The 66,198-nt window shown below is 40.0% G+C and overlaps 2 protein-coding genes across 5 annotated transcripts in view; one reads left to right on the forward strand and one right to left on the reverse strand.

Moving 5' to 3' along the window:
* ERP44 (endoplasmic reticulum protein 44) overlaps positions 1–26,489 on the forward strand; it is a 44,975-nt gene extending 18,486 nt beyond the window's left edge. For both annotated transcript variants that reach the window (XM_084510159.1, XM_084510160.1), the window contains exons 3-12: positions 740–779; positions 3,822–3,937; positions 12,610–12,794; positions 13,262–13,377; positions 17,096–17,153; positions 18,540–18,656; positions 20,973–21,084; positions 21,374–21,515; positions 24,089–24,191; positions 25,894–26,489. In XM_084510159.1, the coding sequence (XP_084366285.1) occupies positions 740–779; positions 3,822–3,937; positions 12,610–12,794; positions 13,262–13,377; positions 17,096–17,153; positions 18,540–18,656; positions 20,973–21,084; positions 21,374–21,515; positions 24,089–24,191; positions 25,894–25,995 (1,091 nt within the window). In that variant the 3' untranslated portion in view covers positions 25,996–26,489. The remainder of the gene's footprint in view (positions 1–739; positions 780–3,821; positions 3,938–12,609; positions 12,795–13,261; positions 13,378–17,095; positions 17,154–18,539; positions 18,657–20,972; positions 21,085–21,373; positions 21,516–24,088; positions 24,192–25,893) is intronic.
* Positions 26,490–27,866: 1,377 nt separating this feature from the next.
* STX17 (syntaxin 17) lies at positions 27,867–60,730 on the reverse strand. Of its 3 annotated transcripts, none has more exons than XM_084510163.1 (8): positions 60,580–60,730; positions 55,087–55,269; positions 46,328–46,393; positions 37,989–38,208; positions 33,231–33,349; positions 33,096–33,146; positions 30,989–31,075; positions 27,867–30,275 (listed from the first exon to the last, which is right to left on the reverse strand). In XM_084510163.1, exons 2-8 carry the CDS (start codon positions 55,207–55,209, stop codon positions 30,036–30,038), a joined length of 906 nt encoding a protein of 301 aa, XP_084366289.1. In that variant the 5' UTR covers positions 55,210–55,269; positions 60,580–60,730; the 3' UTR covers positions 27,867–30,035. The 3 variants fall into 3 exon arrangements, with proteins under 3 accessions (XP_084366289.1, XP_084366287.1, XP_084366288.1); XM_084510161.1 differs by lacking the exon at positions 60,580–60,730 and adding an exon at positions 60,416–60,509; XM_084510162.1 differs by lacking the exon at positions 60,580–60,730 and adding an exon at positions 60,222–60,361.
* Between the last annotated feature and the right edge of the window lie 5,468 nt (positions 60,731–66,198).

Raw genomic sequence — 66,198 nt, forward strand, 5'->3', positions numbered from 1 at the left:
GTTTACAGCATGGTTATTGTATTGTGCAAAGATCACAGTTTATTACAGAGTAGGGTATTAAAGTGTGTGTCCTAGTTCTGATATCTCTTCCCTTTTTTTTGGGTTGTAGAATGATGTAGAGAGCATTATTTTGCTACCTTAGCATATACACCTTTAGTATTACTTCTTTTTTCAAGCCTCCCTTAGTATTGGGGAGGTTTGGGGCGTTGAAACTTTGTCACCTTTTGCCCTAGTATCCACCTCTTCAGCAAGTCAGGCAGCTTTAGACAGATCAGAGCAAGTTGCACAGGCAGCCTGCAAGTTGTCATTCTTCTCACCCGAAGAGCTAACGCTTAACACTTCAGCTTTTAACTTTTTCTTCTAACACTTAAGAACACACCATATAATGCTTGAGAGCTACTAGAGTACAGCTTCTGGGTTTGAGTGCGTTAATTGACTTACTTTTGGTCTCCTGTGTCATTTACTATTGTGTCTTAAGAATTGACGTCTTTAATATCTAATATATCAATAAAGTCAATAAAATACTTGACTGGAGGCCTCTTTCATCACTTTCCCACATGCTATAGATTACATTTCAGATAAGATTTATCCTAGCAGTTTTCTAGTGGATTGTGCGCTGAATAATCTAGAAATATTAGTTCTTATGGTTTGTTTGCATATTTGTTATGATCTTAGATTGAAGTGCTAAGAAGTTTGCCTCACAATGTGACGTTGAATTCTTTTCTTCTTCCCTTCCCAGACAATGCAGATGTTGCTTTAGTTAATTTTTATGCTGATTGGTAAGTTGCATAAGTATTTTCTTTTTCTTCCCCCCTGTGTTTAAACTTTTGCCTGTTGAAAACTGTCATGTTTGGCGCTGGTATCCTAATTAAAGATACAGTGGTTTGTCACTTTCAAACTGGATCTCTCTTTTTTTTTGTTGTTTGGTTTTGTCTTGATTACTTCCCCTTCTGCTGTTCTGCCACCTTTTGTTTCATTCAGGGCCTCCGTGAGAGAAAAAAGGGTTATGTGGCAGTAAGGAATAACACATTATGTGATTGTGTGGTAGCTTTTTTGTTTGTTTGTTTTTCTCTTCTCACAGCAAGAGAAGTTTCATTAATTTTTTGTCTCTTGAATATTTTGGGTACTAGCATATGTTAATTTTTATTTTTCTTAAGAGTCACTCCCATTCATACATACTAGTAAACAAAAAGCCTGAAATTACATTAAAAATCAAATTCGTCTCTAGTATGGAAGGCCTTCCAAGTGAGAACTAGAGAATTGAGGGATGAAATCTGAGCAACTAGACAAGGAAAAAGTTTGGGCTGAGACATTATGAAAGACATACTTAGCTGGAGCTGTGTAATTGGATTTTTCTTCAAACTTGCCTGTAAAATTGTTGTTAGAATTAATTTAAGCACCCATGCCCTATTTTTTTTTTAATTGTGTTCGAAGTAATTTTGAATGTTATGTTCCAGCATTAATACTTCTCAAGGAACCTTTAACAAGGGGGAAAACAGAAAAATATTCAGGGGAAATAGAATTTAACATGCAAATTAATATGGAAAATGAGGTCAGAGAAATAAATCACTTTCTCCCTTCCTTGTTTAAAGTAAATAGCTTTATAATGTAAACCAATACATAAACCAAAGTATTATTATACTTTAAATATTCTGCTTGCTGTTTTGCTTTGTGTGCACAAAATGTTGGCCATCAGAATCAAATATCATCGAAGGGGATTAAACTTCTAATTCCTCTCACCTCTTTGACATTCCACTGTATGTCAAAGTCTGTAGGTCCATATGGCCTAGCAGTAGCAAGCACACCATTTTAAAAGAAAAATTACCAGTTTGCCTTTACTGATAATTCATTTAGGCGATTTGTGTTAATTTAAATTCATTTTTAAAAGTGATTTTGAAAAATTAATACCCGGTCTTTTCATATAGAGTGAAGTTCTCAGTGAAGAAGTTTTTAATGCCTTCATTTAAACTTTCCATAAAGATAGAGATTATACCAAACTAAATCAGTTTAATAACCTTTGTATATGCCTCTGTCATTTTATAGACTATTTTTATGTTCAATTAGTTTGCATCTGTTCATTTGGTACTGCAATCTCTATTGATATGAGGCACATTTAAACTGATAGAATTTTTATGTAGAGAGATTGCATTCATTTACCAAGAAAATTGCTTGAGATTTCTTTCTTTATAATGGTGGTACAACTAACTAGGTATAAGTAAGTAATTAGCTCTGATCTCTTACCTGTTCTGTATAGAATTGTACATTGAAGCCTGTCTTTAAATAAAACTTTTAATATGGTTATTTTCAGACTGTGGTCTGCAGATCCCTCACAGATGATAGACTACTTCTTGGTTATGTTTAATAAAATCTTTTGAAAAGCAAACCTAATGAGAGCAATTCTAATACACTAAAAAAATGTTTGGATTTTGCAGAAGACAAATTGCAGGAGACTATTTTAGGACTTGATCTAGCAATATAATAAAGTCTTATTTTAGGACCACGTTAGCACAACCCCTGCTGCACTCCCTGCTGTGGTCAGATCCTTTCTATAGCAGGTTTGCTTTGAATTTAAAGTTGTGTGTTCATTTTTAAGTCAATTCACTGGTTGCTAACAGGCTATAAGTTTAAAATATTACAACCTTAATGATGATCCTTATATATAGGCCTTCAGGGGGCAACCCACCTAATATTGTCTACTGCCAACCTATGACATAAATGAATTGAATGAGAATGGATCAGCTTTGCTGATGTAGATGCTCTGCTGTAAGAGTGGAGGACAATGAGGGACAAAGAAATCGTATATAACACATCCATGCTACATAAATGCATAACGTACAGTTGTGCTGGCCGGAGTCAGATTTGCCTTAGAAGATGAGCCCTAAGCCCTGTTTGTATTTCCAGAGCAAAACCTGCCTCTACGCTTGGAACATTTCCTGTTCTGGGCAGTGTTTCAGTGTGGGCTGGTTTATTGCAGGTTTGCTTTTAGATGCTGTGGTGTGAGGTCTCATGCTGACAACTTCCACAGTGCTGTTGTGGGTGTGTGTCTTCAATTTAAAATTCTGCGATGTATTTAGCAGAACAATTTATAAAGTTGCTTTATTGACATATTAATAATGAACTCGTGCACTAGTGTTACCATAACCTCCCCAAAACCACCAAAACATCTGGGGCCTCTTTCACCGACCAACATCTACAGCCTTTTTCGTGGTCAGAAAGAGGATTTGCTTCAAAAGCTGACATGGCTGGAAGAAAGGTCCCATGTATTATTATTATTTTTTTTATTCATAGTGATCTATTAACAGTCTGTTTAAGTACTAGGCATAATTTCCACCAAATTCAAGCAATAAAATAATAAGCAACACTTCTGTTGTTGACCCATGTAAAGTTCTCTCTTTGATATTCCTTGAAGGTGTTTGTTGGTGAATATTTTAATCTCAACAGCCCAAGTCTTTTTACTAGATTTTTGAAACTCCTTCCCCACAGATAATTCAGTTAGAAAAACAAAGTTTTAGAACAAACTTCAGAAAATACATTCTATTTAGAAAGACTTACAATTGTCTAATGTTGTTTCTTAAGGTGATAAATCAGGGACACATCTTGAATTGCTTTTTTTTTTTTTCCCCACCTGAGTTATTGAAGTTACTTTTGAACCTACTTTTATCCAATCAGTTACTGGCATGATCACCAGTATATGTGTTGTTTGTTCTACAGTAGCTTTTCTTTCCTTTCTTTTTCCTTTTCCTTCAAATATTGAAATGTTCTGTGAGTCACCAACCAAAATATTTCAAGTTAATATTTTGAAATCTTTTTCTTTTCCACAGGTGCCGCTTCAGCCAAATGCTGCATCCTATTTTCGAGGAAGCTTCTAATGTAATTAAGGAAGAATATCCAGATAAGAATCAAGTGGTGTTTGCTAGAGTAGACTGTGATCAGCACTGTAAGTAAATCCTGATTCAGTTTTTCTTTTTCCTGTGATATCCTGCCAGTAGGCTATTGATGAAATTGAAGTATAAAAATAGAAATACTAAAGAGCAATCTAAAGTGTAGTTGGTTGAAACTGACCCATCATTTAGCCCAGAGACAGTTGCTTGTATCAGTGAATCTCTTCTTCCAAACTTGTCAGGTCAATCTCCAGTGCTGTTTTCTTATTTTATCCATAGATGTGTATTTGCATGTTCAGAAAAAATTCTCATTTATTGGGGGGGAAAAAAGGTCTGGGGTTATAAAATGAATTGGGTTACTGTGGAGCCAGAGAAGCACTAGTACAACACAACCAAGAAGCAGCAGCAGCTGTCAGCGTTGACAGGATCTTCTGCTCAGCAATTCCCTCTAAGAGTCTTGGTGGACTGCAAATTGCCTTTTGCACTCCTGGTAGTATATCAGAGCTGTTCTGCTTTGCTGTTTGTATGCTTATCGATAAAAAGTTCCTGATTTTGATGTTCCTGTCCCCCTAATTACATGAAAAAGATAAGCCAGAATTTACTTATATTAATCCCAGAAGTTTTTTAATCTCATAAATTAATCCCATAATAAGTAGAATGTAAGGAACATCTGCTACCTACTGAAAAACAAATGGATAGCACTGAGATTATTATGGTGGTTTTTTGTAGTGGAAAGTCTGCTTTATTCTTCTGTGCTTCTGGACGAACAGCATTTGTAGGCATAGTTTCTTTACAGTAGTTTGAAATTCCCAAAGAGTAGTAACAGTTGCAAATGGCTTCAAATCCCAGCAGAAATTCAGTTCTGATACTCAATTGTAGTACTTGGTCGTTACAAAACTGTTGGTTTGTAAGAAGAATTACACTTAAAAATTTGATTTGCGCTTAGTTTGTAGCATATCCCTGGGATTTACCCTTGACCTAAAAGTTGTGTTTTAGTGCTGCGTTACAAAAATGTGGAGAGAGAACCTTGTAGGACAAAAGTCATCTGCATCTCTCTGAAAAGTGACTGCTTTCAGTCATGCATCCGTGGAGGTGCCCAGCAATAAGAGCTTGTGATCTTGAAAGAGATCTCAAATATAAAAAATACATTTAAGGAAGCAAACAGTGTCAAACAGGTATCTGAAGTGGAAAGTAAGCTGACTTTTCAAACTGTTAGGAGTGGCCAAGGAAATTGTCTTGTCCCTTCCCAAAGATTAGTAAGACCAATTTGTGACCACAGGAATCCTAAATGCCACTGAGACACAGGATGCCTTTTAAAGCCTCGGCCGGGAAAGGGGCATGGCATTATTCACCTGAGGTGTGATATGAACGGTTTTGAAGCATTTGGCAGCCTTCCTATCTTGGAGTATTAGGGACATGTTGAAAAGAAAAGCTGATAGAAAAGTTTGAAGATGTATGTTCTTGAAGAGCAGTTAGGTTGTGCGTGCTCACAGTTGTCAAATCTGTAGGCAGATCTCCTTTAGTGCAGAGCAGCACGTTTCTGTGTCTGCCTGTAGCATTTCCAGAGCAGCTGCAGCAGACAGGGTGCCTGCCGTGTGCTGCACAGAATGTCCTTTAGGCCCCTGGACTTTAAGCCCAAGAGGCTTTTTGGTTTGTTTGTTTTTCCTTTCCCATTGTAATGCTGTCTCCTGTTAAACGTATGTTTTCCTAAACTGCATTCTTGAACAGCCTTTTCTAGAATCACAGATTCCTTATTTTCTAGAGCCTGGAATGAAGGCAATGAAATTTTTTGGAGTGGTATGTTAAAGACTACATGTTAGACTTTGCTTTTGCTGAAGCTCTCCTATTCAGTATTTTGTCTTGGTGTAGCTCCTGCATCTCAGAATAAATGAATTACCCCCTGGTCTTTTAACACTGCAGTTGTAGAAACTAAATGCATAGATATTTTTATAGCAGCTTATTAAGGGAGTTACTCTCACATATTTGAAGTCGCTTCTGCATATTCTTCTGTATATATTCAATCACTTTCATCAGTGATTTTTTTTCTCAGAAAATAAACTGATTTGGCTTGGGGAGGGAGAGGGGATTAATGACAGTCTGATGTTTGGTTTGCTCTTTTTAATTTATTTTCTTGCCCTTTATGTCTTATTTTGGTGTTCAACAGTCTGGTTAGCTCATCTTTTCATAGATTCCATGATATTGATATGATATCGACTGAAATTTTTAATAAAATTCTCAAAAAAGACTGTAGTAAAATCAGCCTGTGTTGCTGAGGTTTGTTCTTAAGATTTACATTAACAATCCAAGTCTTTACTTTGTTTCCTGCAGCTTGAGATGTTTGGGGAGCTCAGAAGCAGTCTTTGAGCTGCTGGATGCCTGATGTTTAACCATGAGATGTTCTTGCCTTGGCAGTTACGTGCCTCAGAAAGCTTCTTTTTCCCCAAGTATTCAAAACCCTTTAGGAGCTTGTTACTTAATCTTCTCATATGGTCATTGAATTGAGCTGCTAAGAGCCCGTTGGAGAGCTCAGGCCTGGATAGAGGAGGAGATGCTACAGCAGAGATTGTTTTCCTTCCCCTGGGAGTTGGTCCAGAGGGAATACCTCTAGTTTCCAGTGTTTATTTGCTGGGTTGTGAGCAATGATACATTTCATGGCACACGTTTATTGGGTGTATTCTAATGTATAAGTGTTTTAACTTTATAATTTTAATGTGTGTAATAGGTGACTTATTTTCTTTTGTAAGAAGGGTGGATGTTACTATAAAAACTAGCTTTTGGGCTCTTCTGTAGTAGCTTGCATACTTTTTTCCTGTTTTAGCTTTACATTTTTGCATGTGTCTATGTATTTTAGCAACACTAAAAGGTATATGCCAATATTTTTGGAGGTTTTGTGCCTGTAGATTTCATACAGTTAGCAGTTCCCTGTGAAGATGATGTTTGAGAGATGGCGGATTATTTGCATTACAAATGGTCTGTTTCTTGAAACCAAGACTCTGCGGGGAACCCAAAGAGCTGATGTCAGGCCACTCAAAAATAGCTTTCAAATGGTCAGCTAGGCATGGATACTTTCCACTTAATGCACTATTATTGAAGCGCTCTGCAGGTCCCAACAGCTCACACCGGCTTCTGAGGGCAAGGCAAATTAAAGAGAATTATTGATGCGCTGCCAAATGTTTGATGCTTAATGACAAAACCATCATTCTGTCTGCTCTTATAACCAATATAAAGATGTTTTTTGTTTTTTGTTTTTTGTTTTTTTCTGGGAAGTGATAGTTAGGCCCCAATGTGATGAAATACAAATTCTAAATATTAACAGTCTATTAAGCCTCAGTATGTGTTAGGGTTTACGCCGCTTCATCAATATCACGCAAGATAATTATAACAGAAATGTGTACGTTAAATCATTGATGTACACGTTTTGCTCATTACGCTGTTGTGAAACATACATTAAAGGTAAATCTGTTGAGGCAAGTGCTCTGTTTGTTTCCAAGACTTCAACCTTTTACAGCTCATAAATATCTAAGCTTCGCTTCATTGTTCGCTGTTGAAATCTTTGATGGTTTTGTTGTGTTCAATTAAATAATAATTGGAATAGAGGTGCATATTTTTTATAATATAGTACCTGGTTAAAGTGACCTTCTCTATAAATCTTTCTGCATATACATTATTAGGAAGGTTTTATTTTGTTGTTTGTTTTTGTTTATTTGAGGGTGGTTGTGGTTTTTTTGTTAACACAACTAAGCAGCAAAGTTAGAAACCTACTTAGTACTATTGACTTACGATGTTTCTGTTCTGTAGGTGAGTGAATATTGCAATACAGAAGAACTCATGTTTCTGGAGGAAAGTTTGTGTTATGAACAGTTTCTATGAATTCAAAATTAGGATTTCTGGGACAGAATCCTTACGAACTCAAATACATATAGGCGTTTAACACCTACTATTACTATTATTTTCTTTTACACAAAGAGGTTCCTGGCTTTAAAAAAAAAAAAAAAAAAAATAATAGCTGGTTTGAATCAATCTTTGAAATAAAAGTGGGATGTTGAGAGGTGCTTTGCTAGACAGACTTTTTTGGGATCTCCTGTTCTTTTGAAGTATGTTAGTGAGCTGCTGAGCTCTTTGGGTCTAGCAGTTCCCGTAGTGTGTGCTAATGTTAGTCATAAAAATTATTAAGACTGTATTGCTGCTGTGCCTTTAAGCAAAATACTTCAATGTCATGACTTTGGGGGTTCATAAATGAAGTTAAATGAAACTGTAAACAAGCAGAAGTGTGTTTGTCTCATTCCTGCCATTTCAGGTGGGGAAAAAATAATCAGGCTGAAAGTTATCTTTAGGTAAAATAAAAGAGGTTGAGAGGTTGCTGATGGCTCTCCTCAGGAGAGCCATTTTGTTAGGCTGTGGGAAAAGGTTATGGGATACCTACTGATGAGGCCCCGCTAAGAGAAGGCAAGGCTGTTGTGAATGCTCCTTTACAGCAGAAGGTGGTCTGGATTTGCTGTTTGCCAGCTTCTTACTGGCTGAGTTTGATGTAGATCATCGATTGCTTTTCTTCTACCTGTTTCGGGCCAACCTGCAAGTCGCCAGCATTGTAGTCATCGGTGTAGGATGCCTAATTTAGATGGCCTCTCCTGGTATTTTCTAACTCTGCTTTATATGGATCTCTCCAGGTCTTGCGAGTAGTCTCTGCTTCCAATATGCAGCTGAAGGAGTTTGCTGCCTTTAAGACAGAAAGTATTGCACAAGGGTGAGGAAGAGCTAAGATGGTCTGACACACAAAAAACAGATCAGTGTTAGGTGCAGCAAAGTCGAGCTAACTTACTGGTTTATGCCAATACTGATACAGCTTTTGAGGCAAAGAAGGGATGCACCCTACACAGCTCCTATAACAATCACCTAAAAATTAAGGAATGCAGTAGCTTGGGTTTGTTCTTGGTCTCTTTTCTCCCATAGCTCAGGATAAGTATCGATACAATGCATTTGTAAAGAGAACTGAGCAACCACAAAGACATTCGTGTTGGAGCATATTGAATTAATGGGAGAAGGTCCGGGCAGCTTAGGAATGGTTTCATGCCAACGTGTACACATGTGAAACAGGGAGGAGAGAGTCACTTGAATTCAGCAGTCATCTGAGCTCTGCTTCAAGCTTCTGATTCATAGGAGATGAGAAAAAGGTCGAGTATGTCAGTCGCTTCCTCTTGTAACTAGCCTGAAACCATTCTGGTGGCACAGGCAGAAGGCCAGTGATTTAATGAGTAACTGGGCAAAATATGGATTCCAGGTTTGTACCATTTAAAGAAAATATGAAGTTGTAGCTGGGAGACTTTTTCTTTCTTTAGGTAGATCAGCCTCATCTGTAGCGAATAACTTTGCTCATCAGAAAATGGTCAGTGAGAATGGCTGGAAATATTTTAAAAAATTAATTTAGGATTTACTATAACTAATGTGATCTGTGAATGAATTCAAACAATATTCCATGTATTTGCATTATGTATTTCCAATTTTAAAAGGAATATAATGTAGTTGCTCTGCTTGTGCTAACTCTACCTGTATCAAATGCCAGGGTTTAATGAAACATTTAAGATTTACTCTGTTTGACTTCTGAATGAATTCAAACAGTTTTTCATGCACTTGCATTTTATATTTTGTAAAAGGATGGTTTTCAAACACTTCCTTCTGTAGGACTGTCATCTCTCTGTGTTAGTTCAAATACCAGTATTCATGGGATCTCAGTGTAATTTATGAAGAGCATGCAAGTTCTGACTTATGAAATGATGTTTGAATTCAGTCTTGGCAGTGGGAATTTTACTACCATCATTTTTTTTACACAATGTCCATGCTTGATGAAGATTCACGGCTTTAGGGACTGCAGTCTTAGTCGCAGGTAATGTTCAAGACCTCTTAAGACACAACACGTGCATCCTCATATAACTATGGAAACAACATGAAGAAAAAGTCCACGTTGTGAGGAAAAAAGGGTAATTTTGTTGTTGTCTTGCTGCGGAGGTTTGTAGTGTAGTAACAGTCTTTAATCTCAATGTCTTTCTGAGAGGCCCGGGGGGAAACCTTGATATGTAGGGCTCCTTGTCTTTCACCAGACCCTGGTCAAATCTTGATAAGCTGCCAGACAGTCAGGCCAAAGGTCCTTCTATCAAAAAGAGAAAGGCAGCAAATGGCCAGTTTGCTGGTTGCTGGTGTACTTTTTCTTCTGGTGAGTAAATACGAAGTGATCCTTCCCCCAGTGTACTTCCTGGCTTCTTGCAGGCAGCTCTTACATGCTTCAACTAGAAAGTAGCAGCATTTGAAAGGAAAAAAAAATTCTGATTTGATACTTAATAGTGAATATGTAGATAGGTGTTTTGTCTTTCTTTGAGAAACTAATATTAATTTGAAATAAAAGTACCCTGAATTAAGGGGTAAAATGTCTTTGCCTTAACTTTAATCAGTGCATTAAAAACTGACAGGATATTTGGGAAACAAGTCAAATCCTTTCTCATGCCACAATTCAACCTATCAATTTTCTCTGTTTTATAGTGAGGCATGTTAGGAACTGGGCTTTGTGAGCTCCTGAGCTTGCTGGTTGGAGGCATATTCAAGAAGGTTTTGGTGGAGTAAATGTGGTTCTCATCCCTGCCATGCAAATCTTAAGTTCTCAGACTGGTACAAAGATAGTTTTCGGCAACTGAAGCTGCAAGTGATAACTTCTTCACAGCAATTAAAGCTGCTGATGGTTTCACTGAGTGTTCTCACTGAATGTTTTTTCTTCCCTAATAAGTCTAAATGAGACGGAGAGCGTTATGTTCTGGAGGACATAAGTTGCATGGGATTTTAATTTTCCTTTGCAGCTAAGAGATGTATGTTAGCTCCCCATTTTCAGTACGTTGCTTGTGACAACTGCCTTTAAATAATAGTTTACAAAGGACTTCTGTCTCATTTCTTTAAAAAAGGAACAGAGTAGGAGTAAGATAGCAAATCTGCTTCGTGGTAAATATGTAATCAAGAAGAAGTGACGTTCTTGTCAGGGTTAATCTTCACATTTTTCAGCACTGTTCCAGATATGCTGCTGGTCAGAATCCAGCCTGACCCTCATTTACTTGCCCTTACACTGTGGGGCCAATCCAGATCACTTGAGATGTACGCTTGGACTTCGAAGGAGCTTGTGAAAAGCTAAGAAGCACCAAGGGCACAAGCTGGAACACAGGAGGCTCCATCTGAATGTCAGGAAGTCCTTGTTCACTCTGCGGGTTGCTCAGAGGTGGTGGAGTTTCCCACCTTGGAGATCTTGCAAAGCCTCTTGGGCAGCCTGCTGTAGGTGGGTGTCCCTGCTCGGGCAGGGCGTTGGGCCTGGTGGCCTCCAGAGGTCCCTTCAGCTCGGCTGGTCTGTGATCCTGGGGAAGGTGGTGAGATGTGCCTTCAGCCCTCAGTTTCTATATCTTCCTCTCTTCTGCTGTCTGAAGAAAACTTGTGTCTCCAAAGGATAAATTGGTCTATTAAAGTTCACTTTCTCTTTCCTTGAAAGAGAAAAAAGCAGAAAGGAAAGCAGAAGAGGAGTGGCTGACTAGAATTAATCACCTCCGAGGACGAGGCAACTCTGGAAAATGGTCCGAGTGATCATACCTTGAGATTCAGTTGGCTTTTAGGTACAAACGTGATTGATGCTCAGGTAAACTGTGTCCCGTCCTGGTGTTTTAATAGAGGACACCCAGTTTTCATACGGGCAGTGAGGTATTTTGTTTTCAGATATATTTGTGGGGAGGAGAAAACAGAAGGACATAATTAAACAAAATTATGTGGATGTGGAAATCTATTTGGCGTTGCATGATTTGTCTGTACTATTTGTTTTTAGCCCTGTTTTCCTAAGAAGCCAAAGCTTATACAATCACCTTGTTTCTCCATTCGCTCCTTGTAAAACTTCTTGAAGCTTTCTGCTGAACTTCGACCGCATCTGAAGGAGGGAAAAACATTTAAAGCTATTAAGTACTTATGAACTTCGTTTAAAGTGGCTGTTGGATGTTAGAGAGGCACAAAAATAGTTTCTGCACTATACAAAAGGTTGTTGTAAAAACAGGTCTTGCTTCATGAAGGCAGTTCAGGGCTAAAACAAAGTTGAGCTCCTTGGACAGACGTGAATGAAGAACAGTCTCGAAGGGAATGCCGACACTACTTGTATACAGATGTTCTTAGTGTCGAAAGCTGAAATCTTCAAAACCTGAATAGCTCAGGATTTGTCACAGCTGTCTTCTGGACTTGTAAGCCAAAAGAAATATTTTGCACATCCACATTCTCTAGAACAGAAGAGGTGACGATTATATTTCCAGCACTGTAAGTGAGATAAAAATCATAATAAGCTTAAAAAAATAAAAGACAGTGTGGTTTGTTTTATTAAGATGTGCTTGTGTGGATTGACTCAGATTTGGGGAGCTTTTAAGATTCTCATTTTCCTGCTATACTGTCATAGTCTTAAACTTCAGCTGCTTTTTGTAGTTGTTCACAAGAAGTGTACTATGTGAATATAGTTTAGCAGAGTCTTTAGTTGCCTAAATTCTGGTCATGATTTTTTTATGAAGATACATAATATAGCTGCTATCCATTCTCCCCTACAGCGACTTTTTTAGTTTCTTCTTTGAAGAGGTGGGCTGCTGGCTCAGAGATTCCCCTTCTATGTGCATGTATAAATAAATACATAAGATACTGTGCTCAGGGTTGGTTTTTTTCTTCATTTCTTTTTTAGCGGATATAGCTCAGAGATACAGGATAAGCAAATACCCAACACTGAAGCTCTTCCGGAATGGAATGATGATGAAGAGAGAATACAGGGGCCAGAGGTCTGTGACAGCAATAGCAGACTATATCAGGCAGCAGAAGAGCAATCCTATTCGGGAGGTCCAGGATTTGGAAGAAATTAATGCTGCTGATGTAAGGATTTTGATTTTCTTCCTCCTAAATATGTTTGTGTTTTTTTTGGTGAACAAGGGAAAGACAATGTATTTGAAGTACACGTTTAATACTTTGGGGATTTTCCTTTCAGAAATATTATGAGTGACTTTTTGAACGAGTATTAAAAAAAAAAAAAAATACTTCCAGTATTAGGAATTATTCCAATATAATCAGTCTTCCAACTGCATTAGTTTACTTACAGTAATACCACTACCAAATTACTTATTTTTACTTTTAATCACTTGAAATGAATTGTATCTCGTATTTGACACGGTGATTCTGAATATTAAAGTATTAGTCTTTTTATTAATACACACCATCTGACTGCAAGAAGAAATGTTTTGGACTGTTGAATGAACAACATTTCTGTATTTAATGTCATTAGGGAGCATTGATAGTTTCTGGTAATTTGAGATAACTTTATAATATAACCTTTGCTTTTACAGCGCAGTAGAAGAAATATCATTGGATACTTTGAGCAAAAGGACTCCGACAATTACAGAACTTTTGAAAGAGTAGCGAATATTTTGCATGATGATTGTGTATTCCTGTCTGCCTTTGGGTAAGTTTTTTTTTTTTTTTTTTTAATGCTTCAATTGCATGACTTCATTACTGAAACTATGTTAATGAACTGTATATGGCTTAATTAAATGGATTTCTTTTAATAATTTCAGTGTGGTATAACTGAAGAGACTAGGCATCCTCAGATAAATGCACTGAGAAAAGTGGAGGAGAAGGAGGAAGAAAACTTTAATCTTAATGCTTGTTGTGAAATCTAACCGATTTACCTCCTCTTCCTTTTTGTTGCTCTTTCTCAATCATTTTAAATGTAACTGGGAAGGTTTTAGGGGAGGTTGCTGGACAGTTGTGTCGCAAAGCTCCTGCTTCCTTGCAGGGGAATAAGTAAAGAAGAGTTGGGAAAGTTCTTGGCAGAAACTTTATCAGTTTTGTAGCTTTACTGACTGATTCTTTTTTACAATCTTTTTTTTTTTTTCTTTACGATATTACTGTTTTCATAGTCTTCTTTCTTTTTGTAGTTTTTTTTTTTTTTTTTTTTTTTTTTTTTTTTACCCTTGTAAAGAGTAATTCAGGAGTTTCTTGCTTGTTTCCTCTTGGGCTTGGAGAAAAAAAAAGGGCCTGATTTCTGGCAATTACAAGGCAATTGTACTGATGAGCTACGTGGTGTTAGCCTGGAACAACCTTAAGAAATTCAAATTTCTCCTTGTTATACAGATTTACACCAATGTTTAAAAATATTAAAATACATTCACTGGGGAAAGCAGAATAAATTGGGAGTGAGTGATTTTCTTTTTAAGTAGCATAATAAAATGCAATTACAGACTCTTTCTGCAGTGTTCAGTGTGCCAGCAGCAACCAATTTAAAGTGATTGGGCATTAATGTGAATGCAGTGGTTTGCAGTCTACCCGCAGTTGCAAGATCAGGAATTGGTATGGATTATACCAGCTTTTATACCACATACAGTTGCCCTAAGGGTTTTTTGAATTGGATGTAGCGCATGAGGAATAGCGAAGCAACTGGATCAAGGCAGAAAATTTCATCTGTCTGAAGAAATTTTTTGTCAGTCTCTTATGCCTCTTGAAGTCCTTTTTTTGTAAAAGTCTTGGAGGCAAAGAGGGGAGTGTTTGTAAGATACATTGAGTACAGGTGGCTCTCCCTTATTCCACTTCCTAATTAGATATCCTATGTCTGTGTAAACAGGCTTGGCCATGGGAGAATAATCCGATCTTGTGCAGCTGATGTTGGTCTGTCAGTCTCATCCCAAAGAAGTGGCCATTATCTCAAGCATGTTTTCTGACAACTGCATCCGTTCTGGTTCTCAGGGCAGCCAGTCTGAGTTACTATTAGAATTATTTTTTCCCCTCTCAAGTTACTTTTTTACTTCTGACTCAGCCTCTCGACAAGCCCTGGGAGGGATTTCTGACTTGGGGATGAACAAAGAGTTTGGCAGGTGTTGTGGTAAGGCAGATCTGGCAGTAACGTGAGCCATCGTGTTCAAACTTCTCATAGGTTAAAAGTGAAACAGATGAGTTTGGCAGGAAAAAGTAACTCAGTCAAGGTAGAACAGTTCCCTGCTATGTTAACGTGGTTCTGGCCTCAGGTAGTTGTAATAGCTTATTTTAAAACTGCATTAGTGCTGCTTAGTTTAGGATCATCTAGATAATTATTCTGAAATCAGCTGGTCTTTACAACTCTGTTACAGTTTGTGGGGACCACAGAGCAAGACGAGTGAGAGAAGAGTTGTAAGGAGAAGGAGATAGGAGGTATACTGATGAAGAGATACCAGAGCTGGTATTTAGAGGTTTATTTTACAGTAGGGCAAATCTGAAACGTTCATAGTAGTTAAAAACATGGCTTTGTGCTCTTGTGCTGCAGCATACAAAGTCAAATGCAGAAACACAAAACAAGCCGCCAAAAAATAAGTTTATCTTACAGGTCTGTGACGAATTGTAGATAATTCAGGGGAAAAAAATGGCATATCTGAGAACTGTTTTAATTTCAGCAAGCAAATGTGAGGGGTTGACATGGTTCCAAAAGGTTTGCTTTCTAGGTTATTGCTTCAAGGAGGAGTGAAACACAAACCGCTGGTGTTTCCATTTGAGTTGTTTTAAAAAAGGAGTATCTTCAGGCGTTTAGTATTTTCATAGTTTGACTTGTCTGAAACAAATCAGTCACAGTTGCAGCTACTGAAATGGAAGAACACAGAAGAGGACTTTTGGGGGGGTCCACAACAGGGCTATAATATATAAATATATAATAATAATTAATATAATAAAAATTAATAATATAATATATAAAGCTATAAATATAGCTTTTATTTTCTAAAATAGTATTACGAGTTCATCACCAGTGATTGGACAGGGGCTTGAATGTCTTCACTTCCTTGTTATTTGGTGAAGGATTGATTGGGACGTGAGTTCACCTCAGTGATGATGATTACAAAGAAGCCTAATTTTGTGTTCTCGGAGCAGTCATGTCTGGAATACAAAAATGCATTTTAAAATCATCTCTAAGCTGGTGAAAATAGTGATAGGTGTAACATACTAAGCAAGGTGTCTCTGGTACATGATACAAGAAGGATAACTGGGTCAAGTAAATGAAACACGGGTACTTGGAGCTAAGCCTGGTGACGTCTTTTTTTTTGCTTTGCCCTCCAGTTTTTTTCAGACCTCTGGGAGATTCACTTCCTCCTGCAGCAAGATAAATTGAGATTTTACTTTGTTTTTTCCTTCCTTCTCTCTTAATCAGTCTTCAGCAATGTTTATATTGAGTCCACAGAAGAGATACTGTAACTGAAGAAGCTGAACACTTAGCTAAGTTTCCCAGAGGTGCTTTCCTTGCCTAGTCTGTGCAAGAAGAAGAAATAGGTGGTTCAGCTCATTCTCTGGAGGCAAAATCAGCCAGCTGGGTCTGTTCTGCCAGCTTCAATTAAGCTGGCCCAGCAAGGCATGGCATCTTTCTGATGTTGCATGCATAGCAGTCCCCATCCCTTTAAATAAGAGATGATCAGTTCTGGGATTCAGGGTAGTTTTGGGATGCTCTGTAGTGGTTGGGATTAAGGAACCACAAAATACACCAGAGGCAAGGGGGGAATTCACGAAGGTGAAATGCTGAGCTGAATATCTGGGAGGAACTGCATGTGTTCTCCAGGCACACGTGCACCATCAGTGGTCAGAAGCCACAGGCTGCATCTTGTGCTCTCTGTCCATTTTATCCTCAAAACGGATCTAGTGTGGGCTTGTTTGCTCTCCGCCTTCTCGTTAACTGTGCCAGCAGAGTTTAGCAAAGCCCTGCTTTATCAAGGTAGATAAGATGTAAATTTCCAATGTAAACAATGGAACAGGAAGAATAAATACAAACAAAAATCCATTTCTCTCCTTTCCTTTCTTAAGAAAGAGTATTTAATTATTACTTCTTTTTTTTAATTTACAAGGTCATATCAATTCATTAACACTGCTCTCCGCTGATCTCATATCCAAAATTCTAGCAGCATTCAGCACTTGCTCTTTGATGCCTCTACTCCAAACTTCTCATCTTATGGGTATGGCTTGCTGCTTCCATTGCTGCCCTCTCACCTAGCCTGACCAGGGATCTGTGGAGTCACTTTCCTTTAAAGATCGAGCATCTTCACTACATTTTGCTATCTTCACTACATTTTGAAGGAAAAATGTAGTGAAGATAGCAAATTAAAATATGACTTTTGGTATCGGTTATTTTGTTTGTCTGTGCCGAGACATGCTTACTGGTTGGTTTGTTGTAGGGCTATTTCAAAAGCAGAGAGATTTAGCGGAGACAATGTAATCTACAAGCCACCAGGGGTAAGTGTAACTGTATTTTATTCTGCTAATTATCTTTGTATATCAATATGAACTAATGGAGACTGTATTCAGACCATTCAGTGTGTTGCTGTATCTCTAATTTTCTTTCATTGCTAGAGTGAAAAAAAAATAGGGTCTAAGGAACTGATGTTTCAGTCAGTGAAAAATACTTGTTGCCAATTAAGCGTACAAAACCTATATCTGACGTTTTTTATTTCAGTGTCCAGAAATTGTTTTTTTCCTTAGAAAAGTAGTCAATTTATCTCATATATACCTCTATATGTGTATATGTAGATATTCTGTGTCCTGTAGGAGTCTTTAAAAAAAAAAAAAAAGTCTGAAGTTCAACATCTGGTGAACCGTCCATTTCTCAATGCAAGTGGCAGTTTTCTGGCTATCACTTGCCTCTCTTATGTGGCTTAGCTCATTGGGGAACTACAAGCAGTTCTCTTCATTTAAGAAATAAAAATAAAAATAAACCAGCATGTTAACAAACTCCCATAGTTTAGCTTGAGGAACATTTCGGTACAGAGGAAAACCTGCAAGACTTCTTAGAAACATAATATTTGAATGTATGCTCCTTCCTTAATTATGTTAAGGGAAAAAAAAGTTGCTTACATAATAATAATAATTATTATTTAAAAAAAAAAAAAAAAGACAATAACCTAAGGTGAAAGGGGACTTCAAACCTTTTTCTGCCAAAACATTTTATTAACTTACAAGGCTTATATGGCATTTCTGCATCAATGTGTGTTTAATCATGCCCTCAGCTTAGTAAGCTGTTGTCCTGGTTTTGGCTGGGTGCCAGCCGGGTCAGACCACAACAACTGGGCTTTACTTGGTGTTAACCAAAACTTTTAATAACGTTTAAAAGTTGGTAGCACTGAATGCTGAGTTAAAACTATTAGTGAACAAAGGAAAGGAAAAGGAAAGGAAAATTTACTATTTATTCATATCTTTGGCAAAGCAAATGTAAGATACCAATTTCAAGTCCTAAGGGATTTTGTGTGTGTGAGTTTTATGTTGTGAGGTGTTCTTGCTGATTCTTTAGGAGCTCAGTATCTGCATTTAGATTACATCTGATGTAAATGCGTGATGGAGGAGTAGGGTGGTATGCACAAAATAAGGGTGTGGAGATATTTCTCCACCTGGCAGAAGTTTATACCTCGTAGGTTGTCTTAGGAAGTGGAGCTGATTGCATAAGTGATCATACAGTTATTTGCTTGTATTTCTGTAATGTAGCTTATAGAAGTGTTACGTGCATGGCAGTTGAATATGGGCATAAGATTGTTTTTTTTATATTTGTCTAGATGTTGTCACCTTTATGTCAGGTCGGTAGGAATGTCATTTTTACTGTTTTTCAACTAGTATTTTTCTTTTCAACAGGAAAATGCCCCAGATATGGTATATTTAGGCTCTCTAACCAATTTTGATTTGATTTATGCATGGACACAAGATAAATGTGTACCACTAGTTCGGGAAATTACATTTGAAAATGGGGAGGTAAGAATTCTTTCTACCTTTCTACTTCTGGGATTTTCTTCTCAAAACTAAAACGTGTCTTTCAGGGTCTTTAATTCATGCCCAACAACCTTCTGCATGCTTTGCTTTTTGCAGAAAGTAGTTGTCATGTGGCTTTCTCACTGTTCTGGAGCTTTGCAGTTAGACTTGAAGTTCACTGGAGGCAAATTTATGATAAATTTTTAGTCTGGCAGTGTTTAAAAAAATATATAATCATGCATATAGGTCGTATAAAAAGTGTCTGGAGACTTGATGAGTGTGGACAGTTGGACACTAAGAGCATACATGTGTAAGGATGTGTCTGTAAGTACATGTAAGTGTGTAACACCTTGGGTAGAGACTGTATTTTTATTTTTATTCATGTAAATTGCAAACGTTATGACAAGATATGGTTAAATAGTGTTAACCATTTATGGAGCTGGCTACTTCTGTGAATCATAATTAAAAAAAATGTGGGGTTGTTGTTGTTGTTTGGTGGTTTTTGTTTTTTGTTTTTTTTTTTGGTCAATGGATTTAAGCACTGATACCTTCTTAATCTTTTTAGGTTCACATCTCCTTTTCCTTGGATTTTGCTTTTTGCTGTAATTCATAACATGGGATTTGGGGGCATGCATTTAAACATTTTTTTTCTTCTAATTATCCTTATTTTCTTACAATGCTTGTCTTTTTCCTTTCATGGCTTACTTTTCTTTTTTACCCATTTCCAGTTCTGTATGATAACTTTTTTTTGTGAAATAAACAGGGGAAAAACAACATACTATTAGCAAATTCAAAGTATGTCAGAAGGAGCATTTGTATATAGCCACAGCATCTGCTAGAAACTCTGTTACGTGTCTAATGAATCACAGCACGTTGCCCACCTTGGTTTTGAAGCAAAGAATCAGTCGCATGATGGAAGAATCTGTTCTCAGTTCACGCAAGTTCTTAATTTTTACCCTGAACGTGCCCCGTACGTAACCCTGCTTCTCTGGGCATGCACAACACTTCCATTTGCATGAGGGAGGAGCAGGGTGGGATGCACAAAACAATTGAAGTACGACCTAGTCGACACCGCCAACTTAGGTCGGGAAGTTCTTAGTTAAACAAATATTCATCTTCATTCGCCACTCAGTCAGTCGCCACGTAAAAGCTACCACGTGCCATTGTGTTTAGACCTGTGAGATAGATTTTCAGTGTACTTTTCCCATGGGGAAGTTGAATTTTTGAGCCTTGGAAGCCAAGGTTTCATCGCTGTCAGTCTGCAGCACGTTGTCTTGGCTTCTCTGGTGGTTCTTGCAACCTTCCCTTCCCGTTTACTCAGGCAAATATTTTCAATTCCAACCCGATGTTTTGCCTGGCAACGTTGTTTAAAAAATTTCGGTGTTGCTGTTACCCAAACAAATTTAAACATGCTAAGATTGAGATTTCTGCCTGCTGAAATTACAGAGTATTTAAATAGGCTCTTAATATGTACTGCACAACCCTACAGAGCAGAGCTAGGGGGTGATGTGACTTAAGCTGTGTTTATGGCACTAGAATACTTCAATACAAATGCAACAATCTCTACTATGAATTTTACATTAAAAATAATGTGATTAGTGGTTATTTTAATGATGGGTTGGGAAGTTTGTTTTGTCAAGAGCACTGAAGTTATGAGGATTTTTTGGAACCTGCTGTTGAAAGACTGATTTGCAGGCTTGCTTGGAAGGAGGCTGCTGGCAATTTCATGTCCACCATGAAACTGGCTGCGTGCTGATAAGGAAAGCGTAATTACCTGTCCCTGGAGAGAGATCTTTAGAAGGCACTCGGGATTCAAGAATGCATTCCTACAAGGAATTAAGGCTTGCCTGTCCAAAAAAGATTTTCATTTGTTTCTCACCTTTAGTAATGCATCAGCATGTGAGTTTCATTACGATGCTTTACGCAGTTGACCAGTCAGGGCACGCTCATTGGCAAGGAGTAGTACTTGATTGTAAACGCTACAGCCATGTCATTAGCTTCTGCTTTTTTTTCTTGAGGATGGAGATAATTAAAGATACTCATTTGTTGAGTTATGCTAAGAAATCACCAACTTCTAAAATGTTAATAACGAGATACTTGCATCTTTTAACTGCCACGTATGATGAGTAGGAAAGAAACAGAATTACCTGGGTAAAACGAGTGTCTGAGATGAAAGGTCAGCAGTTAATGTCCTTAGTCATGTTTTTTTTTCTGGTGTTTCTAAAGCAGAGATCTTGCTGACTTTGAAAGCTGCTGGAATCACTTGAAGTGTATTTAGGAAATGGAAGAAATGAATCTTGTCTTTTGTTTTCTGTGCAGGAACTGACAGAAGAAGGCCTTCCTTTTCTCATACTTTTCCACATGAAGGATGACTTGGAGAGTTTAGAGAAATTCCAACAGGAGGTTGCACGACAGTTAATAAGTGAAAAAGGTTTGTATCAACTCCTTATTGCTACAATAATTTTTTTTCAGATGAACTCAACGTAGAGTTGAGTTTGAGAGGGCATTAAAACAAAACTTCAGCTTACGTTGTAGCCAAAAGCACTTTCAGAAAATCTGTTCTTTTATTATGTCTAGTTATTTAAATCTGTTTTCAAGTTTTGCATGTTGTTTCTATTTAGTATCTCCACCTTTGTACTATTTGTGAAAACACTTAGAGTAGGATTCAGGATAATTAAAATAAATTCTAACATGGATTTTTCTTTGCTCACTCTTTCAAGGTACAATAAACTTCCTCCACGCTGACTGTGATAAATTCAGGCACCCCCTCCTCCATATTCAGAAGACTCCAGCAGACTGTCCGGTTATTGCTATTGACAGCTTTAGGCACATGTATGTTTTCCCAGACTTCAGTGACCTCTCGTAAGTATTCTTCTCTGCGCACGTTATTTTTTCTGTTGAGACAAACAAAGGCAAACACATGCCTACGTTTTAAATAGGGTTATAATAGGAAGATGAATAAATCTGGGATAGGTAAAGCTGCCTGTGTGCAAGTCAGTGTAAGAGTTTAAGCTGATATGACTGGGTGTGATGTATTTGCTTAAATGGAGTTTGTTGCTTTTATGGTAGATAACTTATCTCGCATTAAGTTTTTAGATGGCTGCTACTCTTTCAAAGTTTTGCTATTTTCCTTAATACTTAAGTATTTGCAACCTGACATGGTGGTTTTACTACCATTGCTCTGGATGTAGCAATTAACCTTAAAAGCTTTCAAATAACACACGATGTCTAACTGCTGTTATGCAATGATTATTGTAAAATGCCCCGTGTAAGAAGCCTGTTGGCTTGGTTTTTCCTGCTCTGCGATCCCAACCTTCCTGTGTTGCCTGGAATGGTGGCAAAGAAATCCTTATTGCCCGAGTTTCTGAAGTTTTCAAAGTAAAGTGTGTAAAACAGTTGATCAGTGGCATTATCTCAATAAAATATGAGAGAGAAGTGTTGGGCTTAATTGAAATACCCCTTTGACAATTCCTCTTTACATCAGCCTGTCTCTTCATATTGTACTGCCTTGAAAGCAGTCGTAGGAAGCAGATGTTTAGCCTCCCCAGTTCTGCTGAGGAGTGAAGATGTGTGCACATCTTCAGGGCTCTGAAGAAATCCTCAAGTGTTCTGGTTTTGTCTTCAGGTCAATATGGAATATTGACTATTATATCTGGAAGGAGAGTTCAACCCCACCTTTTCCCCATAATTCTCCTCAGGCTAGAAGTGCAGTCTGTTGATTTATTTTATAACTGCAGCTGTAATAGTGCTTTCCAACTATCGAAAGCTATGCATGTTGAAGTTGATAGTGATTATTTTGCTCCTTCTGTTCCTATTTTTTCGGAAGAAGATCATGTTCACATGTCAGTGCTTTAAAAAGAGAAAAAAAAAAAAAAGCATGATTTGCATTTTGAAAGCACTCTTTTCATTGTCACTTTGAAAGCAGTCCTAAAATAAATCATTGTCTCTTGCAGAGGGGTAATAGAGATGTTTAGTTTAGGCTTCCATGTGACGTGTTTTACACGTTCTGTTTCTGTGAAGCACTACCAGAATCCTGACAGCTACTTGCCCGTTTGTGTACCAGTTGTTACATACAAATGAAGATGAGAGAGATGTCAGGGTTGGAGACAGTTGCTTGGCGATAAATAATTATTCAGCCTTGCTCTGGGAGATTGAGCTGGTGCTTAGAAGTACGTAACAAATGGTGCTTGGAGATCGTGTAAAATATTAATGCTAGGACTTTGCTTTACCTGTGAGGATTTCTGCCATTTCAGTACATTTTTCTGGTCTTTTTTTTTTTTTTTTTTTTTCTCGTAATGGCACTGCTGCCACCAACCTGTAGGGTTTGGATACCCAAACTTTGATTGCCTCAACTGGTATTGCTGCTGTCCTCTTTAGAGAGTTGTGATGTGGAGAACAGCCACCTCAGTGTCACATCAGACCTTCATCCAGCATTTTCTTCTCTTCCTTTGGCCTCTTCTCTTTCTTTGGTTGGAGGTGACAACAGGGACAGTTCAACAAATCAGCTGGAGTTCTTCAGAGAGAACTGGGGAGCTACAAGGGGCTGCAGGCACCAGATGCCCTTGCTGCATTTGGGGAGGAGAAGAGGTTGGAGAGTGATGTCTTCAGCAGCGTGGCTGACCCGTAGGCTCCTGGGAGCCCAAGGAGCAGCTTTCCTACTGTTTGTAGGACCTGACGCTACTTTTTGTCTGTAGGGTTGAGTGATGATCCGGAATACAGCTGGTAGCCAGCCTCACCCCGCTTTGTCCCACTTTCCTAATTGGCCTAACGAAGGGCTCCCTACAACACCCATCTCCATCTTTTAGCTCCATCAGCTGTCTTCTGATTGCACATGTGCTGCTCATGCTGATTTTTTTTTTTTTAATCCCATCTTTGATGCTTATCAGATCAACTCCTCCTCCTAAGCTTTTCAGTCTATTTGACATCTCGCAAATAAAACTGGATGCTGTAGTTTTAGCACGTTTGCTGTGGGTGACAGCAGATGATTTCAGATTAGATTTGAATTGATATCCTCTTAGTGCTTATCTCTCGTGTACGCGCAGTGACTCGGGCAGCAGAGAGCCTTTCAGAGCTGTTTTGTCAATACTGCTGCCCGGCTGTCATTTGTATCTGGGAACTGTGCACTTGGAGCCCGCTGTTCTCCCTTACATTACGGCTGGTGGGGAGCTGAAGTGAGTGCACAATGAAGTTATTGGCTGCTACGGCGCGGTGGGAGCTATTGAAAAGATGAAATACTCACTGGGCTCTCGAGAGACGGGGAAGAAAAAGAAGCTGGTGGGATACCTTAACAAACCGTTTGCTTTCCGGCCGGTGTGAATGGCTGGAAAGTGAAGGCGGTGTGCCAGGTGGACAGAAGTTGGCCACTCGGAACAGTACACTTTGTGGTTGGACTTACCTCCTCATAACCACGTGGGTGTTTGTTTAATTTGTTGCAGAGTTCCAGGTAAACTGAAGCAATTTGTACTAGACTTGCATTCTGGAAAATTGCATAGAGAGTTTCACCACGGCCCTGATCCAACTGATGTAGCACCTGGTCAGGTAAGGTTACCACAAATACGTGTAGTTTGGCCATTCAGTGAAGACTGCTTTTTTTTTTTCCCTTGTCATAGCTGTACTTTATTTCTGAAAGAGAAATCTGCTACAGAAACATGATGTTGCCATTTCTGCTCTGCTCTTTCGTTAAAAGCTTCTCTTGGATAAAGGGAGGGAGAGCATCAGAGGGAAATACGCCACCTATGTGCCTTGTGTAAAGGAAGAGTGTAAGAATATCTGTTCTCTCCACTGAAAGATCCTGGGCTAGACAACTTTGAGTGTATAAAGCTGCTCTTATTTGATTTTTCAGTAGGGAAAACAGATATTTATAGTTATAAAACCATAAATGCATTGTAGCCCACGCAACATACTGAGAGGGTGCTTCTGAGGGGAAGCACCAGTTGTTGTATTTATTGACTTGTAGTCACCAATCCAAGCAGGAGGCAGGTTATTAGAGCATCAACTAAGGGGAGTGGTAAGTGGTAATGGGGCTTCTTACTTTTATTAGCACACATAAAAAGTGGCATTAATAGTAGTCACAGACTGCATTTGTCACGCAGATTCCTTACTTAAATCTGCTTAAAGATGATTATATGTACATGCATGGCAGGCACCCCGGGATCTCTTCAGGAACACAACTTCCAGATCCTTCTTCAGACAAAACTCAGGAGCACCTCGGTGCTTGCTCTTATCCAGTAGGCTGAAAAGAAGGGACTTCTCCCCCCATGGCAGGGGGCTGGAACTGGGTGGGCTTTAAGGTCCCTTCCAACCAAACCATTCTTTGGAAAGCCTGCAGAGTCAGGAATTGTTCCAGAGCTCTGGGATTCAGTGAGCATTCAGTGAGCAACTTGAATTCAGGTCAGTGGGAGGAGCTGGAGGAAATAGCGTCAAGCAGAGCAGGAGACCGAGGCGCAGGCTGGTCAGTCGGCTTGGGGCTAGGCACGCTTGGAGGCCAGCACATGGAGCAAGTCTGGTCAGGGAGGGAGGAAGCCTGTGGGTTTCCTGGATCCTGGCGCACATCTGGGCAGAGGCTGGATGCCGAGAGCTGCACACGGGCTCTCGTGTGCATTTTGCGAGGGAGGACGGGGACACGATCTAGTGCCCTAGTTTTGTTTGTGTTCCCATCTTTATCTGGCATCCTGCCAGCTTGTGGAAGAGGTGAGTGCCTGGGCAGTGGAAACACTGCTGGAAATGAAGCTGGAGCTTGCTCTCCTAAGTCATACACGTCCCCTGAGTTGCAGGTGGGTGTTTTGGTTTTTCTTTTGGTTTTCACAGGAAATTACTTTTAGAGTATTTTGGCAGCGATTGTACTTCTGCACTGGTATCCCAAAAACAAACACACAGACCAAAATACCTTCAAAGCAAGTAGCAGATACTCGAATAAATCGAATAGTAGGGTGCGTTTGAAAGACTTCTAAGTCACTTGTACAGAAACTTATGATGACATTACCTTTGAGATCTGCTAACAAAGGAAATGTCCTGAAATGCAATATCCTTAACCGATGGTACTTAATTGATGTCTGGATATGTATTTACCTACTTGGGACTTTTGGCATGTCTCCAAAAGAAAAATAATTAAAGCAAAGCTCAATTTGTGAGAATGCTGGCTATTTGTGCACTCCTCTAACTGTTAGAAGTTCATTTAATGGAAGCAGTTGATGATAAAATTGCCTAACGAGTGATTTTTACGGTTTGTTCTGTTTTTCAGCCAATTCAGGATTTAGCAAGCAGCCCACCAGAGAGTTCATTCCAGAAGCTGGCACCCAGTGAACATAGGTACACCTTATTGAGGGAAAAAGATGAACTTTAAAAACTTGAAATGATCTTGCAAGCCTTTCAGACAGCAGCATTGACTTCTGTGTGGTGGAAATAGTAAACCTATATTTTCATAATTCTATGTGTATTTTTATTTTGAATAAACTGAAAAATAATTTTTTTCTCCCCAGGCTTGTAAATACATTTGTTTGGTGGGTCATTCTGTACAGCATCTTTCAAACAGTACGTTCCTAATGCTAGAGTAAAATACCAGAGACCCATCCAGACTCTTGATCTAACTCTGTTCTGTAAAACTTTTATAATCCAAATGAAGGTATCCTTGCCAGAGACATGCTGTTAACTTGCACTATCCCATTAAATAGGACTTTTGGGTTGTTTTCTGTGTAATCTTGGTAGTACGTGCTTTTCTCTTCTTCTTCATGTCAACAGCTCTCCTGGTAATCTCTTTCTTTGTCACATTTTTCTCCGACTTAAGAGGGTCTTCTATTCTGGATACTTGGGAAGGGAATAAATTAAAGTTTTACAGAATCTTGTGTGGTGCTTTCCTGGGTCTAAATGTTCGAGCAGTTAAACAGTTCTGACTGTATTCTGGATTCTTGCTCGGCTATTTGAGAAGAGCCCCGTGGCCCTGCGCAGCTGTGCCAAAAGCTGATCCCGACAGAGCCTGCTCAGTGCAGCCTCAGGCACAGGCGAGCTTTCTCAGAGCGATTCTGATGAGGCAGGGGCTAGCTCTGGCCAGCACGGAGCTACAGCTGAGCAGATGCAGAGCTGGTGGCTAAAAGCATCTTGCAAGGCTGTTTAAAAGCTTTCGGTTTGTTTGTTTCACTCTGAATGGAGCACTTGTGGCACACCTATGCCACCTTCCCCTTGGACTCCACAGGTGGCAGCAGGGGCAGGGTTTTGAGGCTGCTGCTTCTTACCTGCTGCAGGCACTGCTTATGGAACCGAGGTGTGAAGGCAGCTGGAATCACAGTCTGTTCCTGCAGAGTGCCTTAAAGTGCTCGTCTTACTCTGTTGTTTCCTTACTTACTCTTATTTATGAGTGCTGAAGGTGGCTGAACTTCTTCCTAGAGGTGTTACTTCATGCAACCAGCAGTCCAAGGGCTGGTGCTTTCCCCTGGGTAGTTAAAATGTGCCACCTCCAGCCCCCTTTCTTAATCCGTGTTTGTTTTTCTGAGTAAGGCCTCGTTCCTAGAGCTTGGGCATCTCTGCGCGAGGTAGCCAGCGAGATGCATCAGCGTTATGGCAGTCCTTTTGCTGTGTGTTTGTTGGAGCTGGACCAGCCTCCTGGGTTCTTGATAACCGTTGACCTGGATGCACTGACTTTTAAGTGGTTTCTCTATTTGCAAGCAGAAGGTTGAACAGCTGAAGTCTACTTGGGCTTAACGTGGTGATCAGCATCTCTCAGGCTTTTGAAGTATCTGATGATACAAAGAATTTAGGTAGGAATTACAAAGAATTTAGCAAGCGTGTCATGCAGGGAGTGCTGGACAAAATGTGAGCTTTCCAAACTCAGCCCCTCAATTACCTGATGATCTGCATCACTGATCTTAACCCAGTCAGTGCTCAGCTAACCCCTCCTTTAACACTTCTCCAGGTTATCAGGGGAAGTTGTCCAACAACGTTAGGGTTATCCCCACACAGAACAAAATCATCCCAAGTTCTTCCTTTAATTCAACTCCAGGAGTCGATTTCTGTACCAGTTACCGGGTGCCTGAGACACTTTAGGAGCTTGTGTTAATTTCAGTCAATGTAAATATTTTAATGGGTGAGGTGTGTGTTTGGTAACTCAGGATTCCGAAATGTTAGTAACGTCATTGTTTTAATAATGGAGAAATGCTGAAGGATTAAGCTTTTAGATGCTGAAAGGAAATAAAAAGTGACATAAATAAATGCTACGCAGTCTGATAGGCAAAAGTTTTTATTTGGTCTGAAAGAATTATGTCTATTTTGCATATCTTCTGACATCCCTAGCAATTTAAATGCTAGTTTGGTTACTCAGATGCCCCTATTTTTCCCATATGTAAATAACCCATCTACTTTAAAAATCATGGCTTAAATAACAGCCTCCCCAGTGTAGTGTGTACACAATGTTTTTAAATTGCTTCCTTAAAGACGCGAGGAGGAAGAACAGTTTTTGTGCTCGATCTTTTATGAGATGAGCCCGTGCTAAGCTGACTCTGTATCAGCTGTAGCAGTAGCTCAGCTCTGGCTTCAGATTGTCCTGGCATTAAGTCCACTTCAGGAGGAGAGGGTGGAGCCTGCTGGCATTTCAATGGACACAGTTCAGCAATGTATTGTAGGAAAGCAGACCTAGTTTTTTAAAATTGTACAAAGAATCAACCAGAATTCCTATTTAAAATCTTTTTCCTTATTTCCCTTAGTTTCTTCCTTTAGCTGTCGGAATGAACGAACAGCCCTCGTATGAAGTTGTTACAGCCTCATTAAATGTATTTACAGCCGAAGCAGACGCGTTTAAAGGACAGGGTTTTGGCATGACAGGTGCAAATGAGCTGAATTACTCGGGTCATGTTTTCCACTCCAGCTGATTTTACAGATGTAGGCACCGTGGCTTTAACACGTGCAGTTTTGACAATGTTCATGATTACTTGTGAAAACTGTTCTCCTACACGTTGCTTCCCTGAGCCTCGTTCCTACTTAAAATAGACACCACGCTCTGACTGGTAGCGATTTCAATCATGTTTTAAAAGTAACACAGACGAACTGTTCAGAAAAAGGTACTTGTGCTGTAACTAACAGTTGCTTACAGTGTCTCTAGGCACAAAAACCTATCAGCTGCCATTAGCAGGCACTGCGTTCCAATGATGCTATCAAAGCAGTGCTTAAAAAAGGGAGCTTTTTCCAAACTGTGCTTCCTTGTACAGCGTTCCCTGCTCGGGAACCTTAGGTGAGCAGCACTCAGGATGGACTGAGCGATGTAAAACTTAAAGCAGCAGCTGCCCAGCTCGCCTTTCTGCTCCTCCTAAGGGCAGCAGCAATCGTGTGGGAACTGTCCTGGAAGGATGGAGGTAGGACCATGTGCTGAACGGGAAGCTCAGGTGAAAATAAAAACGGCAGCACTCCTGTGTGTAACAACAGAAGTTAGAGAAGCGAACGGCTTCTTAAGCAGCAAAATAAGGTAAAGATAACAGGCATTGACTATAAAAGCTGGAGGAAGCAGTAACAGTACCAAGCCTTACGCAGGCTCCAGAGTAAAGCACACAGCATCAGGTTGCCGTTTTCAAACTAGTCCCAGGCTCTGGTCAGCTGCCAGGGGCACCATTTAACAGGTAACTCGCAGGGCCTCGCTGTTCACCACCCTCTCCCTGGCACCTACTGGTGCCTTTGGGGGATAAAATACTATTGAGGGAGTGGGCCCTGCTGCAGCACCGCCTCCCCGTGAAGCCGTTTAACTCTCCCAGCAGAGTGCTGCTGGTGCCAGGCGATGAGGATCAAGGGCAGCAGCCACCCAGGAGCACTGCTGCAGCAAGCTGAGGTTTCAGGCTCAGAATGGTCGGGGTTTGGCACTTCGCTCCGTCTGCAGTGCTCCTGAGGTGTGCCAAGGAGCTGAAGAGCCATGGAGAAGGAGTATTGTCTGAGGGCAGTCCTCAAGGGGTGCTGCTGAGGCTGAGATTGAACTACTCTTTGAACAAATGGGGAGCTCACAAATTTAAAAAAAAAATGAAAATGGGAAAAACTGATTATGGTGTTCATGAGAAAGCACTCAGGTTTTCCAAGTCTCTCCCTCTGTACTGTCTGAAGGACATTTTGTGCAGCTCAGCACCAAACACCTGCCCTCCAGCACGCCAGCTGGGCATGTAGCTCACCTAAGAATTCCGTAATTAAAAGAAGTGACCAGGTAATTCCTAAAAGACTGATGCAACTTATCGCATCTGAAAAGAGGAAGCTCCAAAGTTCTGGCATTACCGTTTCCCCCCACCCCCGTTAACAGTACTGCTGGCAAAATCTCACACAAGTTCACACAAGCCAGCCTCGTATTTAAAGCGTGAGGCTGCAGGTCCGTCATCAGCACGGCCGCTGTACTTCTGTCCCTAGTCATGATGAATCTGTGCTTCAGCTGGATTTTTTGGCTCTTTGGCAAGAAAGCTCTGGACAGCTGGAAGAGACCTGCTCAATGAGTTTTTGTTTTCTCCTCTGGATCAATTTTCCACCTGTGAAGCCCAAAATCCCACCACCAAGTGCAGCTGCAATTCCTGCCACTTTGAAGCCTGCGAGGAGCCCAATGGGACCCCCCACCACGCCTCCAATGACAGCACCTGCCACAGGCAGAGCTGCCAGCTTGTATTTTGCAGCCTGTAAAGAGAGAGGGGAAGAAAAAAAGAGTTAGGAAACTTGCCTGTTGTGATGTGCCTTTTTCCCTTCGCTTTTGGCAATGAGTTGAATGCTCAGCGATAAATACACTTGGCAAATTATTATTAAAAAAAATGTTCTATTATCCCACATGTCCATACCAAAACTGATTCAAAAGAGAGCTCTCGTATGCATTTGGGAACCAGATCTTTTGACATGCTGCTGGCTGATTGCATGTGCTACTTATTACCTTATCTACATCATTACATCACATGAGAAACTGAGAAAACGCTCAGACTTTTCAGTAACGCCTAAGTACAGGCGTGTGGCTTGTCAGGAGCTCTCCCTGACATCACATAAATTGGAATTGCATGTCAGCAGCAGCCTGTTGTCCCACAGCCATTTGATTCTTGTGAGCCAATCGTTGCACACTCTTGTTTCACAGGTGCACCGAAGTAGCATCAGAATATCATATAATGTGACTTGCAGAAAACAAGGAAAAAAAAAAAAAAAGGTATTTTCTAGTAGCCTGGATGTGATAGAAAATTACAAGAGAAATTGATTTTTTTTTTTCCCTGCTACCTGTGGGCCATTTCTTCCTTATTTCCTTAATTGCTGGCTCCCTCAGCATTAAAGACGGCAGATCAATGGGGTTAATACAGAGGGTTGCTGGGAGGCAGAGTACCATCGATTCAGCAGCAGGAGCAGATCCCTACCTTCCTCAAGTTTTTGGTTCCCTCTTCAGTATTCGCAGCAGCGCTGTTGACATGGTCTTCAATCCTGTCAATCTTCTCCTGCTGAGCCTAGATGCAAAGGAATTATGAGTGAGGCGGCCTGCTGGGAAGCAGCAGTGAGCCAATACACACCATTTTAATGCCTGTAATCAGGGCCCCACAGCCGCTTTCATCTGCCACACACTGTAGCCATGCAGCCCTAATGGTGGTTCATTAATAGCAGCTGATAAACTGTGCTGAAAATACAAACTTGCTTTAAAGAAAGCCTAACTATCAAGTAATAATACGGTGCGAATATTACACGTGTTGCTACTGGTAGAGAAAACAACCCATAACATAGGATTTCTAAATCTTTCCCGTGAATAGATGAACTTGCATTCCAAAGGGCAAAACAAGCCAAGCTGGTGTTTTCGTTTCCTGCTGAGCTTCATGTTCAAAAAAAAATTATAGAGATAGCATTTATAAGATCAGTACTGATTCCAGCATACAAGGCGGCATACAATACCAAGAAATCTAAATAGAAGTATTTAGGTATGACATTATGAAACAGCAACTTAACTTTACAAATATGATAGTGGCCACTGAAAATACACTTGCTGCTGCTCTGTGTGCCACTGTTCTTTCACTTTGAAAAAATACTACATCCAATCCTTTCTCAAAACGCAGTCAGATTCCCCTGCAGTTTCCCTCGGAAGACAGAGGGGTTTGTGGGCTTCTTTGTTCTTATTTTAATCTCAGCAGCACTCAGGCTATTTTATGCTACAAAATAATGAGACAGCTAGTGTTCACCTTCAGGAAAAGGCATTCGGAACTTTTTCCTCTTTCTAAATCAGAAACTGCTGAGTCCAGCTTTGGTATCTTCATCTACCATCTAATCCACACCATCAAACACTTCAGACACTTGCTAGTATAGCTAATGTTGGTTCTGTGCAAAGCCCACTCCTGGAACAGGCTACTAAATAAAAAAAAGCCTAACAAATCTTGTACGTGAAGTAGCACAGGTTCAGCAGAAAGGATAAAAGTGATCTCACCCATCCCACCGAACCCAACAGCAAGGAGATTACACAACTCTCCTAGCAGATGAGCACTGTCTGTTTAAATTCCTCTTAGCAAAGGAAGAATTAAACATTGAGAACTAACAGGGGGTGACAAAGATTCAAACCCTTTGACAGCCACGGTTATTAAGGTAAAGAAAGGGTATGATGGTGAGGGAATCTTCAGACGTTTCCTAGTACTCCCAGTTCAGAGAATAAAAGTTCCTGGAAAGCTTCCAACCTGTGCAGTGAAGGCTGTTGAAGCCTGTCCTCATGATTGCAATTAGACACGTTAAGAATGAACGGGCACCGCAGTGTTTCCTCTAAGGTTCAGCACATGGCAAGGGGCACTGGCTAGAACAGGAGCTGTTGCTCTGGTGACAAGGACTGAGGAGTAATTACCAGCACTAGTGCTGAAGTAAGAGTAGCGTCTCCTCAGAATTTTACGTTGACAGATTCTGAACCAACAGGACAACCAGGAACATACTTGTAGCAACAGCTCGTTGATACATGGAAGGAAGAATTATTTGTTTTCTGACCAGAATAGGCAGTTATATGTGTTAAACTAATGCTTTTAAACATTCCTCTATTGTTACTACTTGAAAACCAAAAGAAAATCTTTCAAATTAGTGCTAGGTAATTAGTGCTGTAATAATTACATGGACCACCTTCAACTTTAGAAAGCATCAAACGTGCAGGCTTTGAAACCAGAGGCACATTTACCATGGGTCCCAAGTAGCAAAGACAGGAGCTTCGTGCAGGCACCTCAGCTAACTGGGGACACTGCTCTGCCTCCGCTCAGTGACGGGCAGCTCCCTGAAGTTCCTGACAGCCACTAGGGTTTTGTAATCTCAATTTGTTTAATATTGGACTGAATAAATTCACTTAGTGTCATTCTGCTACTCTGTTGTTGTTATCCAGAGATAGCTCAGTCTGAGTTCAGATTATGGACAGAAGTATTGCTCATCTCTTGCTCCCCATCTAGGTGTTACCCATTCACTATTTTATTTTTTTACAAGTTTCTATCTAATAGAGAATGCAGAATTAATACTTACGTTGACTAACACAGAAAATTCAGTCACCAATTGGCTAAGCTGAATCAAGTCCTACAAATAAAAAAACAAATGTTATTTTCTAATAGTTGCTGAAAACAAGAACATCAATATAGCTGTAAGGGAGTTGCAGCATACCTCTTCTAAAGTTTCCCAGGACTCAGCTGCATTTTCATTCTGAGGTATTTCAGGAAGGGGAGAATACATCTGGATTAAACTTTGGGACCCGTCCTTCACTTCTGCGTTATACAAAGTTTCTGAATGAAAAACACAATGTTTACAAATAAATGCACTTGATCAGACTGCAGGTGACACAAGCAAGTTTTCTCACTCTTAACACTTCTCATGGATAAATTGATATTTGATTTAATTCAAGCTTAGCAACAGCCCTGAAAACTCTCACATAGGGAAAAGTCTCACAGCACTACACAGTTTCTTAAAAGAAAATTATTGCCAAAAAAAAAAAAAATTTCTAACAGCACACTTTCACAATTGGTTCTGAGAATGATGAAGAAATTACACTGCTGAATTTATGCCCAGTCAATTGTTTTTATGTCAGCTGAGCTTGAAAATTTTACAGAAGAAAACTGAGCTTGGGTCAAAACCTTCATTTACATACAATACATGAAAACACCTCACTTCCAAAGCTGGACTATTATTTGTTTTATGACTGATTTTTATGCTACCAGTTAGATTGTCAGTTGTTTGGGTCTAAAAGTAGCCAGAAGAAACAATTCTTGAAGTAAAAGTACTGAAAACTCGGTAATATGCTGCTAAACATTTAGTGCTCTGTCCCATTGCGTAACAGTAGTGCAAGGACGGCAAACATTTAAAGCTCAGCAGTGTAAAGGGGATATTCCTAAGCATCTTCCTTTCTAAATATTCTGGATTGAATGTAAAAGACTGTGGAAAAAAAATGGGGAAAGCAGATACAATGAAAAGATACACACATACCTCCTCCAGCCAGTGAGCCCTGTATGGAGCCATCACAGCCGTAATTGACAAGTGAATATTTATGGACAAGTAATTCAGTGATAATTAAGAATAACAAATTTGGCTTATCATAAGCAAGGATTAAGGAATAGCTTGAGTATGAAAGGCAGGCTGGAGAATGTATGGATGGATGTAAACACAGTGCAAAGATCGTGCTAATTTAGACTACAATTTCTGAAGGAAGACAGCTACTTTAATAGGACACTGATGTTTACTTTCTTGTGGGGTTAGTATTAAAGCTTAATGTAGGGAAGACTGGTTAGATATTTCTAACACTAGTAAAGTGTAAATATTACATTGAAGTCTTCCGTAGAAGCAATGAATGTGCCAAGGTACTGTAACAATATTATATGACTGTTACTACAACAAACAATGGAAAATAAATTAATCTTTCTTAATAAAAAAAAAAAAAAAAACAGTAATAGAGCATGCTTATTCATGGAATTAAGATAAAATAAAAATGATGCATTTTCATTACATTTGTCCATTTCTCAGCATTTTTATCCTAGTATCACAAGATACAGCAAGGACCAAATCTTACTACTCTCAGTTCAATACAGTTCTGACACTGAAGCCGATACTCAGCTATAGTTACTAAAAACACAGAAAAGCAGAGCAACAAGGGTAGAGTACGTGATGTAGTGTTTTATGTGGGCCTTGGTTTTCTTTGTCATTATTTTTACCCCTTTTCCTATAAAAATCCGGCCCAGAAGGCACTTTTCAGTCAGATTATACTGTTGTCATCTTCTAATAGCTAAAAATTACTGAAAAGAAACATCCTCAAGCAAACTCTTCTCTCACTTCAAAGATCTAAGGTAGAGATTAAGAAAGGTAAAAAAAAAAAAAAAAAAAAAAAAAAAGTAAAGTCACATTTGGGCTGAAAGTATGAGTAAGAAATTTATATTCACAACTTCATGTTTTATCAAGTCTAACCAATTTTAATAGAACTGAGAGTGGAAGTGACTGCACCAGTTTCACTTACAGCCTCTGCACAGAAATGCTGTAATATAAAACACCTCTGCGAGCTTTCAAAGAGCAGCTTCGCACCTCATTATCCTCAAGATAAAAATCTAATGCTCTGCAAGATTCAATATACTGGTTAAAAGACTTCAGTAATTTTAAGAGTAGAACCTGACCTTTTGTTAATATTTGCTTAAAATGCAATTAAATTCCGTTTCTATTGGATCTGAGCTGAGGACGGTGAAGGGGGGGGAAGGACCTCCATCATTTCGCTGACATGCCTTCTAAATGGGCAATCTGAATTTGTAAACTCCTTACTCCTCCACCAGATGGGAAGCAACATGCTGCAAAGAATGGGCATACTGAAGCTCCTTTGATTAAGATCAGCAGCCAAGATTTGCTTTCAGGACTGCAGCCTCTAAGCACAAAAGAAATAGGCAATATATTGCATCTGTGTTAGCAATTCAACAGAGCTGCTTTCACAGCCAGGCAAACTTCTTTAAAAAAAAATCTGTATAATTATATTTAGTTGTCTGCCTGACTGTATGTTTCCCTTTAAATGGGATGAGCTATTTCTGCATTCTTGAGCTGACATGTAGGAGCATGTCACCCCAGTAATATTTTTCTGTTCTTCTCATCCCAATCTATATGATCAATTTTTCTTCTTTTTAAAGTGTGGTTATGCTCAATTTCCTCCATATTTTAAAGGTATTTTAGATTAAAAAAAAAAAAACAACAACCACAGTCCTGTTCTTTGAAATTAAACTGTAGTTCCCGTTTGCCATCCATGTACCTGTTAGAAAAGCAATAAGCCAGGACAAGGCCTTTCCAATAAAACACCAGAATGTACTGAGGACAACTGCAGAAAGTTACCAAGAGAACAGGTGTTTTAAATTTTATTCTGATTGTAACAGAGACGAGCTCACAAAGAGCCTGGAAGCGATGGCCAATACGGCTGATGGGGATCACTGAGTGCAAGAATTCACCCTTCTAAGCCTTAGAGTAGGACCAAAGACAATGAGCTCCCCACAAAAGAAGTATACACAAATTCAGCAAATGGATTAGTAGAAGTTATGGGGAAGAAGTTCCTAAAGGATAAAAGAATGCAGAAGAGCTGGCAGACACTAACAAAATGGACTATACTGAAGATAGCAGCAAATGGTCCTGATGTAGAGGAATACATGTAACACAGGAAAGAATTATGAGTTCAGCAAGAACTCTTCAGTGCCCTGGATGTCAAGACTTTGAAACAATTAATATGAGTGCAAAACAATAATATAGATGTGGAAGGTTAATATCAGAAAGACTAAGACACAAGTAAATTACGACTACCATGGGCATAAATGGTAGCAAGGCAGTTTTCATGAATGCCATTAAAATTAGAGGAAGACAAAGTGTAAGTAGGTGCAGTGCCAGGTAAAGAAAGAACGATGACCCAGAGAAAGACGAAGTCAGTCCTTACAAAGAAAAGGAAGCTGTAATCTTGATGCAATTAATTTTAACAAGAAGGAAAACATGCAAACAAAAAAGATAGGCTGAAACATAAAGAGAACAGGTTAAAAATATTTAGATGATCCAGATGTTTTCAAGTCTTGAGGGTCTGATGAAATTGATTCCTGAGTATTTAAGAAACAATCGCTGAAAGTTCACATATTTCTGAGAACTTGAGAGTACTAAGAGGATCCTGAAGGACTGCAAGAGAATAACCAAGATATCTTCCTTTTTTTTGGAGGAGAAGGAGAATGCAGCAAATAGCCAGACTTGGAAACCCACAAAGGATGAACTCCTGAATAGTCAGTTCACAAATATCTAAAAAGACAGTGAAGGTGTTGAAAACAGCAAAAATTCATATGTCAAAAGCCTATTTAATCTTTTTTACTGGTCTAGTAAGAATATATGAATTGCATAGTTGATATAATTTGACTTTCATAACACTTTCTGATACTACTACACCTGACGTTCTCAAAACGAAGCCCAATCTTCCAAATCCACTTTTCTTTTCTCCCTTGCTTGTTAATTACTCTTGAAACAGTCCCTGGAGTTCTTTATACAGCAACAAGAAGGGCTGTGAAATCAAATGGGATCGCAGGTTCTTCTACAATGACATTGACTGAAAATACTTTCACTTTTAAAGACATGACATTTCCAAACAACTTTAAACAATGTTGCTACTGCAACAATCAATCTAATTACTATTATGTAGAAGGATTTAATTCTTATATAATCAACTTTCTCACAGATTATTAGCAGAGAACGCAAGCCAGTGCCAGAGCATGGTGCGTGCTTCCCCTGAAGACAGAACGGTACAACAAAGACTGAAAGACATTTTGTATGGAAAGGAGGGAAAAACAGCAAACATCTGACTTGTTGCCTTCTATAGTGTGTTTTCAAAATCTTTTATTTCAACAGGTTTATAATATTTTCTGCTTTCTTGTTGGTTACCGAGATCAAATGCTACAAGAAGAGATATTCTCCTTTGTATATAGACTTGGTCAATCCTTCTGCACATTTCAGCAGTGGCATATCATAATGTCTGTCATATAAAAATTGTTTTCTTTTTGATGTTGAACGCACTGATTCAATGAAAATGGCCTAAATGATTACTTGCACATGATTAAGTGATTTGCAGGACCAGGAAAGAAGTCAAGCTACAGTGAAACATGAAGTACTCTTCCTAGGAACAGTCTCCAATTTCAAGATCCAAGGCTATGGGATCTTCTTCATGGGAGGCAACGCCTACTCTATTTCTTAGGATGCTTAATTAGAGTGTCCTCCACTTACCAAAACTCAACAGGTCATGAGAAAAGTGTGGTACGGGGAAAGAAAATCCACTTCTTAATTAACTATTATTATTCAGCTGGTATCTCTTAGGTTTACGTCACATCTGGTCAGAAAATGCTCACTGGATACAACAATATAGACACAGAAATGAAATTCTCCTACCTCCTCCTACAGTTATAGATCTGGTTAAAGAGCCATCCTCCTGTCCTTCTAGTTGCCTTTTAAGTTCTTCTGCAGATTCAGAATGGAGCTGTAGGAAGTCTTTAATGGCAGATGAAGCTTCCTCTCTCACTGGATTTATCATTCTCTGCAGAACCGGGATGTCTTCCTGTCGGACTCGCAAACAAAGTTTCTCCATCTCTCTCATATTGGCTCGGAGTTGCTGTAACAGTTTTAAGAGTCGTTCAGTTAGCTTACTGTGTAAAAGAACCAGACACCTTCTGTGGTTATGAAGCAACTATCACCTTGACCAAATCTATCTTCTAAATGACCACAAAAAAGTGCCACGTTTTAATAAACTAAGACAAATAAAGGTCCCGACTTCAAAGTCATCCTTCAGCTCCTGGTCACCCCTCCTCTGCATCCATTTCCTTTTCCAGTCTGCACTGTAGGACTGCATTGGATTCACCTGTCAATGACACGTTCCCTAGTGCTGTAAAAGCTCTTGCATCCAGTACCGAAACCTCCCTTTGAACCCATCCTGGGTCTCCCACATTCTGCTGTTTTATGACCCAGTGCTATTCCCTGGGCTCTTTGTACTGCTCCTACAGAAGAGTCACCCCATAAAAAATACAGCTCTCTGCCAAGTCCTTACTTCAGGTATCTCAAACTCAAGGTGATCTGCTTTGAACAAACAACCAATCCCCTACTCATCGTAAGGAGGAAGATGGTCCTGTAACTGGCAGTGATACTGAGCAAGACAGCAGCAACCAGCTCGGTGCATAAAAGAGGGCACTGCTCCACGGTGCGTTTGACTTGGGGGTGCCACTATGTCACAGCCAGCATGTTAAGTCTGTTGCCTTTTTTATATTTTCTTACACAACATCACTCAGTTCGCTACAAAAAAACTTTAGGCAGCAATTCCCTCTTCAATGGCATTTGGAAAAAACAACAGTTTATGTACAGAGTGCACGGAGTAGTCATCTGAATGTAGTGGTCAGAGATATTTTGGAAGTGGACTACTTTCCAAAAAGTGAATTAAGCCACCTGCCCCTGAAGAGAAGGAACCAAACATCAAGGAAAAGATGGTACCTCTTGCATTCTCTGGTGAGCTCATTTCTCAGCAGTACCAGCCAACCACAAAACAAGGAAGAAATATTTTTAAATTTGTCCCCATCGATTTTTTATTTTTATTATTTTCTCGTTGTCAATTCTACATTGTATCCACTTCCCCAAGTAAAGAAGTCAGTCTGTTTTGTTTGGGGTTTCGATTAAAATATATAACTAATTAAATCACTATGTAATTATTCAAGTTATTTTGGTGAGCGCGTCCAATTTAGTCCTTTCCCAAAATATTTACACAAGTCGCAACAAGTTGAGATAATGTCCCAATAAAATAAGCGATTGCTTCTCAATTTATTTATTTTTTTATATATTATAAGTGACTGTGTTGATTAATGCACTTCAGGATGCAATAATTTGCAATCCCTAATTTTCCCAAAGCAATCAACTTCATTTTGTAAAGACATCTTTAGAAACAAAGGAGAAGGATTACTTTTCTTTTTTTCTTTTTATTCAATATATTCTTTTTCAGAGGAAGGGCAAATATATTTGTTTGACTGGAATATCAAATATAATAAGATACAAAAATATCTCTTTAATTACAAGGGTTTTAAGAAGATATGAGCTATTCACAAGTAGCAGGAATAGTCTGTGTGCAGGCATCTCCTGTGACATAAATTTTTGTCTACAGCAAAACAGAGGTATTTTATTGCCTAGACTTTTAAAATCTAAAAATGCATGCAACTTTTCTTTCTCTAAAAAAAACAGTAGAACAGAAGAAATTTATAGTTCAAATTATACTACTCATTGCTTTAGGACACGTTTTTATGTAATTATAAAAAAAATACTGTAATAAAAACTATAGTCAGTGCATTATATTATAAGGAGATACAACAAATTATATTATCCATTGCACTATTTACCAATTGGTTTGAATATTCTAATATCAGAACAAGAGAATGGATTAACACCACAGACAGGTTAGGAAAAGAAAGGTTTCTTTCCAGTAATGCAAATCAGGTACAGGTAATGCCTTAGGAAAGCAACATTGCATAACTGGAAAAGGAGGAAACAAATGGAATTTACTTATATACACTAGCAGAACTAACGTTTTTTAACACGCATGAAAAAAATTACAGAAATACAATTAGAGAAGAAGGAGATTAATCAACAACAAATTCAAGTAACACTGCACAAGTCCTATTAGGCAACCAAAGAAAGAGCTATTGATTTGTAAAAATCATTTGTCAAATTACTGAGGGAATATTCTATTGTATGCTTAAATTAATACTATCACCAGTCAATTTACGCTACATCATTTAAGGTTAATCCCAGGTAAAACCACTAATTAACAACAAAACAAATAGGGAAAGAGACACAAGAAATAATTTTGCAAGATACTGAGTTGAATTAGAAACATGGTACAATAATTTTCTGTATACATTTTTCACCTTAATTTAAGGAACTACCTTACTCCTCTTGTTACTTTCTCCCATGGCCTGCCCATAGGCACTAAGAAGGGGAGAATGCTGTCATTGTCGTAGTCCACCACGTGCCCAAATTCTCATTTTATACAACCTTGCAATGAAATTTAGAAGACCAAATGGGAATGTCTAGACACAGCATTTAATTATTTTGTTTACAAGACTCATATAATATATGATTACATATACATATATATGTATATATATATATAATCTTTAAGGTCCCTTCCAACCAAAAGCAGTCTATGCTTCCATGATACGCAGAGGACTGAGTGAAGTTGGTCAGAACCATAGTTTCATTTCTCATTATTATACTGCTGATCAAATATTTGTGAGAAAGAAGACAGGAATCAAATGATAGTATTTGCACATTTGGTGAAATTTTATTTTAGTACCTCTTAGACTGTGGATGTGGAGAGGACTCCTGCTCCACGTACTGCCAATTAAACAGAAGCTTCATGGGATCAGCCTGGAAAGGGCCCGAAGCCGCGCTGTCAGGAGGCATCTCAGGAGCTCACCAGGGAGTAACTTGATAAATGTTACAGAAATGCAAATGACTCTGACTTCTTTTCATAATCTTTTTAATGGGGCAGAGCTTAATCTCTGGGGAGAGCATAGAAGAACATCACCCTCTTTCCAGCTGTTTCCAGTTTTAAAACCATGTTTACTCAGTGAGGAAGGTAATAATTTATGCAAATTCCTTGGTTTTGAATTCATCGAATTTGGTCAAGAAGATGCAGAATTTTTCTCTATAATACTTGGAATTTTGGTCTGTTAACTTTCAGAAAGAACAACAACAACAACAACAAAAAAAGAAGGTAACAATCTGTTTCAAATAGTCTTCTCACAAAAATTGGAGGATAAAGCTGGCAAAAACTTTGTGAAGTCAGCCCTTCAAAGCATGATCAGCTGTCCCTATTTTATTTCGGACAGTTGCTTATCTGATCTGGTCTTGAAAGGACGTCTTTGTGAAGAGCTGCAACGTTCTTGATATTCTAGTGCAAGAATTCATTATCCTAATTCCCACTGCATTTTTCCTCATGTCGAATCTAATGCCGAAACGTCTTGCATCATTTTAAACCGGGTATTTCTAATTCTGTTCAAAACAGAGGAAGAAAAGCCCTGTCCTCTGTGCAGCGACCTTTTTCATGTTTGCAAGCAGACAACATGCCGCTGTCAGGCACTTGTTGGGCAAAAAATTTTTTCAGTCTTTCCAAGTAAGTCTAATTTTCTGACCATTTTCATTTCTCTCTCCGAATCAGTCCAGATTCAGACCATACTCCTTAAAAGTATGGTGCCCAACTGGAAAAAGTCCTGTAATCCTACCAATGCTGACCATATTGATTTTTCAGGTCTCTTCCCGACATCATTATGAATTCTAATCCTGCCCTCTCCACCAAAATCCCTAAGTCTCTCACAGCTTTATGCTGTTTCCATATTTTTGCTTAACAATGGGAGTAATGGCTATTATACAAAGCTTTCATCACTGGGTCTCAAAGGACTCAAAGGACTTATTGAGATAAGGTTCACTGTACTTGAATAGGTGCAGAACTGAAGAAGAGACATGGACTTTGAGCCCAATTTTTCTAAAGCATCCACAGATTTGGAGGTAAGGCTAAGAGATCCACAGGGATGGGCGATTATGTAAATAAATACTTTTTTTTTTTTTCAGAAATGCAAATGGAAGGTGTCACGATTTTCACAACTACTGCGAAAATCCTACTGACTCTATCAACACATCCAAAACAGAAAGAAACAGAGAAGCCACACACATTGTAGTTGCACTTTCCAGATCTTTACAAACCATTCAGTAAAAAGTACAGAATAAATTATAAATTTATACCATAAAGTAAAATGCAAAAGGACACTAATGAGCCAAGAGGGCTTCATTAAACCTTTCCTAAAAAGAAAGTGAAAATCCCTGTTGCTGAAAATGTCTGCACACATCTGCCCATTAAGCCTACCTCATTACTCAGCACCTATTTTTAAATAAAGGAGAGAGGGAATCATAATAATCATTCAGCTTTTAGAATTACCTCTAAAAACACAAAGTGTCTTCCCATATTCTGCTCCTCCAAAATGCTTGAAGAATGGCGGTTTGTCTACAGATGTTTTGGACAGGTGAGAAAAGCGACAGACTCCCAGGGGAATTCAGAAGTCTTAACAGCACTTTTCAGCAAACCAACACACCTTATTTACATGCAAGAGTATAAATCTTTTCATCTTTTTCAGTATTTGTTTTTTTGCAGCAGTATGTTTTTTTTTCCCTAATGGTGACAGCTGACTCTTCAAGGTAATATAATGACGAAAAATTGGTGCTGCGTTTTCACAGACTTACCATAGGACACCTAAAAATACCATCACCACTCTATGCTCTAATACGTGACACTTGAGGACATCACCACAAACGTTGTACCAAAAACAGCCGCCTCTCACGGGCAAGCAATTTCATTACATTTGCGAACAAGTAACTGGTGACAACAAAAAAAAAAGGAAATAATTCAATTCCCATCTGACTGCATGCAAAGACACACAGTGACCTGCACCGCCAGTGACGTGGCACGGAGCATGCTGCTCATTACGGACAAATAACAGCACAATGGAAAGGGGCAGGGACAAAGAGCGTTAAGCACACTGCAGTGCTTCAGTGTTGACCCAGCACGAGGCCCTGGACGTGAGGATAAACACTGCACCTGCACGGCCTCACCTTACACAAATGTCAGTGGGCTGAGATGAGGCCAAAACCCTCGAAAAGGCAGAAGGTATTTGAGTTGCAGGATCATTTTATACTTATGACTTCGGTCTTTTCCATGCAATGTGTCGTATCTCCACCAGTTACAGGAAAAAAATGAAGCTCTACCTAAGGCTCCCAGCAACAGCTACCTGAAAATTCCCCATGTAAGTATCTGCTTCAGCCACATGTCCTTGGCAGTACGGATGTCCGAGAGCACTCAGAAGCTCCAGCACTTCACTCACTCTACCACTGTTAGACTACATGGCCCCTAACACTACCCATTACTGTGGCGGCCCATGGAGAGCCCCCGCAGGAGCAGGCCCCGGGCCGGAGCTGCAGCCCGTGGAGAGGAGCCCCCGCAGGAGCAGGGGGTCTGGGGGGAGCTGCTGCCCAGCCGTGGGGGACCCGTGCTGGAGCAGTTTGCTCCTGGGGGATGGATGGATGGATGGACCCCGTGGGACGGAGCTGTGTGGGAGCAGCGCTTGAGGAGCTGCTGCCTGCGGGCAGCCCCCACAGGATCAGTTCAGGAAGGATGAAATGTTGGGGATATGATAAAATGCAGGTTTTGATGCAGGTCAAATAAAATCTAAATCTTGGCTATATTTACCCTACAGATGGCAACAGGCTACAACAGTGAACTGATTTTACATGACCCTTCCCTGACACCATAAAAAATATTGTATACAAAAGCCATTTTCTTAGTATTTCTGAAAGGGTGTCATCGTCTCTCACACAAAGATTTTCCCACTTTCTTCACTTTCCTTTTTAGAAGTTTTTAATGTGGCACCCAGTCACCAGAAAGAAGAGGTATAACACACTTATGCTATCCTTCTATTATAATTTTGACCATCATCAAACGTACAACAGAAGTAATTATTCTGGGTAAACTGAAAATTCAGAAAAATGGCTAATTATGTGCACATGGATTAAATGTAGAGTGGCTGTGCATATATTTGTCTAAAACCTGTGGCGGATGCCTTGGGTCAATATTGATTTAGGGATCCCTAATGTATTTTTACAACATCTAATTTTGAGAGCAAAGTGTGTGCTGCAGAGAACATTTGGTATCACAATAATTAATCTGATTTCTTCACAAACAAACAGATCACAAGTCCATCGGTAAACATTTAAACAGCTTACAGCAAACACATTCTACATGTCGTATAATTTATTATCAAGTACTCCAGACTACTAACTCTTTTAATTAAAACAGAGAGCTACTCCACACTTCTTGCATGGACCCTGATACTTATTCTGCTCTGTGGGTATCCGAATGTGTGTTAATGTGTGACCTGCACCCAGATCTAAAAGCAAAAAGTATTATATAAAAAATAAGAAAATCTCTTTTGACTGAAAGTGAAAATGTCAGGCTTTAGGCTCAAGACAAGCATAAATCTTTCTAGAGACAAGTAAGAGTTTTTATTACTAGAGCACTTAATGTATTTAAAAACAACGTCCTCAACATGACTGCTATTGCCCTAACTCTTATCAAGAGTTTGTCTTGGTAGACAAATGGTACTCATGATAAGGAGTTCCAAGAGTAGCCTTTCCTACCCCTTATACGTGAAAATAGATTTGAGCACAGACATAGGCAAACACCTGCTTTCTACACACCTGTTAGAATGACATTGTTTTAATAGGACTGATTTTGCAAACACCTTTGGCAGGCTCTTTTGCCAACACTAACAATAAACATATTCAAATTTCAAAAGTGTTTGGTGAAAAACATAATAAACATGCAAACCTCCAAATAAGAGAAAAATCAAGTGGATTTCAGGTATAACTTCTTAACATCTACACTATAAAACCTCTTTAATACCTTCCAGTCCTCAAAAAAAAGACATGTACCTCTAGCTCTGACTTCCGTCTAATACTGTTGTTCAATTAGGATTAAGTTCTTTCTGATTTTTTTCATGTTTTTTTTTATTATTTTTTTTTTCTGGCCTCATTTCCCATAGGAGTTGGGAAGGTATTGCAACAAACATGGGAACTCACAGTATCATAATTATAAAACACAGTGTTTTAGAACTGTGCTACCCCTACTGGCAAAGCCTGCTTGTCATGAGGCAGTACGGGTCACAAACGGTTTGTTCTGGCAACAAAATCATACCCCTGCTCTGAAAACCACATGTGAAACCAACACAAGATGCCTCTCCTGCTGGCTAAAATACATCTGTTCCCAGAGTTTTGCCAGTACAGCAGTGTTATAACCACTGGCTGCTATATCTGCGTCAGCAGAATGTTGTAATGCAGATCTGGTCTTCGTGGTTTTCTGCACTGATAATCTTCTTTGGCTGCGTACTATTTAGCAGCATGAAGACTGATGTTTGGCATTAGCTTTGGCACCATTTTCATCCAGACATGCGTTTTTTTAAAAAACAGATGTGAGATTCCCTGTCTGCTGAGTTATGGTTGACTATGCATGAAGTCACCGAGATGATGCCACGCAGACAAATGGGTCTGGTATTTCATCCTTTGATGACATGATGCATCTAATAATAGATTTGCACACCAAACTAGTAGTCCAGATGTCCTGTGTTTGGGCTGAAACCATACTTTAGAACCAATATTATCTTATTATTGCAATTAACATCATCTAATTTAGTAATGCAATAGGATAGCTTACTGAAGACCAAAGTTTCCAAACTTTGTTTCACTTAAAGCTATACACAAATACTGACCGGGACACCAGCATTTGCTTGTGTATTTGGAATGATACTCAGTGTCTAAAAATTCACCATAAGTTTACACACCAAAATTTATTATAAGACAGCTTTACTTGAAGAGGTGACTAAGTATTGTTCAAGAATTCTGAAAATTCCCAGTGATGACCTGTTGTTGTTATATGTTTCAAAACCTTTCTGACAGTATTTGCCTCACAATATACAATTAGGAAATCCCTAACCTCTTAAACAAAGTAAAGCAACACCACATACCTGTCAAATCCATCTGTCAAATACACTTCTCTGTCAAGATCTGTCTCTGAAGCAACCAGTATTATATGGAATTTAATAATGGAATATTTGATTCCATTAATGCCACAGTGATTTTAGTATCCTTACCTGAACTGTTCGTCCTGCGTTGATGTGCTCATCGTGCAATCTATCCCAAAGTCTGCATCTTTGATACTAAAATAAAAGAAAAATACTTCATTTAATTGCTATTTTTACCAAGTGGCTAAGCAGAAAAAGGAAAATTCAATAAATAATCACTTTAATTTTCCCAAACTGATGGTAAAATAGCTGAGTTATAGGCATTCAGGCACAGGACAGACTGGAGTAATTATTCCACTAGTTGAAAGCAAGTTTTGCAAAATCATTGCATATGAACACACGTAAACCTTTTTGTCATAAAAATAAATCAATCCCTGCTATTGTTGTCCCTGTGGACTTAACAGATACATACATTGTCATCAAAATAGAGAATTTTTTAGTAAAATGATAGAAAAATATAAACTGTGGTTCCTGGAATAGGTGCTGAAACCATCAAAGAATCCAGTTACAATACTTGACAATATTAGGACATTCTTTTAAATTGTTTAAGTAATAAAATATTTACCATGATTTCTGATGTATTTTTATGTAGACGTTAACACCCCAATTGCCTAATATGTGTTGGTCCCAATTAAAAAATCACTTTATCCACAGTGTACATCTTTTAATAATTCTCTGCTTAATTATAGAGGCCAGAGCAACACAGAACACAAGTTACTCATTGTTCTAAAATATGAAAAGAAATATGAATTTACTTCTTGTTTTAAGAGAAAACAGATCTTAATACTGTAGTCTTTTGTAAGAGAAAATGTTTAATGTTAAATTAAGATATATTAAAGTGATTTTTCTAGGAAACTACCAACTTCTGCATAAATTATCATGCCACTAAAATTATTACCATTACTCTGTAAAATAAAACGCACAACAAGTCTGTATCAGCATTAGATCTTCCAATTGAGTCACCCATGAAAAAATACTGAAACAAGAATTTCTGAGGGGGGAACAAGAAGGGTTTGGGGAAAAAATATCTTTTCAATTTCAACCGACTACGATACACTGTCTGCATTCTCAATAATGAAAAAAGGAATTTTCCCAAAGCAGAACAATAATTCCTTAGGAAACCTTTACTGCTCTTAATCATTTCTAGCAGAAATGCTCAGAACGTTTATTGAAAGCACTGCTTTGAAATTCATAGTATGCAAGTGATGACGTCAAACAATTCAGTGACTTAATACACCTGGGGCAATGGCATTCACGTGGGCAGAGAATTCTTCCTTCTTAACCTCTCTTTCCTTAACTTTTCAGAATACCCCCTGCATTCATTTTTGTAGCAGGCAGTGCCCACCAATGTTTCTAAAATCTTAATAAATGTCAGTTTAGACAATAAACGTCTTAGGCAAACGTATACACTGTGATGAAGACTGCAGTAAGACCCAGATTTCTTATTTTCTCATTTTGTGTCACCTCTCCTTTAGGTATCTTCTCACCACATCAACGGTCCCTAGCCAAAGACAAAGTGTTTCACAAAATGCTTTTTAACTTTGGCACAGTCACAGGAAACAAAATTAAAACTGAGAGCAACAGAGAAAAGAATGCTATGTCTTACAACACTATTATTTTTTTTTTAGGATTAAGCATAATCTTTTTTTAGCATTTGCATACATATAATGTATATTAATATAACATTATAATATATAATAATAAATTATATATATATATATATATTTTTTTTTTTAAGGACAGTCACCTATCACCAACAAATTTCAGGGCAGTGTGCCACTATCTCCACCTCTCCACCTTACTTTCATCTGACAGAGGCTAACAGAAAGCTGAAACTCCTTTTGATAAGCGTGCATTTTATAACCTGATTTGGAGTGAAAGGCCTTCTAATCCAGATAACATGCTTTAAAAAAAAAAAAAAAAGAAGTTTTTGGGTAAAAAAAAATGAAATAAAAAACAAAAACAAGTATAGATTACTGATTTCTTAATGTTTAAATCTTTAGAAAGGCTCACATGTAAAGTTGAACTCCAAAAAGTGTTTCCTTGTCACCTTTGAGAAGCAATGCTATGATGATGGATATATGGTAGACACTTCCTCTGGAAAGGTATACTCGAGGTCAAATTTCATTATATATTGATTTTATAGTTTCTTCAAACAGTGATTTAGTAGATTAATTGTTTGGACTATCTCTGGAACCTCAGGTTTAAATCAATATTCATGAAATGAGGTTAGAGATATTGGCTTCATCATAAGTAAATAATGTTGCTGCTCTAAGCAATTTGACATAATTAGTGATTTTTGCTTAAAAGTAGCCTGTAAAATAAACAAGACTAGATTCTACAAAATTATCCTTTTACCCCAGGGATATTTGGTTTGCATGGCTGGAAGTTAATTTTACAAAAAATATTTTTGAGAAAACCATTTAAGCTGCTGATGCTGACAGCTCACAGAAGCACTGTAACACATTCATTATGGTTAAAATGCCATCATTGTATATAAGATGTACAAATGTAAACGATTATGGAAGTACTTCAACCAAACTACTGCTAATATTCTGATCATTCACAAATATCTAGAGTGATAGATTTCAAATTCAGGTTTGCTGTATTTTTGTTCTCACAAAGCTATCAATAGGGTAAACTTTGAAATATTGATAGTTCTTACAGCTCGAAAACTATTTAAAAAAAATAAAGAAACTCAAATTTTTATAATGTTACACAAAGTGTGGACTTTTTAAAGAATCAGACATTCAGGGACTAATTTTATACTCGTATGTATTACTTCTCATAAATGCTCATGTCGCATTTTTTTAATCAATACACAGAAGTTCTGAAGTCTTCAGTACAGCTGAATACCTCCTGGTATAGTTACCAAGTGTTTACTTAAAAGTTTTAGGAATAGTTACTTGTTTCTAATAATTCCACTCGTTACTAATTCCAGTATCAAATTTGTCAAGACTGACACTATCTGGGGATGCAGACATTTTCTATTAATGGCTAATCGAAATAAGAAAGACAAATCTGTACTGAATATTTACTGCCTCTTCTAGCTTTCAAAACAGAGATGTTTTGAGGAAATGCACTTAACGCCTTAATTTTAAGATCTGTGTTTACAAGTATTTAAGGGTTTTTCTGATATGCAAATTTATTATGTTGACTGAACAGATCATTCACACTGACATAATCAACAACCTAAAAAATTCAAGGAATGCCCTAAATACTTTCAGATTGCCTCAGATTTTTACATTCAAAATGTAAATTTTCTGCACTTTCTTATAGACTCTAGAATTTCTAGATTCTAGATTCTAGAATGTCATCCTTCCAAAGATTCTCCCTTCTGTCTGTAAAACAAGAACACTTGACTCGTTTGAGCTGCTGGCTCAACAAAGACTTCAGTTTAGCAACCCCTGGCTGAACTCAGTGGAAATGTGTATTATGGTGGAGGACGTGATCGTCGGGAGCTGTCTAGGGCAGAGTGACCACGCAATGGTGGAGTTCACTATTCTTGGCGAGGCCAGGAAGGGGACCAGTAAAACCGCTGTATTGGACTTTCGGAGGGCTGACTTTGAGCTGCTCAGGACATTGGTTGGTGGAGTCCCTTGGGAGGCGGTTCTGAAGGGCAGAGGGGTCCAGGAAGGCTGGGCGCTCTTCAAGAGGGAAGTCTTAATGGCGCAGGAACGGTCTGTTCCCACGTGCCCAAAGACGAGCTGGCGGGGAAGAAGACCGGCCTGGCTCAACAGAGAATTGTGGCTTGCTCTTAGGAGGAAAAAGAGGGTTTATAAGCTTTGGAAAAGTGGGCAGGCCACTAAGGAGGAGTTTAAAGAAGTAGCGAGGCTGTGCAGGGACAAAATTAGGAAGGCCAAAGCTCATCTGGAGCTCAATCTGGCTACTGCCGTTAAAGATAACAAAAAACGTTTCTATAAATACATCAACACAAAAAGGAGGACTAAGGAGAATCTCCATCCTTTACTGGATGCGGGGGGAAACTTAGTTACAAGAGATGAGGAAAAGGCGGAGGTGCTCAATGCCTTCTTTGCCTCAGTCTTTAGCGGCAATACCGGATGTTCTCTGGATACCCAGTACCCTGAGCTGGTGGAAGGGGATGGGGAGCAGGATGTGGCCCTCATTATCCATGAAGAACTGGTTGGTGACCTACTACGGCACTTAGATGTGCACAAGTCGATGGGGCCGGATGGGATCCACCCAAGGGTACTGAGGGAACTGGCAGAGGAGCTGGCCAAGCCGCTGTCCATCATTTATCAACAGTCCTGGCTATCGGGGGAGGTCCCAATCGACTGGCGGCTAGCAAACGTGACGCCCATCTACAAGAAGGGCCGGAGGGCAGACCCAGGAAACTACAGGCCTGTCAGTTTGACCTCAGTGCCAGGAAAGCTCATGGAGCAGATCCTCCTGAGAGTCATCATGCAGCACTTGAAGGGGAAGCAGGCGATCAGGCCCAGTCAGCATGGCTTTATGAAAGGCAGGTCATGCCTGACGAACCTGATCTCCTTCTATGACAGAGTGACGCGCTGGGTGGATGAGGGAAAGGCTGTGGATGTGGTCTACCTTGACTTCAGCAAGGCTTTTGACACCGTCTCCCACAGCATTCTCCTCAAGAAACTGGCTGCTCTTGGCTTGGACTGGCGCACGCTTCGTTGGGTTAGAAACTGGCTGGATAGCCGGGCCCAAAGAGTCGTGGTGAATGGAGCCAAGTCCAGTTGGAGGCCAGTCACTAGTGGCGTCCCCCAGGGCTCGGTGCTGGGGCCGGTCCTCTTTAATATCTTCATCGATGATCTGGACGAGGGCATCGAGTGCACCCTCAGTAAGTTCGCAGATGACACCAAGTTAGGTGCGTGTGTCGATCTGCTTGAGGGTAGGAAAGCTCTGCAGGAGGATCTGGATAGGCTGGACCGATGGGCTGAGGTCAACTGCATGAAGTTTAACAAGGCCAAGTGCCGGGTCCTGCACCTGGGGCGCAATAACCCCAAGCAGAGCTACAGGCTGGGAGAGGAATGGTTGGAAAGCTGCCAGGCAGAGAAGGACCTGGGAGTGATGGTGGACAGTCGGCTGAATATGAGCCAGCAGTGTGCTCAGGTGGCCAAGAAGGCCAACGGCATCCTGGCTTGTATTAGGAACAGCGTGACCAGCAGGGCTAGGGAGGTGATCGTCCCCCTGTACTCAGCTCTGGTGAGGCCGCACCTCGAGTACTGTGTTCAGTTTTGGGCCCCTCGCTACAAGAAGGACATTGAGGTGCTTGAGCGGGTGCAGAGAAGGGCGACGAAGCTGGTGAGGGGCCTGGAGAACAAGTCCTACGAGGAGCGGCTGAGGGAGCTGGGCTTGTTCAGCCTGGAGAAGAGGAGGCTCAGGGGTGACCTTATCGCTCTTTTTAGGTACCTCAAGGGAGGCTGTAGCGAGGTGGGGGTTGGCCTGTTCTCCCACGTGCCTGGTGACAGGACGAGGGGGAATGGGCTTAAGTTGAGCCAGGGGAGTTTTAGGTTAGATGTTAGGAAGAACTTCTTTACAGAAAGGGTTGTGAGGCATTGGAACAGGCTGCCCAGGGAAGTGGTGGAGTCACCATCCCTGGAAGTCTTCAAAAGACGCTTAGATGTACAGCTTAGGGATATGGTTTAGTGGAGGGCTGTTAGCGTTAGGTTGGAGGTTGGACTCGATGACCTTGAGGTCTCTTCCAACCTAGAAGATTCTGTGATTCTGTGATTCTGTGATCCCTTTCCATGGTGACACTATCTGGGCAGATACGGCGTAATTATTCTTTGTTTAAATACCTAAGAGATTTTCAGCGGGATAGACCAATAGCTGGCTATCCCTCCTCACCAGCCATGCACATGGAGCAAATATAGCAATTCCCGAGGTCATCCCCCATTACAGCACCCAATACCATTTGAAGATTCTTATTGGGGTGTTTATGGATGCTAAATAAGTGTATTTTTTTGTTTTGTTTTGTTTTCTGTTTGTTTGTTTTTTCCCATATGTGAACAATACACAGCAAAGATTCTATCTAGCTGGACAAAGTGATACTCTTCCAAAAACATTCAAGCAGCATAACAGCTATGCTCATCCCCTCCACTGTCCCTCCCTAATTACACCATCGACTTTCAAAGTGCAAGAAAACAATTTGTGCCCTGTTAATGTGCCTTGTTAACCATTTCCCATTCTGTACTGACAGGTCAGCCTCCCCTCCCATCAACACTCTACCTTTTTTCCATGACCACCCATCTGCTCCTCTCAGGCAAGGACACAGCTTTTATGCCATCCTCTATTTACTGGAACAACTTAGCTACCAGGACTGTCTCTATTTGAACAAAACACACATTACAAAGCTCTCTAAACGCCCTGAATTCCACCCTATTTCATATTATTCTTTGCTAGCTGCCATTAGCTAGTTCTGCAGCCACTGCTAGGCACTGGCCACGCACGCCGAAAACGTACGCACTGATCCTGGAGGCTGTAAGCTTCTCCAGAGCAATTCAGCAGGCGAGGCTCCTTTCTTCCCATATCCTCTCACCCAAATCAAGCTAATACTGACTCTGGATCTCTATCACTCTGTAGTCTGCCTACAGAGCTGCAGCAAAGTGGCTGATTCCAAGGCAAGAAAATGCTGAATCCACGGGCATCTAGGTATTGTAATGAATTAGACAAATATAGAATAACAGAGAGTAAACAATACGCTGTGACTGAAAAAATAGCTCATCTCATTAAGAAGCTATTGCTTCAGGCAAATATTGTACTACTATACTTTTCAATTTGTGAATATTGCAGTTCATATCCTTATTGCAGCCTTATTACACCCTTAAGGAAAGGAGTCCAACTATTATCAGCCATCATGAGTCCCAGCAGTCCCAGGGCTTCCTCTGTCCCAATTCTTCTCTCTTTCCACTGTCAACCACCACTTCCACTTTCCATCCTGAGGTACTTCTTCACAAGCTCCCCATTTAACTCCTTATCCTCTATTCAAATGACCCAGAAGATTCCTCTTGCACACAATTACAGGAAAGAAAACAGAAAAATAAACTCCCTGTTTTCATCCAGATTCATGACAAATCAAATTGGCAACTCCAGGATTTCTTGTAATTTCTAGGCACAGGAGTACGCTCAGCATTGGGTAAATCTTCAGTAATCTTCAGCTGGTGGAGTTTAACCAGTGTCTACTGAGTGCCTGCAAACCATTTTTCTTTTTCAGAATCACACCTCCTGGCCAAAATATAGCAGACTTTTACAGGCACAGCAAAATGTACAGTTTTAACGAAGACCACCCCACAAACAGATCTGAAGTTACTGTTCCAACCATGTCACTGCTTTTAAAAGAAATGACTATCTGTAAGCTATCACCCACTTGCTATCCCTTACGCTAACCATTTCTTATAAAAAGAAATGACTAGCACTTAAACAACACATTATTTTCTGACTACAAGGATTTATTCTCCCTCCTCCCCATCCCCAAACTACTCAAGGCAGAAACCTGGCGTGGAAAATTTCATCCCAAAGGTTGCACACTTGGTAAAGTTACAGTAAAATTAAGGTAAAGTTGTGAACAACTGACAGCAGCAAAATGTAAGTTTCAACAATAACATTACACACACCCTTCAGACCACGCCTGTCGGGAAATTAAAATCATGTTCACAAATGATCATGTTTTCTTCCAACTTCTTCATTTGTTCCACATGTGGTAAAAAAATCTGTAGATGGCTGTCCTGCACAGATTTACATATACACTGGATTTTATATACTGCGAATAAGCCTGTGAAATTACTAAGAGGTATGATTTTCCACAAACGTGTACAGAATTTTGCAGAACACTGGACACTACTTGTCACTCATTTTTCTGTGGTGGTAAGCATAATCTTTTCTAAACAAATACGTATTTTATTAGTAATTTCAAAATTTCCATCGCAGCGTTGATATTATGACTGTGTGCTCATCTACTGAGTCACTCGCTCTCTTCTTTTTTTATTGGTGTCACTTGTTCTAGTAAATCTCTTACCACCGTCCTTGATGAACTGATGTTTCAGTTTCCATGGGCTAATGGGCTACATATTTATTCTAATAAACAGTGGTTATGTTTTGAGTCTAAAATCAGATCGCCAGTACTGCTAAAGTGTTACAACTGTCCCTGGCAAGCTTTTGTCCAGGTCAAATGGCTCTCTTATTTAAAGAATTTCTGCTGTTTAGAGGCTGACACAGCAGTGTGGATGTAGCCATCCTGTTTTTGCAGAATATGAGGGTATTACAATATGGACAAAGGCCATTTCATGCCAGACAACTGTGCTGGGGGTGTTTATTTTAGAAGTATATGCATGGCCATAGCATACGCAAGAATTTAATTCAACACTATTTTTTCTTGGAAACATATTCAGTTTTACTACCAAGAGTGAGCTAATACTAACAAGAAGCATGTAACCATGCTAAAAATGTGGTACTATTATTTTCCATTTTTTTCAGTTTTAGAATTTAATCTATTTATTTTAGCTCAGTTTAAAAACCTATATAGAAAAAGATAGGTATGAACGGTAAATTATTCAGAATAGTTGGCCACAAACAAGTGAATTAAAGTAAGAATATTAGCATGCTTTCCTTAACACAGCTTCTTAACAGAAAACAGTAGTGGTTCTCACTCTGTAAACTGACTGGTTCCCACAAACGTTACGGCCTTTGTACATACTGAATGACCAGACAATAATACAGAAGTTTCATTTTCAGCCAGAACTAAAACATTTAATAATCAACTTTTCATTGAAATCTGTGCATAACCTTTCAGGATGACAGCTTCTATACTGTAAAAAGAGCTATATTAGTAAAAAGCGAACACTAACCTTCTCAATGTTTATTTGGTGTTTTCTTAATCTCTCCAAATCTGTCGGAATTGCCACTTTGATGAACTTCTGAATGGCGGGTTCGATTCGGCGGAGCTTAACTTTTTCATCATCTTCAGACATCCTAAAAAGCCTCCTTCGAGCTAATATTTGCACAATATACCTTTACCAAGGTAAAAAACCCTAAAAGAAAACAAAAAATAAACACAAAGAAAATTACAGGCTTACAAAATGTAATCATTTAGATTCACTTTAAAAAAAGTGAATTCACTTTTTAAAAGCAAGCAAAAGAAGGTAATTCCATTTTTCCAATAATTTCCACATCTACTCCAAAACCACATTTGAGCAGCATTAACTACTTAAAAATGCATACCTTATTAGCGTTTTTATTTACATGTAAATGCATTATTCCCATATCTTTACAGGACTTGGGGATCATTTTTCACAGATAAAATTTAATAATAACAACAAAAAAAATAGCTAGCTAAATAAGGCAGATGCAAATGTGTGTTGCAACAAAAGGATACGTGGAAGGCTTTGGTTGAATAAAGCTTGTGATTAGATGCTTTGGTTGATCAGAGTTCAAGTTTTGCCAATTAACATTCTGAATCATCTGAAAAATTGTAAAACATATCCTGAAAAGGCTCCACAATAAAATTAAGTCTGGAATTTCCCTTTCTAGAAAGAGCAAGAGCATCTGACTGAAAGTTTCCACTCCACGTTGCATTTGTCCCTTGCTGGTGACTAAACCCTTTGTGGGATGATGCCTTAAACAGGTTACCGAAATATTGCAGAATCAGTACCTAAGCATCCCGAATTTTACTCCTTGCAAATGCAAAAAAAAAAAAACCAACATAATTTCAAAGCTTCCCTTCTCTAGAATAAGATATGTATATAATAACAGGTATATAGCTGTATATAACAGCATTTATATACAGAGTACATGACTAATATAAAGGAATTCCACTATGCTGACTGCACACAAGGGACAAGAAAAATTATTGTGAGATAATGGAGATAATGTTGTAGTTTTAGTACTGCATAAGCAGAGGTTATTTAAATGAGATTTTCTTTCTATATTAACAAAAACAGGAAGTCGAAGTTGAATTAAGGGCAGATGTGTATGAGAAAGTTTTGTACAACTGCGTGAGTAAAAAGACACATGCTGAATTAGTTATCTTAAATTACTTGTACTACGACAGCAACTACATCAGGTTACTCTTCCAGCAAGCGAACTAATTTCAAGTAATTAAACCAGCATAATCCTCCTGCTACAGATCAGGCCCAGCAGAATGTAACAGGTAAAGAAAAATCTATTTTTCACGCAGCCAAGTGTATTATTAACGTTAAAATTACACGTTATTTTTCATTTCGGGAGCATTCAGCTTTTTGTGAGCTCTGTGGTTCCCATCAGCAGAGAGACCTTCATGGCAGACACCAGTTGATTTCGGTCTTGACTGAACCAGTCAGGGAGATACTTACCAAGGAGCCTTAAAAACCCCTTCCTTACCCAGTGCATTTATATTAATAGTTCTTTGTCCAAATCTTCAAATAAACACGCAGTGGGCAGCCTCACCTTTTTCAGGATGTAACAAGAACTTTATATCCTTTTCTGCTGCTTTACTCTTTCCACCTAAACACACTACACCTAAATGCAAGGTGATAAAACATACACCTGGTCTTTTACTATACCTTGGTCACCACAGTCCCTAAAACCTTTGAAAAAGCCTCTTGTATCTCCCAGTTGAACTCCACTTTGACCAGCCTTTTTTCTACCGTGAACAAAAGACAAAAAGCATCCTATGCCAGACTGTAATACTTCCTCTCTTTGAGCACACATTTAATTTCCTGACAGCTTATAAACTAATCCACTAGTTTATGAGCTAGAATTAATTAAAAATTGGTTCCTCAAAGAAATTTAGTCTCCAAATAGTGCTTTTCTTTAACACCAAACCGTGCTGAAGAGGAGACGACGCAATTTCTTCGGCCTTCTCACACAACGTGAACTAATGGAAAACCACAGCCCGTTGTGCACTAGCACAAACACAGCTGAGAGCGAGCTAAATTCACCCTCATGTGGTACCTAACCTTTACTGGTATCTAGAGATCGATAAGAATGTTAAGTCACCTAACCTGTTGGTTTTCAAATTGTTCCGCTGTGAAAGGAGAGTTAATGTAGCCATACATCTTGAGCAGGTAATCTGAATACAGCCATGGCTTAAAATTCAAGTATTTAGCTGCACACAGGGCTCTGGGCAGTCATCTTCTCCACCCCATCCCAATTCCCAGACTGTGAATTCACCGACACAACAGTGTCTAAGAGCCTTTTTAAGGCACCGATGCCTACCATTCACTGCAAACTAAGAGCGAGAAATTTAGGAAGAAACATAAAAACTCCTTATGTTCTCTTCTGTTTGATGTTTTCTCATACAATACAGCAGCTTTCACAATAAAAATTCTAACCTATAAATTATCAATAAGAAAAAATGCAAGAAAGATTTACCTTTTTTTTTGAAGTTAATACGATATGCTAAATAAAGTTATCTTCACATGGTTGTGTGCTAACACTATGTCAGTTCCAGACGCAATGTCAAGGAAATCTACGCTTTCGTGCATAATTTATTGTGTTTGTGTTTTTCTAAGGATAACTTCAGTAATTTCCAAAGCTTTAACACCTGTTTCTTGAGTAATCACAGAAAAACAGTACAGCTTAGGTTGGAAGGGATTTTCAGAAGCCACCCAGCACAAGCCAGATCTGGTTGCACAGGCCCTTGCCCAGTTAGACAGCCACTCATGCCCTCTTCAGACCCCTGCTCCGGTGTTTGACCATTCTTCAGGTTAAAAAGAAACCAACAAACCCACAAAAACCTTCCCTGTATCAAATTTAGCTTGTGTTCATTCACTCTCACATTACTGCCATGTGTCTCCAGAAGAGAGCCTGGAATATGCTGATGTGATTCTCTAAAATACATCTAAGTTTGAGCAAAAAAGCCAGAGAGAATACCATATCACTAAATCAGTAATTAAAAGAGTTAGATAAAACCATACGCAATTAACTGCTCTTCATTATATTCACTGTGCAAGATAATTCGATAAACAAAGAAACTACAGAATCTTGTCATTTCAAACACTGATGCTATAGGCCTCTTAAAGATTATCTCATCCAAAATTCATGTACCAAAATTCAATTATATTTCGGTGACACAAGTAACACTTAGTGCTCAAGGCCCAGATGCAGCATAATTTTCATTTGTGTTAATAAATAATAAAAAAGATATATCCAAAGTATACCACAGGAGCATTATCAAAATATTAGGAGGTGGCAAAAATTATATATACCTCTCTTTTTAATATTTACATTTTCTGGAGATGGCCCCAAACTGGAACTATGATTATGAACTACAGTTAGAATAAAGAGCATCATTAACTTGGTGTCTGCAATTCTGAAAATCACCTGTGATTCTTACCACTCAAGGAACTCCAGTTTCTTCACCCCATACACTTAAAATTATCTGAGGGTATCTTACATAAAGGATTAGTTCTACACACTATTGCTTGAAAGCACTTTTCACAAAGCAACAGAAGCTGAGGCATTTCACTGGTTTGATCTTTATTTTACTAAATAAATGGCTATATAAAGCATACAAGATCCTTAAATAATAAATCACTTCTTCTCACAGATAGTGGAGGTCCAAGCAGCATATGCTATCACATTTCACTTTTTGAGTCAGATAATGGTAAAGGGTGAAAGGATTTTCAGACATAAAATTCCAAACTGTGAAAGTGTGAATTTAATTCTGACAGTAGCCCGAAATCTCCACTTATTCTGTGGCAGCGCATAGAAATCACACAGTCACATAGCTGTAGTCAGTCAGAAAAGTCTTGCTATGACGGTAACATGCTTGTATCAAAAATTTCAGTAAATGCTGTTACATGAACCAAACGTAATGTGAACTTCTGGTAAACTGCATAGTGTTCTCCAAAGGAAAAAGCAGAATAAATCTGAAGAGTTCTGCTCACCCAGAGAAATGCTGACCTGAAACACTTCTCAGAGTAGTACTGGCCTCAAAACTGAGTGGCAAAGAGTATTTGCTACTGCTCTCTTGGCCTGTAGCGAGTGAGGAACGTGTGGGATACAGCCAGGGTGCACTTTGGTTCTGGACTACACTTTTCTGCACTGGCTATGAAAGGAACTAGAGGAAAGCAGATTTGTTAGGCTGAAACACACGGTGACTAGCCCTGAAGTGCCCATGAAGCGACGTGAACACCCACTTAGTGGGGTGAAGAGCTGCCCACGTGGCATCTCCTGCAGAACCACCAGGATCAGCGGCTGTACGTGGCGGGCTGAAACCTGGGGCTGTGGCTCCCGGTGGATCTGTGCCCTCGTGGATCCAGCAAGACAAAGTCGATCCGGGTAAGGCGAGGGCACATGACTGCATTTTGAGAGGCACGGGGCAAACACGTCAGGCCTGTTGCGTTGTTCGCCTCACACTTTTAAGCCAGCTACAGAAGGCCAGACATCACGGGACAAACACCAGCATTTCCTGGGCACCACTGAACCGGCAGAGCAAGCTCAGGGTGGCTCAGCAGCCGCGGTACCTGTCCCACAACACCCCGCAACCTGCAATTAGGGCCCTAACACGGATTTTTCTGTATTCCTGGACCACAGCTGCAACAGGTGGCCCAGGCCTGAGTGTCCCCCACCCTGTCAGGGCAGGCCAGAGGTACAAGCAGCGAGCAATGGGGGACATAAGGAAACCTTCATGTCCTACACGCCCTACACCAGCTCCCCTCTCCTGAAGGGCACAGAAACCCTCCTGAAATGCAGCGCCGAGCCACTCGTCACCCTATGCCGTACCTTCTCCCAACCCCGTGCTGACCCAGCGACTTGTGGCCACCTTCACCAAACCCAAACCTCCCCAAATCCCCCCCAAACCCCCCAAACCCCTCCCTGCGCCCCCCGCCCGGGACACCCCCGGCGCACCCGGGCTGCGGGGGGAGCGGCCCCAGCGGGACGGGCCCCGGGGCTGGGGCTCGGGGCTTGGGGTTGGGGCTCGGGGCTGGGGCTCGGGGCTTGGGGTTGGGGCTCGGAGGGGGTCACGGCGCCGCCCCGCAGCCCCCCACCCGGCTCCTACCGGCAGGGCACGACCGCAGGCAGCGAGCCCCGGCTGGGAAGGGGAAGCGAAAGCGAAAGCGGCCGGGCCGCCATCGCCGGAACCAGCCGGCAGCACCCGGCCTCCTCCTTTTTCCGTCCTTCCGTCCTCCATCCCTCCGTCCCTGCCTCCCCTCGGCCCCTCCCGGTCCCGGTTCCCCCGCCGCAGCCCCTCACCATGCGGCGGCTGGGAGCGGGGCGCTGGCAGGCAGCTGGCTGCGATCCCCCCACCCCGCGGCGGGGAGGAGGCTGTGCCCCGCCCGCCACGCACACGGGGCACAAACACACAAATACACACACAAAGCACACCCCACATACACCATACACACACAAACACACACCTCTTCGCCTCCGGTTTGCCCCCGAGGTGGCCGAGGGAGCCGCAGCCAAGCAGGGCAGGGGCTGGGGCTCGCCCCGCTGTCAGCCCCGCCAGCAGCCGCGGGGGGAAGGTGAAATAAATGGCTGCGTCTGGAGGGCGGCCACGGGTTACCCGGTGCCCACCACATATTTTAAGAGCTTTTCTTAAATCCCGTTTGTACATCACTACAGTGTAACAGTCTGGCACATTGCCCAGTGGGGTGCTAGGGGTCACAGAATCACAGGATGTCACGAGTGGGAAACCACCCACAAGGATCACTAAGTCCAACTCCTTGCTCCACCCAAAAATCAGACCCTATGTCTGAGAGCACTGACCAAGCACTTCTTGAACTCTGTCAGGCTCCGTGCCATGACCATGTCCCTGGGCAGCCTGTCCCAGTGCCCGAGCACCCTCTGTGTGCAGACCCTTTCCCTAACCCCCATCCTGACCCTCCCCTGTCCCAGCTCCATGCCGTTCCCTCGGGTCCTGTCGCTGTCCCCAGAGAGCAGAGCTCAGCGCCTGCCCCTCCGCTCCCCTCATGAGGGAGCTGCAGGCCGCCATGAGGCCTCCCCTCAGCCTGCTCTGATCGGGGCTGAGCAAACCCAGGGACCTCAGCCACCCACATGTGTCTTGCCCTCTAGACCCTTCACCATCTTCAGAGCCCTCCCTTGGACAATCTCTAATAGTTTTATGTCCTTAGGAGATACAAAGCATGAGGCTATAAGAAACGAATGTAGCCCAGGCCATGCCAGTGAGGTTCCATTCTCCCCTCACCATGTCCTTTCCCATTTACAGCATTATTCAGAAAATAAGTGTTTAATGAATATTCCAATTTGAAAATAAGTGAATTCTGTTCATACCTTACACTGACAATTAGACCCTATCCCAGTATTTCAACCTCTGGCTACCAGAGCTGCTGCTCCAGGTAGGCATACTGGCAGCTATAGGACAAATTTTCATCTACATAAAGCAAAACATCCAAGGGCAGCCTGCTGTCACTTCTGGTCATTTTGCTGCCTCTGAATAGAGACAGAAAACTGTCTGGCTACCCGGCAATATCTCTATAGCAACAATTAATGAGGATGCTGTGCCACTATTGAAATAGATTTTTTTTTTTTTTTTAACTGTACTCAATAGTATTAAGAGAACTGACTTAAGATCTCCAATCAAAGATAATTTTGAGGTCATGAACAATATTTATGTTATTTGTGCATCTGTCTGTCATTCCATACCCTTTGGGTCAGTTCTGATCTAGTTCGGAGAACACCTTCGTAGGTTTTGCGAAAATGGGTATTTCAAAAACGTGAATTTTTTTCCTCAGCCAGGAAAAGCAGGCAAAAACCTCAGCTCCTACACATTCTCCTTCTTAGCAGCAATCAGCCAGACAATCAGTATGTATATATTAGCCATCCACTTTGCATACACATCATCCCAGACTGCTAGATGTTTTTTTCGTAGGGCACATGGGGAAGAAATTGTAGCTACTGCAATTAAAGTTGTTTAGGGGCTAAAGGATCCAAATCCACAGAATCCAGTCTGTTGCTCACAATACAGCTGGATAAATGCCAGAGTATTTAAAAAATGCTTACAATGATCATATATTTAAAAAATGGTAGTGATGACACAGGCTAACGTAGCATAACCAGTTTGGCACAGATGTTGGGCAGAAACATGGAAGTCCTGACTGGGGCTACAGTCATTAAATGCCAATAATGAAGTGCCACTGAACACATTTTTATGAAAGAGATTTGATTAAACATACTTGAATGTAAGTTTGGTTCATAAAGGTAATAATGTTGATTTAATAGATTCCATCTGAGTTAGGACAGTGTGCTACTCTCATAAATACAGCCTGGAATACAAAGTCTATGTAGGTCATAGTAAGTGGATCCAAAACTGGTTCAAATGAGAATTCTCAAGAGACATGATTGTAAGTGAAGATTTGTCATACAGATGTCTTCTGAGGAGGCTTATTCTTGACCTGGTACTATTAGGAGTGACTTGGACAAAAATACAAAATTACTACTCTTATGTTGTAAATAGTAGCAACAGTGGGTCACTTAGATAAAATCCCATGTCCTACTTTTTAAGATAACCTCGTTTATAATAATGCTTTTCTTAAGACAGGCAAATTGAAAGTTGACATTCAAGATAAGGCCTCGGGGCCTCCCTCGAAACCTGAGGGAGAGTAACAGCCATGAGACAACACTGAAAAAGACCTGGGCATTACAATACGTTAGCAGCTGAACATGAGCTGCCAGAATAAAACTTTTGCTAACTAATACTCTGAAGCAAAGCCAGAGGAACATGAAATGCAACCAGAATGGATGTATTGTCCTTGTTTATAACATTAGTTAAACCATTAATGAAATAATGCATCCAGTTTGAGTATCTACACTTCAAAGGGATGTTAAATATCGGAAAGAAGAAAGTTATGAAAGGAATTTTAGATATTTTAAAAGCACAATCCAATGCAGATGAAGAGGTGCCTTTATCATGAGTGTGCTTTATTTGTGTGGCTTAGAGATGTGTGAGGAGTAGAAGCACTGTTGGCTTTCTGTGAATCTCTTTTGAAACAATTAAAAATTGATAAATAAATAATAAAAAAAAAAAAAGAGAGAGAGAGAAAGAGAATTTTTCCAAAGGTGTACTATAGTTTAAGCATACACCGCTGCAGTTTTGCTGTAGTATAGTCAGAGACTCTGTGCAGTCTGATATGACCACTTGGTCTTTTCTGTCTTTAAATGTCTTGACTCCAGAAGAAGACCAAGAAGTCTACCTATGTAGCAGAAAAAAATAATAATAATAATAATAGGATCCCAAAGATGTTTCCAAAAAGATAGATTTTGTGTGTCTGTGATTTCTAACAGGCAATGTCTGAAGAGCTTCTGGCACATCTCATTGTGCACACAGCATTCATACCCAACTGTCCAGTTTTGCTGCCACTGTTAACATGATCTCCCAGTCAACCCAGCAGTGACTTCAGAGAATTCCTTATTTCTTCAAGGCAGAAAAAAAGACAATGCAAAATGCTGTGGCACTCACAAAGATCATCAAAGGAACAAGAGTTCCACCTTCAGGTCTGGGAAAATACTACCTCTGATGGCAAAAGATACCTCCGAAAAAATGTTAATGTGTAGATGAAGTTGGACTTGCTGAATTGCAGACAGATTCTGACTTGTATTGCATGTCTATGATCATTTTTGAAGGGCTTCTTACAGGTCTGATGGCTGCTTGTATTCTTATACTGTTATCAGAGAAACTGTTCTGTTAATAACAGAACAATAAAAAATACAGATCATGAAGACTTCTAAAAGGGTGGAGAACTGCTGCAGATCCAGCTAAGGAAGAGCTTTTGCAGCAGTTTCTTTTTCCACTTGAGTTCATTCTTAGTTCTCAAATATATGGATTCAGAACCGGGATCCAGCTGTGCAATTCATTTAACATGACTCCTTCACTTCATCTTACTGCTCAGCTCTGTTCCCTGCAATCTTTCCTTTATATGTGATCTCTGAGATAACTTGTTCTAGGAATGGTATTTCAGTCAGTGTTGCTCAATAAACACAGAACTTCCCAGATACTTACATTCTGTTCCCAAAGATAGATCTTTTTCCAGTAGAGCATTTCAAGACTCTGTTGCCTTTTTAATACATTATTATTACAGATACACTGGTTTCACTATCAAAAGACTTGCGCTGGCAGGAACTGGTAATAAAGCTTCCATTGTGTCATGGAAAACAGCCCTTACTGTGTTACGGCCAACAGTGCTCTCTCCCACAGCCTCCCAGGAGCACGACATGGTTCAAATCGAGATCTCCTTCCAAAACACATCCCTGAAAAACTGAAACACTTTCAGTGAGTTTTGACAGGGCATTTTGAGGAATACAGCATTTTCTGAAACTTTCCGATCTTTAAAAAATACTGCAGGTTAATTTGGGGGGGAAACTGTTAGCTACTGGTGGCAAAAATTATGTTGTAGGTTTTTAGGATTGGTGAAATTCTGATACAGTGTTCTTTAAGTTAATTTGCTGCAAAAGCAGCCCACATTCGATCAAAGATCACCTGTATGGTATTGCAGAAAGGAGGTCTCCCAGGTGGTAACGAAGCAGGAGAGGTTTATTATACATTAGCCTGTTCACCAGAGCAGTGAATAAAGTGTAAAAGTAGGAGGGAGGTCTATTAGGACAAAGCAGATTTTATTTCGAGAGAAACACTTCCTCACTGGTTGCACTGGTTATTTGTGTCTTTTCCAGCACATTCACAGGTCTCACCCGCTGACCTCGATGCACGGCAGCTGCTTTTGATCTGCCCCAGCGATAGCGGAGCAGGAAAGTTGGTAGCTACAGAAACTATCTCCTACAACACCTGGTCCGCAGGAGAATTTCCCTGCTGACAAAAGTAAGCCAAAATAGGCATCTCCAGCTGGTGAGAGCTCGTGCCTGGTGACTCAGGGAACATGCAAGTGCAGCACTTTGCCTGGGGAGTCTTAAATGGCAGGGCTCCTGGCGTGCTTTCCAGCAGTCCACCACCGGCATAACCAAAAGTGATAAAATACTATAACAGGTATTGCTGGGGTTGTGGCTGGGAACTTCTACATGACTGGAATTTAATTAAGACACTTTTTGTTTTTGTTTTTGTTTTTTCCCCCAACATTTTTTTCATTGCCACTGGATCTGAAGGGGAATTCTCGCCCTCAAAACTAGCGAGAGGCTTTCAGTATGTGCAGTGGCAGTGGCGTATCAGATATTCTCAGTTTCATTTGTAAGGTCACATTAGCAATTTTACTGTATTGCAGGAGAAGGTTCAGATAATTTGGTTAAAATGTTTTCAGCAGGGCTGTGTTTTCGGCCCATTCTTCTCTTGTTATAGGACCAACCTACATCAGTATCAGCTTGAGCCAAATCCCTGCAAGTTCCCCTAAATTAAACAGGAGTTTCTCTACAAGGCACTTTTACCAACTGCAGTAAATGCTCGTTGTTTGTTTTTAGGTAAGGCCTTAGAAATTCTGTATCGAATCTTAATGTCATTCAAGTCAGCGGTAAAATTTCCAGAATGAAATCTAGCAGGGGGAGGATTTCATTCTTTGTCGAGATTACAACATTTCCTGACGCAAGAAAATACAAACTGTAGTCAGGGGGAAAAAAAAATAGAAAGTGGTGACTCAACTGAACAAACATTCATTTATACACTTCAGCCACCATACTCACTAGTAAACATTCCTGCTGTGAAACCACTCGCCCTTGAAAGAGGGATTCAGAATGTCTCTTAGCTGCAAACCAGAGGTATAATGTTGTGGGCTTCCATTCATAAACAGATTAGATGAAACTGGTTTTAAAAGCATTTTTAATTTTTCTGGCTTAATTAGGAAAGCAATTCTGATCCTGCTGATTCTCTAGCACGTGAAGGTCATGAGCAACAGCCTGTTCAATAAAAACTCCAGGGAATTTCAGGAATAAATTAAAATTTATAATATCCTCATTCATTTGGGATGCTTTTTCGCTGACTCAACGTTATGACTACTTTTAAGACTTCTGGAGTTGTCTTTGCCTTCCTTCTTCCTTCTTGTGGGACAATCAGAAGGACAGTACATTGTTCAGCTCTG

The sequence above is a fragment of the Aythya ferina genome (genome assembly GCF_964211825.1).
Source record: "Aythya ferina genome assembly, chromosome: 2".
NCBI classification, from domain to species: domain Eukaryota; kingdom Metazoa; phylum Chordata; class Aves; order Anseriformes; family Anatidae; genus Aythya; species Aythya ferina.

Bases quoted from the DNA above. Each gene is read 5' to 3' on its own strand.
- STX17 (XM_084510163.1), bottom strand. From the start codon at position 55,209: ATGTCTGAAGATGATGAAAAAGTTAAGCTCCGCCGAATCGAACCCGCC. The intron at 33,350-37,988 runs GTAGGAGAATTT...TTTTTCATTCAG, and splicing joins ATCTATAACTGTAGGAGGAG to AAACTTTGTATAACGCAGAA. The intron at 33,147-33,230 runs GTATGCTGCAAC...TTTTATTTGTAG, and splicing joins CCTGGGAAACTTTAGAAGAG to GACTTGATTCAGCTTAGCCA.